This window comes from Arvicola amphibius, chromosome 5 (assembly GCF_903992535.2).
Source record: "Arvicola amphibius chromosome 5, mArvAmp1.2, whole genome shotgun sequence".
NCBI classification, from domain to species: domain Eukaryota; kingdom Metazoa; phylum Chordata; class Mammalia; order Rodentia; family Cricetidae; genus Arvicola; species Arvicola amphibius.
The window spans coordinates 56,712,888-56,769,448 of NC_052051.1; the positions used below are offsets into that span (position 1 = coordinate 56,712,888).

Genomic DNA, 56,561 nt, shown 5'->3' on the forward strand with positions numbered 1-56,561 from the left:
GCCTCCATGTATGCCCACATTCCAGAAGAGGACACCAGATCACATTACAGATGGTTGTGAGCCACCATGTAGGTGCTGGGAATTGAACTCAGGACCTCTGGAAGAGCAGCCAGTGCTCTTAACCACCGAGTCATCTCTCCAGCCCCAAAACCCTGTCTTAAAAAAAGGAAGAGGAGAGAGATTGAGAGATTGAGCTCTCTGATACATTGTGATGTCCCTTCTTCCTTCCTTCCTTCCTTCTTTCTTTCTTTCTTTCTTTCTTTCTTTCTTTCTTTCTTTCTTTCCAGTTTTTCACGAACAGAGTTTCCTAGAACTCACTGTGTAGATCCGGCTGGCCTTGAACTTGGAGATCTGCCTGCTTCTGCCACCCACGTGCTGGGATTAAAGGTGTGCACCACCGCCCAGCTTGATTTTCACTGTAACATTTGTAAACACCACCACAAGTTAAAAATATGTATATGACCACATAACTATAAAAAAAATTTGATGTACATACTTCCCAGTAGTAGAGAGGGAGAGAGAATAATTCATAAACACCATATACAGTCCAGATTGTTCTCTTGACTCCAGGGCAGTATGTACCCCACCTCATGGTTAGTGCCACAAAGAATCTGCATCTTGAGAAAATCAAATAGTCTAGGGACCCTCACTAGCATAAAACTACCCTGATGCCTCAGACCTTGAAGTATAAAAATGAGTTTTTGGTAAAACAAGGACCCATACATTTTCAGACATGACCTAAACTTGCATCTGAGAAGTTATTGAGATGCAGTCACCTAATGCTTGAGACCCTAGCAGCTCATTTTATTCTTCAAAAGGAAAAGAGGGTGAGGTGGAGAAATGGCTTAGCAGTTAACAACACATACTACTCTTGCAGAGGTCCTGAGTTCAGTTCCCAGCACTCATTTAAGAAACTCATAATTGTTTATAACTACAGTTTCAGGGACTGGATGCCTTTGGTCTCTGCAGGCAAACCTGTGCATACTTACACATATAGACACACATACACTTTAAAAATAAAAATAAATATTTTAAAAAGAAAGCTAGGTGTGATGATTTATTTGATCCTATAATTTCAATACTTGGGAGACTGAAAATTGCCATGAGTTTGAACCAGCCTGACCTAGAATGAGATCCTACCTATTTGGGAGACTGAGCCAGCCAGGAGAATTGCCCCAGTTCAGGGGTTCATAGCAAGGCCCAGTCTCTTTTTGGAAAGAAAGATAAACTTAAAGTAACTCCAGTATTCTGGAGGCAGAACCATAAAGATCAGCACAGGTTTGAGGCAGCTCATACTACAGGGTAGGAACCTGTTTTACACACACACACACGCACACGCACACGCACACGCACACACACACACAAACACAAAGCAGAAACAAAATTTAAAAAGGGGATGAACTACAGGAAGAGGCATAAAAAAAGCACTAAGAACTGTGGGTAAATGGCCCAGTACGGCATTTCTCCTTGAACGAGAACGTTCTAGAGCTCTGATGTGCGCTTGTTTTTCAAATAATGATAAACATGAAGCTGAGAACACTTAAGCAGCAGGGTGAAGTAATACATCCCTGTTATCCCAGCAACAGGGACTCAGAGGCAGCAGAATCAGCTCAAGGTCAGCCTTGAAGCCAGCCTGGGCTATGGAAGCTGCTCTCTCAAAAAAGCAACCAATGACCTAAACAACAGAAATACTGATATGTATTCCGTCGTGAACCCAGCAGGGTCTAATGTCAGTGCTGGTTCAGCATCTGTAAAGTGGTACAGACATGGTGGGTACCACCCATAGAGGACAGTCGATATTCAGAAAACAGGAATTTACTAACTTCTCAGAAATGTATAAAAATGATGTAACTTTCTCCCCAGTTTACCCCTTTGATTATTTCCGGATTCCCTAAGGGGTCCTGAAAACCCCAGCTAAAAACCATTGACCCTAAACCTTAACTAAATAAAATGTGCCACATTCTAGATCTATCCTCAAGATTAGGTGATTCTCTGCTTCTATGCTAAGGCCAGGAGAGGACCTGTTCTGTGAGTTTGGATAATTGGTACAGCAGGCTGGGTGATTAAGGAGGTGCCCAGGTCTCCCACAGAAACCCAGCCTCCAAGGATGCCTGAGAGCCTCTCCTGGCATGATGCAGTTCACACCTGGATCCTGCCCTCTCGGCCTCACTGCAGGGTTTCTGCGCAGCCTCCTCTGTGTCCTCAGACCCCCCTCCCCACATTCCATGGCATGATGTGTCTTCCAGGCCACACAGGAAGGACCCCGAAGATACAGCCTGTCCCTTGAGAGGAGGAGAGGAGCTCCCCTTGATGCAAGAACCTCCCTGTTTGTTAGATGCCCGGCCGTGTGGAGACTCCCCAGAGCAAAAAGGACCCAGCCACTCATTCTGTCACCCCCTCTACCCACCTTCTGGCTGGAAAGGGCTGGAATGCCCTGGAGTTGCTAAGCAACAGGACGGAATTCAATGATGACTGTACCCAGAGAATTGCTACCCCCTCAGTGTTGCGCAGTGTGTCATATAATGCAGCACTTTCCGTGGAGGTCTAGAGAGGGGGTGGGAAAGAGACATGATTTCTAAAGTGGCCTAAGGGAGTCAAAGCGGGCTGACCACGGAGGCTAAGCTCATTGTACAAAGTCGGTTGGGGCAGTCTCCTCCTCAGGTACGCTAATCTTTACCACATCAGGTACCTGCCATCAGCCACCAAGTCTGATGACCTTAGTTTAATTATCAGGAGAGCTGGCTCAGTCATTTAAGAGCACCTGTTCTTGCAGAGGATCCAGGTTCAAATCCCAGAACTTTTCATCGGCAGCTCACAACCACCTGTAATTTCAGTTCCAGAAAATCTAACACCCTCTTCTGATCTCAAAGGGCATCAGGCATACACATGGTACACAGACATACATGTAAGCAAAACACTCATGCACATAAAATAAAGTAAAATAAATACACAGGTGGTAGTGACGCACACCTTTAATCCCAGAACTCGGGAGACAGAGGCAGTCGGATCTCTGAGAGTCCAAGGCTAGCCTGGTCTACAGAGTGAGTTCCAGGACAGTCAGGGCTACCCAGAGAAATCCTGTCTTGAAAAATAACAACAACAACATAATAAGAATAAGAATAACAGTAGTAGTAAAAACAAAATTCAAGAATGCTAAGAAGCCAATAAAATCCAGCACAGGATTCTTGAGGTTTTTTTTTTAAGTTGTAACAGTCATTTTTTCAGACAACTGGAAAACTTGAATGTGGCTTACATATGCTGATGTTTTGGGTGCGATGTCTTAACTTTGATGACAGCAGTGAGTTGTTATGCAGCAAAATGTCCTTTTCCTGATGTGGGGGGACATGCTAGAGTTTTGGGGGCCTTAGCACCAGAGTAAAGGTTTAACAAAACATACACATTCAAAGAGGGAGACAAAGTGTCCAGTGCTAACAGGAGAATCGGGGTTAAGGTGCTGTTGTGCTGTTTTTATGACGTTCCTGGAGGTTTGAACATTTCCCAAAAAATGGGGGGGGGGGGAGAGCTCAAGGCTTGGCACAACTAGCCAGTCAGTATAAATTGGTCTCCGGATGTGTGAGCTGATTTTTATTCCTGCATGAGAATGGGCTAACCAAAGAAATGAGGTAGCAGAGCCGTGGAAGGAGACGTTTCTGGCATGGACTTGAGAAGCCAGGGCCTCCCTTCTTCTGCCTTCCAAAGGGTATAAGCAGTGTTCCCAGACACACATGGAGATCTCCTGCATGGGTGGTGGCATCACACTCTCCACACTGTGGGAGGAAAATGTCTGGGCCCACCCAGCCGGGTCATCAACCAAGTTCCCAGCCTTGCTTTTCCATGTCACCTCTGAGGAAGGTAAAATGCCTGGGGCAGGAAGGATACTCTCAGTCCTCAGACTTGCTGGAGACAGCACTCTGACTGAGAAGCAGGTGAGGAGTTCTGTCCTCTGGGAGACTCACCTGTACTGGGGTACCAGTTGCTCACCACAGCACTGACTAATCCCTTCTCTGCAGACTTCAGCCACTTATTTAGATACATTTCACATTTCAACTCTTTTTAAAGAAACTATTTTTTAGGGCTGGAGAGATGTCTTAGCAGTTAAGAGCACTGACTGATCTTCCAGAAGACCTGGGTTCAATTCTCAGCACCCACATGGCAGTTCCCAACTCTAGTTCCAGGGGATACAACACCCTCACACAGACACACATGCAGGCAAAACACCAAAGCACATAAATATAAATCAATTTAGAAGAAAATACTTTTATTTTCTTTCTTTCTGTGTGTGTGTGTGTGTGTGTGTGTGTGTGTGTGGCAAACAGAGACAGAGGGAGGGAGAAGCACACACACAGAGACAGACAGAGAGACAGAGAGAAAGGAGCTTACAGGTGCTTGCAGTGATGGATCCCCGGAGCTGGAGTTGCAGGTGATTGTGATCTCCCCCAATGTGGGTCCTGGGAACGGAACTTGAGTCCGCTGGAGGAGCCTGAAACCTTCTTAACTGTGTTCTCCTTAGTCCCAGTCACTCTTCATGATAGCAGTTGAATTGTTTCTTCCACTTGTGGGGAAACAGGTTCAGAGAAGGTTTAAAGTCTTTGTGATTGCCTCCTGAGCAAGAGTCTGGATCCAGGACCTCCTGACTCCTGAGTTCTCACAACACTGCTCTGGATCATGGTGTGTGAGTGTGTGTGTGTGTGTGTGTGTGTGTGTGTGTGTGTGGAGCGTGATACTATGCAAAACTCCACCCCCAATGTGGTCAGCAAGCCCTCAGAAGTTAGTGAAAGTGAGAAGACTGAGCTCAGCGAAGGGGCTCGTGGCAGATTCTGAGTTGAGACACGAGAATTTGCTCCCTCTGCGACCTTTACTACCACTGGGACTCCCCTGATAACCACCATCCGAGACAGATAAAACCCTCAGGGAAGGCTGGGTGGGATATAAATGGGTGTACACAGCCCTCTTTGACTTCTCTTTTAGGGACACCAGTTGATTTTTTAAAAGTGCTTCTTTTGGGGAATTCCTGTGGTCACCCTTTGACTCTTGGGCATCTCTCTTAGTCCCACCTCTCATGACAAGCATGCCTCACATGGCCATGTCCCTACTAGTCCCCTGCTGACACCACTTCCCTCCCGAGTCTCGGAAAACTCAGGATACCATCATGTCTAGGCCAGGCCTTTCCATTCTGGGCCCCAAACCTCTGCTCTTGTTTTCTTAGTGGAAGGGACAGTTTCACTTCCTTCCAGCTATCAGCTATCATTTCTTTTCTTTTCTTCCTTCCTTCCTTTTTTTGTTTGTTTGTTCGTTTTTGTTTTATTTTGTTTGAGACAGGGTTTCTCTGTGTTGTTACTGGTTGTGCTGGAATTTGCTTTGTAGGCCAGGCTGGCCTCCAACTCACTGAGATCGCCTCTGTCTCCCAAGTGCTGGGGCTAAAGGTGTGTGCCACCACTGCCTGGCCCTATCATTTCCTTTTAAGTCAAAGTGCCAAATGCCAGATTCCACAATGATTCTTGATTTCTTCTCTTGCACGAGTTCCTCTTCCTGTATCCCACCACACATGTACATATACACCTATATCCATATAAACACGAATATACACAATACCCATGCCTGTCTATTCTGTTACCTATGTATCTATCATCTGTCCAAACACCTAGTCTTCTACAGTTCAATCTTTATTGAGCACTTAGTATTTACCAAATGCAAAGGGACGCGAGGCCTAGCTTTTGCCTTGGGCAGGGCCCGCCAAATAACAAGCTGGCCTAAAAATTCTCCTTGAACTGTGTGCTAGGACCATGATACATCAGAGAACAAAGAGGGCTGAGTGGGTGGAGGGCCTCAGGGAGGGCTGGCTTGGAGCTGCATCTTCATCTTTTCTTGTTTCTGCTCTGTGGCTGTCACTCCACAGGTTGCCCATTTAGTCTCTGAAGAAGCACTTGTAGCCACCTGTGTAGGAGGTTCTTTCTGTGAGCCACAGTCAGAACGCCTCTCCCAAAAGTTGGTTCTACAGTCCTTGGCCAGTGCTTGGACTTTTCTGTGTTAGACTTTTGTTGTTATTGCTGCTTTGCTGAGACAAGACCTCTCTACATAGCCCTTGCTGTCTTGGAACTCAATGCCTCTGCCTTCTGACTATGCCCAGTTTCAAGATTTATTTTCATTATTTTGAATTATGTATAGATGTATGTTTCTGCATGTATGTGATCATGAGTTCATACACCTAAAGCGGCCAGAGGCCTCAGATTTATGGGGCGCTTGACGTGGCTGGGTGCTGGAACAGAAGCATACTCAATCTAAACCACAGAACCATCTCTTTAAGCCCTAAATGGTATATGGGATTTTGTTGTTGTTGTTGTTGTTGTTGTTTGTTTTCTCGAGACAGGATTTCTCTGTGTAACAGCCCTGGCTATTCTGGAACTCACTCTGTAGACCAGGCTGGCCTCGAATTGACAGAGATTTGCCTGTCTCTGCCTCCCGAGTGCTGTGATTAAAGGTGTGTGCCACCTCCGCCCGGCTAGTACATGGGATTTTTAAGGCTCTATTGCCTCTTCATTGAGGGTGGTGACTCACATCTACATCCCAGCATATGGATGGCTGAGGCAGGAGGCCTTCTGGGAGTTAGAACCTAGCCAGGACTACATAGTAAGTTCTAGAACAAAAACAAAAACAAAGCCAAACAAAATGAAAAGTAATGATAATAAAACCTATTGCCTATAATACTCTAGCAGAGGTAGCAAGGCCAGCTAATCTCCTCCAGGGCTGAGAAGGGCCATAGTCAGGTGAGCGTTTTAGGCATGTTCCTCTCCCTAGACCGTAATACAGTGTTTAGGTTCATCCATCTGCAAGCTGGCAGTGATGCAGGGGCTGTTATTACAGGTCTGGGGACATCACCTGGTTACTGGCAGGAGTGCCTCACTGAAGAGCCCCCCTTTTATTTTTCTGCTCCCCAGAGCTCCACATCTCAAAGTCAAGGCTGCCACAGCCTTCCTTCTACAAGGGTACAGGACCCTGGATGACCTGGCTTGGTCCTCCTTATGCCCCCACCTACCATGACAGAATCAGGGCTGATCCCACAATGCTCTTAGCCTTGGTGGAGTCTGTTCTGCTGGACCAGGCAGAAGGGAGCTGAAGAACTGAGAAGCGGCGTTACTAGAGAACAGGCTTCCTGCCCAGTGGCAGTGGCGAAGGCCCTTGCAGAGTTCCTGAGTTCCATTCCCACATCTGGGCTCGGGAGGTTTACAACTGCTTACAACTCCAAGTGGCTCCAATCCCTGCTCTGGACTCCTAAGGGACCAGCACACATGTGGACATATGTATATGTTGATGTACTCTTTCACATAAATACAAAATAAAATACGTTTAAAAATTTGAAGGAGGACGGTGGTGGCACATACCTTTGATATCTGCACTCAGGAGATCTACATGAGTTCAAGGCCTGGTCTACAAAGTAAGTTCCAGGACAGGTTCCAAAGCTCCTGAGAAACCCTGACTTGAAAAAATAAAACAAACAAACAATCAAACAAATAAAACTTGAAGCTGGTTAGTGGTGGCACAAGTCTTTGATCTCAACACTCGGGAGATCTCTGTGAGTTTGACGCCGGCCTGGTCTACAGAGTGAGTTCCAGGACAGCCAGGACTACACAGAGAAACCCTGTCTCAACATCACGACCCTTCAGGAAAAAAAAAAAAAAAACACATTTGAAGCAAACAAATAAATAAACAAGAACTTTGGAGATGAAAAAGACTTCAGGACCTGAGTTTGAATCCCCTCTGCCCATCCACTGCTGAACACAGTAACTCATGTGCTCCTCTGAGGAGATGGGAGGTGACAACAGGAGAATCTCTAGAAGCTTAAAAGGTCAGCTGGCCTGGCATCCACAGTGACAAAACAGCAAAGACCCTGTCTCAACACCGAGAAAGGCAAGGACACACTCAAGGCTGCCCTCTCACAGCCAAGGCTTTGCTATGGTATGCATGCGCCCCCAACCCCTCCCCCGTGTGTGTGTGTGTGTGTGTGCTCTCTCTCTCTCTCTCTCTCTCTCTCTCTCTCTCTCTCTCTCTCTCTCTCTGTCTCTCTCTCTCTCTCTCTCTCTCTCTCTCTCTCTCTCTCTCTCTCTCTCTCTCTCTCTCTCCTCAGCCTAATTAAATATTTAAGAAACAAAAGCCACAAAGGCTGGGGATGCAGCTCACTGGTAGAGCACCTGCCTAGCATGAACAAATCCTTGGGTCAACACCCAGCACCACTAAATAAAATGATGTCGACAGAGCCCTAAGAGGATAGTAGGTTATAAGTCAAAGTGGCACACTCGTTCTGGGTGGTAGCCGTGGGCTCACCCTACTAGAATCTTAGCATCTTTCTTTAAAGATGACCTGCTGGGAAAACGCAGCTGCCTGACAAGGACCCCTGCTCGCCGCCCTTGGCACCTTCCTGTTCACCTCAGTGCTCATGTTTCTCAGCTGCTTCCAGCACGGTGGAAGTACTAACACCGGGCTATAGTTCACCCATAGAGATTGCCCTCTGATGGGCCTTCTCTTACAGGCCTACAATAAACAAACTTAGTGGATTCAGGATTCTCTCTGGCTTTTCATCTCACAGACACAGACTCTTCTTGACTCCCTACTCCTTACCTGGCTGGCCCAAAACTCGCTGTATGGATCAGCCTGGCTTCGGACTTGGAGAGCCGAGAGTGTAGGAGTAGCTCCCACGCCCAAAAAAGGTCCTGCTTCCCTCCCTCCCTCCGTCCCTCCGTCTCTACCTTCCTCCCTTCCTTCCTCCCTTCTTTCCATGCTTCCTTCCTCCCTCTTTTAGCCTAGGAAGTCTTCTGTCTTAGTCTCCCAAGTACTGGGAGTACAGTTTACCCACAATGCCTGAGTTCTTCCTGTAAATTTCTTGCACATCAAATTTTATATTCACAATGGCTTGAAAAATCTGAACAGATTGCATTCATGGTCTGGGGTCAGCAGCAGCAGAAAGTTGACCTTTGGGGTGGGCAAGCCTGGGGAATGTTGTCAGATTTGGAGAAGCCCGTGGACAGAAGCAATTTTCCAGCATTAGGGAAGAAGTCTGGAAAACAGTGCAAAAACTCAGGAAGAAAAAACCAAACATAAGCTCCCAGCAACCAAGGCGGAGCACCGGGTTACCTACGGCACATGCTCATTCACAAACAGAGCTGGATTTACTTCCAGCCCCTTCTCTCCCCACCTTGGACTTGACTTCCTCTGCTCTAGGGTAGGGGTAGATCTTACTGAGTGACTGGCACTGAGTCAGGAGGATGGTGAGGAACTCATGCAATACGGTGGTCGGGCTCTGGCGATTGAGAGCAGCCACCATGAGTTACTGCTGGTTTCAGAATCTGAAAAGCCGAAGCTGGCTTGGGAAAGAAAGGCTGGGGCTGGAGAGGTGGCTCAGTGGTTAAGAGCATTGGTTACTCTTCCAGAAGTCCTGAGTTCAATTCCAGCAACCACATGGTGGCTCACAACCCTCTGTCCTGGGATCTGGTGCCTTCTGGCATAAAGTCAATAGAGCACTCATACACATAAAAATAAAGAACTAAATTTTGGAAAAGAAAAAGAAAGGCCATCCGAAGAGTGGTCCATCCTAGGAGCCTGGTTCCTCTGGTAAACGGATCCCCTAGAAGCTAGGGTTCTATGTTCTTCTGGAAGGTGGGTGCCTTTTCGGCTTCCTCCAGGGTTCAATATGGTGTGTCTTCCTGAACGGAGGGGAAAAGACCTGAGAGTTTAAGGTGATTTCTTTGCAGCAGCTTCAGACAGACAGGTTCTGGGACTTGGAAGTGGAGTCAGGCTCAGACTCAGGTGACCCTACAGAAGTTAATGCTCATCCCCATAGGTCCAGGGAACCTGAGTTGTTGTGGGCGGAGTTACTTTTGAGGGGCCCTATTTCTCCCAGGGGCCAACTTATAGCATAGGGTTTTTCTCTATGGGATTACAGCTGACCCAGGGAAAGGCACGAATTCTAAAGAAATCTAAAAGACGCACTTTTAGCATCCAGTCCTGAAAAGTCCCTCTCCTTGTGACGTGAGCCCACAGCACCCTCCGGCTCTGGCCTGGGAGCCCAGGGTAAGCCCGTTCCCACTAGAGCCAGCGGGTCTCATCACTCTCCATCATTTCCTTGTGGACCTTTTAAAAGAAGCCCACAGGTGCTGTTTGTCTTGTTCTCTCCGCTCTTACTGCTTCACTTCTACGTCACAGCTGTCCACCTCTGGCCATCAGGATCCCTTTTCTGCCAGGTTGTCAAGAACCGATACGTTGATCCTATCAAGGACCTCGTTTGGGCTTCCCCCTTCCCCTTTAGAGGGTGTTGTTGATGGCCAACCAGTTAGGCTGGGTTTATTCTTTCCAAATAAAAGTGGAGAAATCTGCCCCTGTCTGCAAGCCCATCAGTCCTTCATGCAATCCTGGCTTTCTATCCTTTCTCGTCTCTATTCCCACCTTCCACAAACTTTCTAGACCTCCCTGTGTGGTTGGTTGGCCCATGTATCTGTGTCTGCCCTTTCTTCCCTCCTACCTGGGAGGCATGTATACCTGGGGTGGACTCTTTGAGTGGGCCGCTCGATTCCTACATCTGTAAAATACGATGTAGACACTTTAGAGAACTGAACCCCTCAGTATCAAGTGGAATGAAGCAGAGCCAGCATCGGGGCCTCACATTCTCTGGGCTTCCTAGGTTGCCTGTGTTCTAGTGGCCCTAGATAGGTGACTAATTGGGTGACGCCCCAAGTGAGAAAGAAAGAGAAGGGAGCAGGATAGGAGGATTCCTGAGGTCCTTGAGGCTCATAGGACTTAGTGACAGTACCTTCTTGTAATCCTCAGCTCTCCCCTTGTTCACACATTACCTTCTTCTTGTTTGAAAATGCTGGGGTAGGGATGGGAGCTTCTTCATTAAGGGGTCTTCCTAGCAGGCATGGTGGTAGGCATCTGTAATTCAGGCTGCTCCAGAGGCTGAGACATCAGGATTGTAAGTCCAACCTAGGTATAGTAAGAACTCTCCCCACACCAACTCAAAATTAAAAAAGTATAGCGGGGCCACCATACCTTAAAAAGAAAATTAAGCCAGGCAATGTTGGTACATGCCTTTAATCCCAGCTCTCAGGGAGGCAGGGGCAGGCAGATCTCTGTGAGTTCAAGGCTAGTCTGGTTTATCTACAGAGTGAGTTCCAGGAGAGTCAGAGAGATACACAGAGAAACCCTGTATTGAAAAAAAAAATTAGCCTGCATGGTGGCTCACATCTTTAATTCCATCACTCAGAGACATGAGGCAAGTGGATCTCTGAGTTTGAGGCCAGTCTAATCTATGTATCAAGTTCTAGGGCAGCCAAGGCTAGATAGAGACAGAACTCTGTCTCAAAAAACCAAAAACCTAAAAACCAAACCAACCAAAATTAAAAAAAAACAACCAAAATCAAAACCAAACCAAAATTTAAAAAGTAAAACCACCAAAACCAAAACCAGAAAACAAAACAACAAAGTCTCCCTGCCTGCCCTAAGACAATGCAGAGCCCACGCCTCCTATCCATCTCCTTCTTCTTCTCTGCCTTACTTCACCTTTAATCCTGTGTGTTTGTATGCATCTGTGTGTGTATTGGTACCCAGAGCTCAGAGCTGTTGGATCCCCCCGGGGAGCAGGAGTTCCAGGCAGCTGTGAGCCACCAGAGGTGGGTGCTGAGATTTGAGCTTCAGTCCTAGATTTACCCTCTGAACCACCTCTCCAGCCCTCATTCCAGGTAAGTATGTGTGCTTTGTACCTGTGGGCACACTGTATAGCTCAGGCTGGTCTGGACTTCCTGTATGTACCAGGCTGACCACAAACTCTGCCCCCCCCCTCCCTCCAGCCTGGGTTCTGTATACTCTCCTCTCCTGGCTGATGTCATTTTGGACCAGTCTTGCCTTTTAAAATGGCATCTTAGAAACTGAGTCTGTGAGCCTATTAGAAGTCCCAGTGTGACGGGGCCACTGGACACTGGACCTACTTAAGCAGGTTTAGTTAGGTCTTACTGTTCCTAACTGAAAGCTTCCTCTTTTGATCTGGGGAAGCAAGCATCTAGGGGTCTCCTCCCCACCCCCGCAACCATGGGACCTGAAAGCAATCACAGAAAACACTCACTTTGTATACAAAACAGCTTTATTAAAAGTCAGTCCTTACAAAGATTCTATCAATATATACACATTTAACTGGGCATAGAGGCTCATGCCTTTAAACCCAGCACTCAGGAGGCAAAGGCAGGCAGATCTCTGGGTTCAAAACCAGCCTGATCTACAAAGTGAATTCCAGGACAGCCAGGGCTACACAGAAAAACAAATATGTATGTATATATGTATGTATGTACGTATGTATGTATGTATACACACACATTTTAAATAAATGTGTTAGACAAGTGACAGCCAGATACACAGGCCAAGACACAATCTCAAAGGCTTTGCAGGGAAGGGAGGTTTATTGAAGATGCTCCAAGAACCCTAGGAAGAGGTCAGGCGCACGTGTCTTTGGATGCTTGAAGGGCCGGATCTTAGAGCTATGAGGTAAGGGCCCTACTTTCAGTTTTTCTTTCCTTGGGAAAATGAAAAACGTGTAGGAAAGTGTAGGAAATTCAAAGTCTGGAGTAGAAAGGCTCAAAATTCATGTCTAAGGCACCACAGCTCACTCCAGTCCTGAGGTCCATGGGGTGAGCAAACAGGGGTCAGAACCATGGGTCTCAGGCGTGATCATGTGCTCGGCTGGTCCCACCTTTGGGATTTGGCCACAGGTTACTACTTTACGATGGACCAGGTGAACGGCACAGGCCCAGCAGCCAGGGGCCTGGAGTCAGTCTTTAGATCAAACATATGGCTTGAGTAACACACTTGTGTCTGGCCCTACCGTGGACAAGGACAGCCTGAGTCCCAGCCACTGAGATATGGAGACATCTAGAGAAACTAGCAAGCCCCAGAGCCAGAGGATTCTCTGAAAGGTACCTCGAAGCCGGTGTCATTAAAACCAAACTCCAAAAATTGCCGGCTCACTACTGTCACTGGTGACAGGCTTCCCTGGTGACATTGGGCAGTGGGTAAGCAAAGAGGGAGAAGTCCAGGATATACTTAGGCAGCACATCCTGAAGCAGGGCTCGCGGGACATTGCACAGGTGGTAATGCAGACTTTCCGGGCTGGCCGGCCGGTACCAGGCCTGGCGAGCTGGGAACCGGACATGGGGTGGGGCTCGCACCCACTCGAGCACCTGGTTGGCATCAGCCTCCAGCCTCTCATAAGAACCCACAAAGTCGTAGTGCACAGCACATGGTTGGCACAGGTGGTACACAGGCATCCAGTGCTCATTCATGTGCTCAGGATCCTCATCCACCAGGTATCTCAGGAATTCTGGGAAGGTGACATCGTCCCCTGCAGGACTGGGGCCAGCTCCAGCCCTGTAGCGCCTGATTATTTCAGCTCCATAGCGCTGCTGATACTCTCGGATTTCCCCAAACTTGTTGCGGTAAGCAGACAGGAGGCGTTCCAAGGGGTCTCGCACAAACAGGAACTTGAAGTAATGCTGCAGACGATAGCGAATCTCCTCAGGCCGCAGGTCTGCCAGAAACACCAGGTCACTGCGGTGGTCCATCTTGAGGCGGACGTCCACGTTGTCCAGGACGCCCGCCAGCACCTTCAGCACGCGCTTCCAGTTAGAGCAGGCCACTTTGGGGACATAGCAGTAGAGAAAGCGGTAGCGGTCACTTACGAGGATGTGGCGCAGTAGGGTGCGCCGCTGCCCCACCGGCAAGTCCCAGGGGTCCCGGGGCATGCCTGGTTGTCCGCACACCGCCCTCAAGGTCCGGTTTCGGACGTCCTCCCGCACTTGCAAGTCCGAGTCCCCAGCATCCAAGGATAGGCCTCCAGGCTTAGGAGCTGTCCCACGCCAGGCCGCGCCTTTGTGACTGGAAGGGTGCAGGGGAAGGGGTTTCATTTCCGATAGGATGCCCCGCTCGATCATGAGCAGTAGCCCACTGGAGGCCACGATCACTGCAAACATCAGCATGGACGGCAGCAGCAGGGGTGGCCCCCCGAGCCCAGCACGGGCCCTACTCAATGGGGCCCGCCTCGGCGTGCGGCCCAGGGGCTCGGCGCCTTTTGGGGCCGCCAGTGGGGTCAGAGGGCGAGGAAACATGGTGATCCAGGCAGACCTCGCCGATCTCGGGACTGCTAGAGAAGCGACTGCAGCTGGGGCTGGAGATCTCGGGACGGGAGGGTTAGTGGGTGGCCGGCTCCCGGGTGCAGCTAGGGACCAGGGCCGGATGTCCCGCCCGGCTGCTCTCCACCCCGCCCCCCGCCCCGCCGTGATACAGGCTCGGGGGCGGGCCCACGTTGGTGGGGGGCGGGGAGAGAGGCGGGTGCCCGAGTCGTAGGAGCTGTCTGGGGAGGCCGAAGGCAGACCCCTGCCCGGGAAAAGACGTTTGAGTCAGGGCCACTCCTGACCCCCGGGCCTGGGGAGAAAAGCTCAATGAGACCTGGAAAGCAGAAAAGAGCTAGACGTCTTGCAACACGTGCCCTCTGGGAGCTGAGCATAAGCCTTGCACCCACCAAACTGCCTTAAACTGCCCTGGCAAAGCCAGTCCTCCAACAGTGATCTGAAGGCAGGGTAGCCCAACACTCTGCGGGTTCAGAAAAGTACGGTCCTTAGCCGTCCTCACCTCCCTCAGTCCAGGACAGGGCCACTCTGTCAAGCCCTGGCTAACGTCTCCATGGTGACATTCCGGGGGTTATCCACGGAGCAGTGATGATCTGTCCGTAGATGGAGTAACCTCTCCCAACTCTGAAGCCGAAGGGTTAAACACTCGTTTGAATCTGTGTGTGGGGCCCTGACAAGGTCGTGAAACAGACACAACAGAATTGGAGGTCACAGGTAATAAAAAGTTTTGCATTATTTTCTTCAGTTGTCACAGCCACTTGACAGGTAAATTCTGGGCGTAGCTGTGACGCTGCGTTTTTGTTTCTTATAGATTGTTTTAAGGTTTTCAGAGGTTTCAAGGCTGACCTCTGGATCTTCCTGCCTCAGACTCCTGAGTGCTGAGATTACAGGCATGTTCCACCATGCCTATCTCTGCTGATCTTCCTCTAAAACAATTTCTAGTCATGACAGAGCACAACACTAGATGGGTGGAGGAAGTGTTGACCTTAGGACAGGTTATATCCAGAGGGTGACGGAAGGAGTAGCCAGAACAGCGATGAGGCTTATCAGGCAGACAGGTTCTGCATGCTAAGAGTGTGAGCCTCCAAACCCAGGCTCACTGAAAACACAGGTACTAAGGCACAGAACTGGGAGGTTCAGAGGTACCCAAGTCCTGGGAGTTGGCTCCCTAAAGCCCAGCTGGACGAGGTACCTTTCCAGGTCACTTCTGACCCTGCACCAGCCACACTGTGTGGGATTCCAGTCAATGTATATATGGACTTCTGGTGGTGGGATTACTTGGTACCACATCTGTCCACAAAATGACAACTCTTGTGGGCAGCACACTGATGGCTGACCCTATCATGAACCTCCGTAGAGAGCATTGGGGATGAAAGCTCTGCCTCTCCCCATCACTTCCACCAACATGGATTTGGACCAGGCTAGCAAGGAAGGGCTAGGGTCCATAGCCCCTCCACCAGTCAGAAACTGTTCCCATCCCAAAAGAAATGCCAGTTGCGGACACTGAGGCGAGTTTGTAGCCGGTATCCAAGATTATGGTACTGTTATCTTCAAGCGTCCAGACGCGCTTAGCTCCCACTCAGGTCAGTGGTCAGGCCAGGGTTGGCAACCCAAGAATTTTACAAACCCAGAAGCCATGGCTGCCTCAAGGCTAACTTCAAGCTCCCATTTCCTCTTTTCATTCTCCTTCTAGCTTTGCAACCTCACTGGCCTTAGCGAGCCCTTGTGTTGCCAGGAGTAATTAATTAATCAGGACCCAAGACAACGGTAAGCCCCTTCATATTTAATGCCCCCCAATGATAAGACACACAGGAAATGATTCTTTTCTAAATCAATACAATTTCTCAAATTTATTTATTTTTCTTAAAGAAGTACTTCTAATCTCTGTCAGAAGGGAGGTTAGGAAAGGTACCCCCTCCCTTGTAAACACTGAAATACAGATCTGGGAAACCAGGATCGACACACACAAAAAGTGCATTTTACAAAATATCAACTAAAATATATTTTACATGGATTATACTTCCATTGAAATTCTACCAGCTGCAATTTCATGTTCGAAAAAATATTTCCACATCTAAGAGATTCCAAAAGCATTTAACATCTGGCAGCAGCCTCTGCCTCCTAGGATTCTTCTCTCCTTTCCTGGGGGTGAGGCTGGGTACCTTGGCAGCACCCTAGAAAGAGCAGGCTCCAATGGGTCCACTACCACTCTGCTGACCTCTTACACCTTGCTCTTCCAGATACATGCCTTCCTCCAAAGAGCTTATTCAATACAAAGTCTTCCTTTTGGGTTTGGACACGGCTTCCAAAACAAAAATTAACCTGTGAAGCGTTCAGGTCCTTACCCAGCCCAATTACCCATCAGGAACAATTTATCTTCTAAGAATCAGGGCCTGGACCTGGAGTTGCCAGGGCTTTGCCTTCAGGGTTCACTTCCACCTCCCACTGTAGCCTGTGCCAGACTGCACTCACCCCAGTGCCATCTCAGACTCCTGGACCCGTGTCACCCCTCTCTAGGGGAGGACCCAGTGCCACCTTCCACAGCATATGCCCCTGGAGCATGCCCTTGTAGAAGTGCTTGGCTGGCAGGTTCCCAGTGTTGGGCCCAAACCCAACTGCACTGCACCCTCCTCAATCCCCATGCTCCTCTTTGGTACAAACAAGGTACAAATAACCAGGCTTCCAGCTCCTCCAAAAGCCTAGACCCAGGCCAGGACAACAGGGGACCCAGCCTCCTGATCTATCTCTCGTAGGGAGCATGAGGTGAGAACAAATCTCTGGGCAACGGAAGAAACGGAAAATGCAGGTCCTAGCTCCTAGAGTAAGTGGCTGCAGCTCTGGTCTGTGGACTGATACAGTGTTGGTTCTCACTGGGATGTAAATTAGTGCAATCTACAAAAGACTAGGGTAAGGGTGGCAGGGCAGGGGGAGCCACAGCACTCCTTTGGTTTGATTTCAGGTGGGTGTGGCTTGAAGAGTCTTGTGTGAAGTTCTGCAAGAGGTTTCCCAGAACCTCCAAGTATAAGGCAAGAGGAAAAATCTTCAGCAAATCAGGTAGCAATTTTCCTTGTCCCCTGCCCCCCACCCTCTCTCCCAGCACTCATTAGCTCTTCCAGACATGACAAGCTCCATGTTGACCAGTATTCTGGCAAGCCAGACCTGCTGGGTGGCCCTTAATGGAAAGCTGACAGGAGGCGGACACCCATGGGTGGACCGGGTCAACTTATGCCAGCACCAGTAGCTACTGCAGGGGTAAAGGAAGAAAGCCGAGGAAAAGCCTTGAGTCCAGGAAGAGGAAGTCAAAGCTTGGCTCTCTTGACTCACTGGAACAAGTCAGAGCTGTGCTAGAATCTGCAGAGCCTGATCCCAGGCTGTTGGGAAGCAGCAGGTCACAGTGGGTGAGGTAAAGCTGGCTCCTGCTACCCTTGGGAGGCCTAGGAGGCTAGAAAAGGGGCTGCTGGGCCTGTTTCTGGAAGGACTTTAACCCTTCTACTTGCCCCTGCCCTACTTTGACCCATGTCCCTCAGGTCTGGCCCAACTCCAGGGAAGACTGAATCTTCAGGAGTCTCCACCCTGGGGTGCCCAAAAACCCAGGCCAAGCTGAGGGCTCAGATAACTTTTTTGTGTCCTGGCCTCCCTTTCTCCCATGTGGCCCAGAATCCATAGGGCCCCTGCCCTCCCCCCTCCCCAAGAGAACCACAGGCCAGCATCCCATGGCCCTTAACCAAGTGCTGTGCTTCAAGCAGCGCCCCACCCCAGGCCCCACTTTCCCGAAGGCAGCCCCAGTGTGAGCACGAAGACGAGCTACTGGGGGTTCTTGAGGATGCGGCCATGGCGGAAGTCATAGACATGGCGGCAAAGGAACACCAGCTCAGGATCTGTGTCCTCTGGCACTGTGCGGTGTGGTGGGGTGGAGTAGTCTGAAGATGGGGGCACCAGAGCTGTCTTCCGGCTGGGAAGGCCCTCGCCCCGGCGTTTGGCCATGGCACAGAACCTGCAACCACACACACCACACACCATTACTGCCTCAGCAGAGCCACTTTTCTAAGAAAACCAATCTCTTCCCTACACTACCCACTGAGTGGGGACTGAGAGGTGACATTGCCCTATTATGATCCCCAAGGCTGGGTGCACTCTGACAGCTTCCAGTTGACTTCAGCTCCTGAACACACACACCGTTCAGGGCTTCTTTCCCAAAAACCTCAGTTTTCCTAGATCTCTCTCAGAACACTAGTGGGCCACAACACCATCAGGAGAACAGGGCTAACATGTGCTCTCTAAATTACTCTACCTCAGGAGGGAACAGTTCTGATAATTAAAAAAATAAAATTCCAGCCAAGTGTGGTTTTTAATCTCAGCACTTGGAAGGCAAAAGCAGGCAGATCTCTTGGAGTTTGAGGCCAGTCTGTTCTACATATTGAGTTCCAGGACAGCACAGAGCTACACAGACTCTGTCTCAAACAAAACTAAACAAAAGGTGTTAAGATGATCCTTAGTGGATAGTTATTTTGTGTTTCCTGTTTCATGAGTTTTCCCCTTATAATAAATAAATAAAATATAACTGTTTTATCCTTAGCTAACCTGGTTATTTCTACACAATGGTCTCAGGCAACCCCTGTAAAAGGGTTGCTTGACCCCCAAAGGGGCCATAGCCTACAGGGTGAGAAACTGTATTAGAGATAGGTTTTAGAGAAGAACATTTTAAACCATTAAGATTGGGCCTAGAGCATAAAGTGATTTCCTTGGAACTCCATAAAGTTATCCCAAATCATGCACATTGAATCCGAGGGGAGAGGTCAGCTACGGGGGCAGAGACCATCTACGGGGGGGGGGGGGGGGAGTACCACCTACCTGCAGTACTCAGCAAAGGTTAGCACATAGCACTTCTCTTCGATGCAGGCCACACTGTTCTGGTCCTGATGTCTCGATGCAAAAACTTCATTCTGCAAAGGCTCAAGGGGAAAGAGGAGCGGGTTGATTATGGGAGCTAGAAAGGCAGCTCATTCCAGGAACAAGGCAGGCATGGCTCCTCTGCAGGGAGTGCTGACCCGAGCCAACGCCAGCAGCAATAGTTAGTTTCATCTAAGTCTTGACCCTGTCTGCCCACACAGCCCTAAGAGGAAAAGAAATTGGCTCCTTTCTCCCTCATGAGATAAAAAGTCCCACACCAAAGGGGGTGGCACATGCCTTTAATCCTAGCAGATGCATCTCTGTGAGTTCAAGGCTGCCTGGTCTACCCATAGTGAATTCCAGGCTAGCTAGAGCTGTACGATGAGACCCTGTCTCAAAAAGAGAAAAGTCCCTTAAAAAGAAAGGAAATAACAGATCGACCACTCTCAGCCTATAGGCGCTCAGCTCAGAGGTGCTGAGCACTGCAGGTAATAAAGGGGTGAGGTGCACAGCGCCACCTTGTCATCCCGAGTTAGGACAGAACTGCTCACTTCCATTTTCAAAGCCCGGGTGCTCGAGGGTCATTATTCCCATTTGGAACATAAGCTGGGATGGTGTTTGGGAGATGCTAACCCCCCAGAGGGCTTGAAGGGGGACTTGGCTGTTTCCTAGCTGTCTCTTTCATATGCCATGTCTTAATGTCACAACCTCTTTTTTGGCCACCCTGCTGCACCCCCCTTGCTAGGCAGCTCACCTCATGCATGCTGGGGCTGCGGCCTCCCTGTAAGTGCTCAGGCCTGTAATACCACAGGAGGCTCATCATCAGTTCTCCTAGGGAGACAACAGAAGAGGTCATGGCTGGAGCTAGCAACCCTGCTTATTTAAGATAGGCTGGCCACCTGCCCTAGAGGTTTGTCCAACCCCAGATCTTGGCCCCATCCTGCAGGCTCTGGCTGCCTGTGTCCCCTGACCAAGGCCAAGCATTCAGCAGCCTGGAATGCTGTTAGACACAGAGAGACGGGCGAGAAGGCACTGATGGGTAAGGCCTGGGACAAGTGCTTGGGCTCTGGTGGCTAACAAAGGGAGTGCATGGATTCACCTCAAGTCACAAGTTGCTATACCTCTGCAGCAGACAGACCCCAGCTGAAGGGTGGGCAGACTCTGCCAAGAATGGTGGTCTTGTGCCAGGCCAAACTCTAGGCAGGGGCCAAATGAAGGTAGCTGTCTTTTGGGTTCAGGGACAGGTACCTGACTCAGGGTTCTCCCAGAGGGCGGAGATCTTGGCCACATAAGGTGTAGACGTCTTTCTTGGGCCTGACTTGAGGAGGACAGTGTCGCGAACTCGGATTGTCTCTCCATGTCGCTCAACTGCCTGGTAGCTCTTTCGGATGGCAGGTTCTGGCTCATCCTGGGCAATGAACCAATGACACAGTAAGTCTGAGAGCCACACTCAAGAGTGAGGACAGAGGGAAGCAGGGATTAACATCTCCTCTAGTTCACTAAGGCAGTCAACCCCTAAGATAGCTGCAGACTGGGACAGGATGCGGCAGGGAACTCCTAAGCTTGGAAAACAGTGGCATCAACGAGGCTGGCTCTCTAAGCATTTGGGCACTAATGGAGTGGTCTGCGTTCGAACCCTTAAAAATCACCACTGGAAGTGGCACAGCCTTGGGAGAGTTTCCTTATCTATCAAAGGGACCGTGGAGCACACACTACACACATACGGCAGTGGTCAGATTAAAGAGGATAAAGCATGCAAAGCACTTAGCTTAAGTTCTAACATGGAATTTCAGACGTGCTCAACATTCTAGTTGACACTGTTTTCTCTCTCCTGGTGTTACTCCATCAGTTAACTTTCTGGCTCACCCCAACCCCCTATACAGTGTGGGATGGAAAGAGGACTGAGCAGGGCAGAGAAGCTGAAGACTCGGATCACCAAGACTAAGTGACAAACAGAAACCAGCAGGGCGCATGGTAAGAACTGGGGGGAAAGAACCAGAAGTAACACTGGTCCCTGAGGTGACCCGCAGCTCCTTGCTGCCCTCAAGAGTAGCCAGACCCATCTCATTAGTGTCCTGTGCCCTACTGCCCTCATCAGCTAAGTGCTAACACTTACCAGGACATACACTGCCTTCTCACAGGCGGCACCTACAGGCACCCAGCCATTAGTGCGGCGGCGACGGCGGCGGCGAGGACGTGGGCGCTGAGCACGCGGTTGCTTGGGGTGGCTGGGTCTGCGGGCAGCCTTGCTCCTCACAGTGTACCTACAGCTAGAGCCTGTGCGCAGGCCAGACTTGGAACCACTTGGAGGCTTGGCGCTCTGAGGGCATGCCCGGGCTACCGTCTGGGGCTCCGAGGTGGGTGTCTGGAGATGGGGGATGGGCTCTGCTGCAGGTGGCACACTGGGCACAGGGCATCCCAGGAGGGGGTGAGCAGGTGAGGCTGGGTGGCCAGCTTCTGGGAGAGGAAATTCCAGCTGGCCAAGGGACCTGCAGCCTTCTAAAAAAAGGAGAGTGGGTCAAGGTAGGTAGAACAAACCCCAACCCCTCTAGCCATCTGTTTTCAGGTCCCAGGCCTGGCTTAGTTCCAAGATGCAACTCTAAGGCCAGGTGAGATGGGAGGTGGGACTCGGGCCTTTCTTCACCTTGGAAACTGGCCAGCAGACACTTGTGCGTCCCATTCTAACTGGAAGAAGGAGTGACAGCAAAAATATCTTCGTTAGTTCTGACCTAAGATTCTCCAGGGTTTTCACAGTTCTGGAGTCAGACAGACTGGGATATGAGCCCCACACCTACCACTTACCATCCACGTGACCTTAGGCAAGTCACTCTGGCCCCTCTGTAATGTTAAGTAGTGCTTACAAGCATGACATGGAATTCCGACTGTTTTCCTTATTTACATACTAGCTCACTTTACCCTTATAACATCCTGAGGTAGGTACTGTTACTGCTGCTTTACACGGGAGGAAACAGACACAGCAGTTACTGGCTTAGCCGATGTCGTGAGGAAAGGGAGCAGGGGAGAACATTTCAATCCAGGCACTTTGGCAGAGTCTGCCTAATTACATGCCTCTGACTGTGTCAAGGACTGAGAACGGCGCTTGGCACACGGCGCTTATGGGTGGTCTTGCTCATTAGGGTAAAGGTCAGGGTCTAAGAGGAAAGGCCAGGAAGAAGTCTGCTCCTGTTTCTCAGGACTCCAATCCAGGTTAGAACCTGATAGAACCAGTCTGGCCAGAGCCAAGTGGTCTATAAAGCAGTTTTATAGACCCCTACATTAAGGGGCGTGGGGAAGGAGGAAGAGCAGGGGATGGCCCAGCCCTCACCTCTCTTGCACAGAGCAGACCTGCTGGTCAGGATGGCTTTAGTCACCTCATTTCTACCCAGAAGCTGGAGGGAACAGCCTGGAGAGAAGGTGTGGACAACCTTTCCTGTCTAGCTGAGCACCAGCCATCCCTGGGTCTTACAGATAACAAAGCCAAGGGTGCCAAACCCACTGGTCTCTTCTTGAGTATGCCCACCCACCCTGCCTACACCCAGCTATCCACACAATGCCACGTCTGTGTATCTATTGTCTTTCCAAAGCCTGTACAGCCAGGGCAAAACTGTCCCACCACACCTGGTGCTGCTCCACATGAATGCTAAACTCAGCCAGCATGTAGGTGGGCTTCTGGACATGAGGAATGTTAGTTGAGGGAGAGCCCTGGATAGAAGGGAAATGTGAATGACTTGGAAAAAACCCTAGTTTTTCTTTCTTCCCCACTTTTGGGGATTGAACTTAGGGCCTCACATATGCTGAACACTCCTATCATCACTGAACTCCAGACCTTTCTCTTTTTTTGTTTGAGAAGTGTTCCTTTCTGTAACTCTGCTGGTCTTGAACTCATGATCCCAGACTCAGCCTTCTGTGTAGCTGACCTTACAGCCTTGTACCACAGGGCCTACCTAAGACCCTAACTTCTGTATCTAAGAGTTTAAGAATGGGAATCCCAGTTTTGGAGGAGGGACTTTGTCCCAATATGCACATTAACTTCCAAGCTGGGAAATCTCGCTGACAGTCTGGGCAAAGCAGAGCAGGCCATAAGAGCTAAATGGCGCTCTTTCCTGGGATTGTTTGTAGGCCGAGGACATTGCCCTAAATGGTAGAGACCTCCCTTCTTAAAGTTCCCTGCCTCTCAGACTCAGTAGAGTCCGCTGTCCAGAGCTGTATCTCAACCTCCTGGGATGCCATGCCTTAAAAACTCCCTAGCATACCATGTGTGTCCCCGACAGAGCTTACCTGCTGTAAAAGGCATTTTGTAGGGGCAGCCGCCACAGGTAGTGCCAATGTGGGTGAGAGGCAGCGGCAGCACCCCACAAACGCTGTAGCCGTTCACTCCAGTGTCCTCACTGGAGCAGTAGCGAGATGAGCTCCAAGGAGGGTGTTGGAAAGGGATGCCAGAGGGCACTGAGCTCGGGGACATGAGAAGCCCCTCACTGGGGGCTGCCACTGGAGACAGCTTGCCTTCTGGGAGCATGGGGCAAGGTGAGTAGCTCCCACACTGCAGCCCGTCTTGGCCACAATACAGGTAGAAGCTGCCCAGAGCAGTGAGCTCAGGCCCTCCGCACGGACCACTGTAGTCTGCTGGATTGCCAGGCATCGGCAGCGGAGACAGCTGAGGTGCAGGGAAGGAGGGCTGGTGCAGTTCCTGCTTGGGGGCAGGTGACTCTTCACCTGGACGGCCTGGCTCTGGCTTCAGGGCTGCTTGCCCACCCATCAGCAGAGGCAGGTGGGGGCGCAAGGGGTCCTCCAGAGCCTTGCCTGGGGCCTGGCGAGATGGCTGGATAGGTGGCCCTCGAGGAATAGCAGAGGGACAAGGTTCATCAGGCTGTTCTTGCCAGCTGGGGGACCCTGAAGTCTCCCCAGAGCCAGTTCCCTGCCGAGCCTTGGGACAGTTCTTGTTACTGACCTTGGCCCACTTTGGCCGCAGAATCTTGGGTGCCAGGGGCTCAGTGGAGCGCCCATCTGCTTCAGCCTGGGCACGAGAGGGTCGAAGAGGTAGCTCCCGCTCCTGGCTGAGTTTCAAGAAGGCAGCTGCGTTTAGGCTAGCCAGTCTCTTGGGAGCTGGGTCTCCATCTCGTCGGGCACCTTCATCTGGGGCTGGATCTGGGGACTGGTCTCGACTTCCTTCTCCAAGGTCTCCCAGCCGAGGTCGCTTCTTAGAGAAAGACCAAGTCCCTGTGGCCCGGTCCCTGCTACGGTGAGGGTCCCCGCCTCGGTTTCGACGGGCGCCTGCCAGGCTGCTTGTGTCTTCCCGCTCCAGCAGCAGATTATTGAGGGCCTCTGCGTTGAGAGAGGCCAGGCGCCGCTTGCGGGGCTGCACAAGGCCAGTGTCCTCGCTGGACGGGGCCGGACTAGGGGGCTTGGGCAGGTCAGGGGGCAGCTCATCAGCCTCATCTGCACTTCGTGGACCAGCCACGTTTTCCAGGCGAGTCAGCAGCACTTTGCAGGCCTTGGGCTTTCCTGGAACCAGTGAACGCTTACGCAATGGGTAGTTCTTGCGGCGCCCTGGGAGATGCCCAGGGCTCTCAGGCATGCCTGGCTCCACATCTTCAGTCCCCTGTTCCATATTGCTGTCTTCCATCTGCAGGGGCTCCCCTCGGCCAGTGGGGCCAGAACTAAGCATAGGAAGGGACTTCCTCCGAGTGTGTGTCATGGACTCCCTCCAATCTGCGGGAAAGAAGGCAGGCAATGAGGAGACCTGGTCACTGCCTCCCTCCTGCTCTCACCCTGCAGTTTCTCTGGCTCACTCCTGCTGTCTCCAGCTTGGAACTTCCTAGGACCTGCCTTCCAGGGGCGAGCAGACCACCAGTAGCTGTGCAAGCACTGGCTCCCCTCTCCTCCTAGCACCTAGTCCCCACGAATTAAGCCCCAGAAAGCCTGAGAAATGTCACAGACACCAGTGCCAAGGCACAGGAGGAACGGAAAGCAACAATCAGACCTCTTCTTCTGCTCCCACTAGACACCCAAGAGGAGGCTGTGAAAACACAGCCAGAACGGGGCTGAGGCGGTGTGAGGCTTTAGAGACGCGACCAAAGTACTACCAACTCCTCAACTCTGGGCTTCTGAGACTAGCCAGAGGATAAAGAGGTGGGCAAAGAGAGGTTTGAGTCAAAGAACCTGCCTGCTAGGCAGGGGAAGAAGGTCCCTTCATTCAGCAAGAGAGCCATAACTGCATCTTTCTGGAAAAGCCCTAAGAAAGGTGAGGCCTGAGCCTGCCCAAGGAGGCAGCCCCCACGTAATTTGGTCAGATTCCAGGGAAAGGCATCTCAGCGTGCCAGGGTTGGTAACGGATATTAAGCTAGGATCAAAGCTAGCAGAGGAGAAAAACCAGTGGTCCTTGTAAGCCTTGCCCTGTACCTCAGTTTTCCTTGATAGGCAAGATAGTGGACAGGAGAGTCTTAGGAAGCCCGAGGATGCCCATGACCAGGCATGATCCCTAACTCTGGCTTTGCAGATGTTCCCTACTTATATACACTCAGGGGCAGTCTGATCTCAGGTTCTAAGTAACAAAGGCCAGAGCTAGCTGAGCTGTGCACTGCACACTTGTACCATAAAGGCAAGGCAGATCTGCAAGGGTGAGGGAGGGTGGCCAGACTACTTCCCATCTACTCTCCAAAGCACAGGGGCTGCCAAGTGAGGTGCCAGACAGTCCACACTTCTCCTCACCAGGCACCTCAGGGACCCCTCCCCATCCAGCCAGGCTAGGCTTTTCAGCTTAGTTTCCCCACTATTGTTATTCATGCTGGGAGAAGTAGAGAGGGGCGGGGACTTAACCCCAAAGATCCCAAGCCTGAGGATTTCCAGGCTTTGCCAAGTTCTTCCCCATTAATTTTGCAGTTTTCAGCCATTAGTGGGGGTCACCGGGTGTCTCTGCACAGACAAGCTGCACTAGCCGGGAAAGAGTGAAAGAAAACTCAGCTGATGGGCAGTGTAGACAACCATGGGCAGTGTAGACAACCCTCATAAAGAAAGGACTGGTATCTGCAAGGGGAAGAAGCAACAGGCCATGTGTGGGAACCTGCCACTGCCCAGAAATCAGGCCCCAGGCACAGAAGAGTCACAGGAGGCAAATCCATTCATTCTTAAATGGCAGAGCTCATAACAATTCCAGGCGTCTCTTTTCTGCTCTGACTCGGGATCACTGTCCTGGCTGTTCCGCACACTCGTCAGCTCGCCCCTTTTATGCTCAAAAGCATCCCAGGCGCAGACAACCCACAGACTCATTTCTTGAGCCAGGAGGCACCCTGTGCTGGCAGCAGAGTATCTGCACTTGTGGGCAAAACCAAGGTCCTGCTTCCCACTCCCAAGAAGCTTGAAGATGAAGGATGAGTGAATAGACAATGCAGCCAAACACGGGCTGAAGCCCCTCAACAGGCCCCAAGTCGCCAGAGCAGCTGGGCCTGGGAATGGCTGGGGGCCAAGGGTGAGGTCACCTGGGCCTGTGGCCTTTGAGGACATGGATACCAAGCACAGAGCAAAGGGGGTGGGCAGGAAAGAGCATAAGCAGAACATCAGCGAGTGGAGGGCTCTGAGAAGGGAGGAGGCTGCCTGCTGGAGATTGGTCACAGGGGTGGCAGGCTGTCCCCGGCTGTCTGTCTATACTCGGTACTTCCCTCTTAGCACCAACAAGTCCCAGGCAGAGAGGTGGGAAGCAGCAGCAGTGGCCACTCTCAGGAGCCTGTTCCTAGAGTGTTGTTTCCTGTAAAGATGGTTTCACTTTAACCTCCCATTCAGTACTCCAGCCTCTCAGGGAGCCATTGCCCCCGAGGGCTGGACATCCGGTAAACCTCTACATCACAGGGTGCAAGTCCTGTTTCTAAGCCAAGCACAGGAGCCTCCTGCTAGCCTCCTCTGCATCTGCCAAACCTCCTGTCACTGGCTAAAGACTGCCAGAGCCATCAAAGCACATTGCAAAATAACCTCCAGCTTTCATGTGGGGCCCTGGTGGCGCGGTCTTGAGAGGCTGGGGTCTCTGCTGCCGCCCTCTGCTGTACTTGGAAATGAGGAGAGAGAGCGTGAGTCATGCTTTGAAGACCTGTGAGAACCTCAGCAGCAGCTTTTCCCTGGGGTGGGGCTAGGTGGAGGGGCTTGCAGCCTGCCAGGGCCGTCTGCCCTGCAGGAGGTGGCCCAGCAGGGCCGGCTGCGGCTGCGAGTGCACAGAAGCCCTGGTCCCTGTTGCGGGAGGACAGCCATTCCTTCAGGCCCTCTCATTTCCATTAGCTCAGCCCAGAACTTTGTACCACTGTCAAATGATGAGCACTGCTCCTCTGCCCTCGGGAAGACCTGTCCCTGCACAAACAATCCAGACCCCTGAGAGAAGGTTCCTGGGAAGGACTCCCCAGGGCAATTACCTTTTACCTAGCTGGTATCAAGCAAGCTCTCACTGGGGAAAACCAGTCCGACTGTCACCAGCTCTGAACAACTGACCTTAAAGGACAGTGGCCGGCCAGAGGGCTTCTGAGCCAAAGACCCCACAAGTTGAACCCAAAATCCCCATAAGTATAAGTCAAAGTTGGCAATCAAGAGATCTCCATTCCAGACACATCAAAGCCTCAAAACTGAGGGGGATCTGGAGTGTTGGGGTGCGTGAGGCTAGGCTTCAGTGTAACTCAGATCTGCCTGGGGCTAGCAGAAGCCATGCCCAGAAGCAGAAAAGGCACATACCACCCTGTCTATAGAGGCAGTGCATACACTAGGTGCTACGTGTCCAGCTGAAGGCTCCAACAAGGGAGCCAGAGGCTTGGGCTACAGGTCACAGTATGAACCACTCCCATAAATTAAATCTGCCCCTGGGTAGGAAGAGATCCTCAAAACTGCCTCCTGCTCCCCTTACTACACAGCGCCCCCCAGTCAATCAGTGTCCTCAGTCTCAGGACTGGGGCTATTTCCCTGAAAGAAGTAACCTTTGTCAGAAATACCAGCTTTCTTGAATCTCACCAAAGAAAAGCAACAAGCACACAAGGCAAAGGCTCCTTTTCATTTACATGTTCAACCAACGGCACTTGGGAAAACAGAAGCTCCTTCTGCGTGGCTTATGGTAAATTTAGCCAGGCAAAGGTACTGCACCTCTCCGTCTCTAGTGAGAAGCAGACAGAACCGAGTCTAAGGAAGGCAGGCCTGGCTCTGGGGCTGGGAAGCAGCTCAGTGGTAGAAAGCTTGTCTACCAAGTACGAGGTCCTGGGTTCTACATTCAGCTTAGCAAAATGCAAAACCGAAGCTGGCTCTGACCCAAATGAACAACTCACTTAAACTTGAGGTTCCTTGTCTGAAACTGACATACCAAAATAAACCTTACTTCCCAGCAATGACAAGGATGGCAAGACACTGTTGGGAAGCCTGGTGGAGAGCAAAAGCCTTCCTCTCTCTCCTGGCCACAGAAGAGGCACCTATCATCAGTTCCCTACAGCAGGAGCCCGGGGCCATCTGGGCGAGAATCCAAACATCCAGTCCGCACTTGAACTCTGCTCTGTTACTATTCTGCCAAGGACATTCAAATGTCCATCCCAAGGAAAGATGGCAACAATGTCCCCTTTCCCTTGTGGAGCCAGGGTGGCATGTGTTCTGACCACCCCAGTATCTGACTAAGGATCCACAGCAGGCACCCACAAAACCCTTGGGCACTACCTGCTAAGAGAACAATGGTTCTGGCCCACAGATCTGCCAATTTAACATCACCTGCTGCAGGTACTCAAGCCGCCTTGCAACTGAGCTTAATTACAGAAATACCTGGGCAGGAAAGAGCATAGTGCACAACCAAAGGGAACTGCTCCCAGCCACCTGGGCATAGGCTTGTTTTTGATTCTTCTTAGGTCTGGCATCCGTCTGAGGAGTTACACCTGCCATCTAGAGGTACCAATACTGTCTAGAACCTGTAAGACCTCACTAGCTCTTCATGGGTCATACTGAGGTCTCTGGGAACCCAAAGGACACACAGCAAGTAGCCGCACAGGAAGTCATGCCCACCCCACCACCCATCCCATGCAGAAAGGAGCTGGTTGTGGCAGCTCAGCTCAGCCCGATGGATAGGTCTGACTTTTTTTTTTTTAATCGATTCTGATACCCTAGTATGAGAGCCAAAGCTTCAGACCTTGGCTTACTTCTAGCTCTACAGCCAAAGCCAGCCAGGCCTCTTCCACTAACCCTAAAGGCAAATGGATACACTGCTGCGAGGGGGAACTCTAACGTAAGACTACAGACCCCATATCTGTTAGAGAACAAAGTTTAGGGTAGTAACAGCAGCAATACTAAGTAAGCTCTTTCTCAGGTGGTCAAAAACTGCCAATGCCTCAGTATGGAGGCAAAGCCCTTCCTATAGGTAGGGAGTAAATAAAGACAGCGCCTTCCATATCTACAGATCCCTAAGCAAGGACAGTGGGCAGAGGGCATCATGCTTTAGTAGTTTATCAGTAGTATCCGTGTTCTGCTTCACGAAACTGACAAAAGGTAGCCATGTGCAATACAAACTAGTCTTTAGGGGTTTTCTTTAAACACTTTTTTTTTGGTGCATGTGTGCATATGCATGAGTGCATGCACCAACAGCACAGGTGCTCAGGACAACTTGTGGGGTAGCTGATTTCTCTCATTCTACTGAGGGTTCTGAAGATGGCACTCAAGAATGTCGGGCTTGGCAGGAAATGCCTTCACCCATAGAGTCGTATTGTTGGCCCTAGGGGACTTAAAAGCCCCAACACCTTAGCCATCTTCCTCTCCCATAGTTCTTCCTGGTGGACAGCTCCTGGGACTGTTCTATGGAGAACCAGAACATCCATGGCTCCTTCCCTGCCACACTGCACCGCTTGTGATCTCTGTCCCACAGCAGAGCCTGATCAGGACCGAGTCCCCTGATCAGGACTGGAAAAGAGCCTGAACTCCAAGCCTTGCTTGGTTTACTTTTCAAAGCAAGACTGTTTGTTTTAAGGATTAAGTGAGAGCATGTAGAGTGCCTAGTATACACCAGGCAATTAATACAAGCCCATTCTTTTCTTTTCTTATTTCTAAAATTCTTTTGTGTATCAGTGTTTTGGCTGCCACGTATATGCACTGTTTGTGTGTCTGGTGCCCCCCAAAGTCAGAACAGAATGTCAGATCCTGAGAACTGAAGTTACAAACAGGTGTAAGTCACCACGTGGGTGCTGGGACTCGAACCTGAGTTCTTTGAAAGAGCAATGAGTGCTCTTAACTGCCAAACACTCTCGTGCCTGATATTCGCAAATCTCCAACACCAGTAAAATATGGGTGGGAGGAAATCTTAAGGTGACACAGGGACCCCAGTGGCTTGTCGGCTACCTCTTGGTCCTGAACATAAGTAGACCACCAGTCATGAGGACAGCTACACCCCAGAGCTTTCCAACAAAGAACCTCCTGATTTATGGCAAAGAACGCTAGAGACAACCTGGGCTGGGGGTGTAGCTAGCAGTTGTCTAGCATGTAGGCAGCAATAGGTTTGATCTCCACCACTGCATAAAACCAGGCAGTGTGATGTACAGCTGTAATCTTAGTGAGGTGCAGGAGGCTCATAAGTTCAAGGTTATCCTTGGCTACACAGTAAATTTGAGGTCTGCATGAGACCCTGTCTCAAAACAAAACAGTAAGCAGTAAATCCAGAAAGGATAGGGAGGTGGAATCGGTATCAAAGAGCCAGATCAGTCCCTAAAGTCTCTAAGTGGGCAGGGAACATGATTCACCAGGGGCTCCTACTGTCCCAGGAATGCTACTCTGTATTCTGAGTACCCAGTACCACCTAGTACATGACAATCACTGCATCTACCTTCACAACAGTCTAGGGAAGCAGAAGTTACATTACATCTTCAGGAGACTTAAACAGGTACAAAGAGTTCAATAAAAATGAAGGAAAAAGGGAAGGAAGGAAGGAAGGAAGGAAGGAAGGAAGGACGGACGGACGGAAGTTGTGTGCCTATACATGGGAGACCTCTGCAGGTACAGGCACGTACTGCCAAGCTTCATGATCTGAGCTCAATTCTCCAGAATTCACACGGTGGAAGGAAAGACCTGACTGCCGCAAGGTGTCCTCTGACCTACATGTGCACGAGCACACGTACGCACGTGCACACACATACACTCCCACCCTACCTCCTAAGAAAACCTTACCTAGCACAGCAGAAAGCAAGGGCACAGGGGGATGGGCATCCAGGTGTCTCAGAGCCTATACTTCCACACTGTTATCACACTGCCACTTCCTAGGGCCTCACAAGATGGATGCTGGGTCACAGCCCAACATAACAGTTTCTCTTGAATTTCTCAGCTTAAAGAACTGTTCACATAGACAGATAGGTCCATACACCTATAAATACTAGCACTCAAGGTGAGGAGGGGGATGGAGAGTTCTAGGCAGACCGGGCTATACAGGATCCTGTCTCTAAATCATCATCACTATCGCCATCACCATCATCTTTAGAAAAGTTGGCTCGAATTTCCAAATAAACTTTTTTTTTTTTTTTTTTTTGGCAGGGCTTCTCTGTGGAACAATCCTGGCTGCCCTGGAACTTAATTTGTAGACCAGGCTGGCCTGGAATTTACAGAGATCCACCTGCCTCTGCCTCCTGAGTGCTAGGATTAAAGGTATGCGGCACCACCGTTGCCCGGCCAGAATAAACTTTTGCATACATTTTTGAAACAAAATCATTTTATTACTTAGAAAGTGGGGAATGCTCCAGAGAGAGAAAATATTTTACAGTAAATCCAGAGAAAGAACTTTCCCCAAGCATCTACAGTCTACAGGCCCGAGGGAAATCCCCTTCCCCGGCTCAGACTGCAATGGAGATGGAAAGTGGCCTATCACAGCAGAGACGGCCACCTTAAGAGACACAGCAACTGCTCCTCTCCTCTCCTCTCTTCAGGCAGATAACTCTTGTACTTTCAGTTTTCTATGAGAGCATTTCCTCTCTCTAGAATTCTTTTCTACAGTCAATGGGAACTCTGTGAGCCCGAGTCAGGGCTGGGAAATGACCATGGACCCTGGCTGCAGAGGTGACGTGGTTCTACTCTCTGGCAACAAGTGGCACCCCAATAATAACTCCTCTAAGAACACACTCCTAAACCACTGGGCAGCTTGGAAACCTTATAAACAAACTGTTATCCCCAAACATTCCTGACAAGTGACTACAATTGCAGAAGGGTCCATTCCGCTCTTCTGCAGCAGGAAACTGGAAAAATTGTATTGATAGTGGCAGAAACTAGATACACACACCTTACTCCAGGTCAGGGAAATCAACATATCTGTCCTTCCTAAATCCCAGAGAAGGAGCAGAGGCCAGAGAAAATAATCAGACCCAGGACGTTCTTAGCTAGTACTGATATCATTAACTATGAAAGGCTACCGTCTTTTCATTCAAGTAACTTGGTTATGGTATCTTGGAAGTTACTGATTCATAACAGCAGACTGAGAGACAAACCTCATTCCTTCCTGGCAGACCAAGCCTGTGGAGGAGCTCAAGAGCCACCAGCACACTGAACCAGATGAATAACCACCCTTGCAGGTATTTCCCACTGTGCAAAGAGAAATGTAATGACCACTACTCCAGGATACCAAGCCTGAGAAGTGACTGCACTCTAGGCCCTGTTCTCCAAACCCAGTGGCCTCTCACTCCCACAAGATGCCTGGGACAGGACACCCACGCCCTGACTGGGACCCCGGGACTTGGCAGCCCTGAGCAGGAATGTTCGGTGCCCACTGCTTCCTCCACTTTTTAGCCAGCTTACAGCTCATTAGTGGCAAAACCAGGAGAGGGGCTGTAGAAAGATAAAGGAGCTGAAATTCAAACCAGTACATTTTATTCCAGCTAGGTGCCTCCCATAAAACCAGGTAGGATCTCATCATCCAAGACCTCCTGGGCATGACCTAGGAAGATCTAAGCAGCCTGATGGGTCAGGAGCTGCATGCAGAATCTTAGACTACCAGGTACTGGGAGCCTCTGCCAATTTTCACAAGCTCTGGACCACACGTGATATTCCATCTTTTTAGGGCTAACAGACACTGTGCTGGCCACCAAGACAAGGCCAAACCCGCAGAGCCAAAGCACACTCTCCCCACACTCCCCTTGTCTCCAAAGTCAGGACACAAAGGAAACAAGCCTTGCCAGACAGTGCTAGCAAGTTCCCATAAATACTTGGGCTGGGGTAGTGCTGCTTATGTAAAATGCTTACCCCATTGAGAGATGCTGCTTTATTTACATTCTTCACGACCCATTCATAAAAAGGAGGCCCTTTAATGTCGGACTGTTCATATAATGCTCCATAAACTCGCCAGCTTTGCTGGCAGCTTCAGTTCAACACAGGCTACTTTTGAGCTCTGGGGATTTTTTTTCCTCCTTAAGGTTTTTTCCTCCTCCTTAATGACTCACCTTGCAACAGGGCACTGAGGCCAGATGTTGCCTGAGCAAGGTCAAGAGGAACAACAGTAGATAAAACGAAAACATTCTAAGTTTTCTTAGATGCTCTGATGGAGAGGTGGGGAGAAATGAAAATAACTACCACATTTTCACTGAACTCCAATTTCTAGTAGATATGCTAGGCTGATTTTCTTTCAGGTCTACTGAAATTCCCTTCTCGGGTGTCAAATGCTACCCAGTTCATACCTCTAAATACTGGAGAGCACACGGAGAGCGCCTCCTGTATCCCTAAAGGAGAAGGGCTCTTTCTGGATTGTACTTTGCATCATGGATGAATAAATTAAAATGCTGTTTCCTCTCCTGCCAGTTCTAGACCTGCTGGCTCTGACAAGTGCAGAATCTGGTTAAGGTACTCAGGCAATGTCCCTGAGTAGGGAAAGGACTATGTTCCAGGATGCACACTGGAGACAGAGAAAGCAGATGAGGAACAAGTCCAGGAGAGGCGTTCTGAGGTGGCTTTTCTCTTACAGTAAAGGATAAGTAGTAGGATTTTTTTTCTTAACTGACGGGGGAGAGGTCTGCATTACCATGGCAACTGTAAGGGGTGGCCTTCCTGATTGGAAGGGAAATGCTGGTCCATTAATCATCAAACTGGGGCACAAAAGAGAGGTTTGGGGGAAAGAGGATGGATCCAAGATATGGTTCTTCACCATTGAGCATCAAACCAGCATCAGTTTTCTCCCTTGTTCCCAAGGTCCATGCTTGATCACCAATAGAAACCAACTTCTAAGAGAGCTCGAAGGATAGCATTCCCTTCTCAAAGGTCCAATATGGGACAGACCTAGCCCCCAAAATGGAAAAACACTTTTTCTAGAAAAGGACCCTACAAAGCTTCTCCTCTGTTCTCCGAAGAGTTTTCTTCCTTATTTACACCCAGATGAGAAGAGGTAAAACATATGGATTCATTTAGCATGGACAGCAAGTAAATTGCAAATGAATAGAAAAGCTGGGTAGAGAGAGGTAGAGGATGGTTTAGTGGGGACAGGAGGAAAACAGGGTTACAGCCCCTTTTCAATTCATGTCTGTGTGGTGTCACATGAACAATCTAGGACCGACTTCACCAGCAGATGGGTCAGAGCAGCAGCAAAAGAAAACACCCATCAGAGCCTCACAAACATGCCCTCTTTATATACCTTTGACAAAAAGGGTCAGAGTCCTCCAAGGACTGAATCCATACAGGGCATTTCTAGAAAAGCCAGGTTCCTCCCTATTCCAGAATAGACCACCCCCCCCCACACACACCCACCCACACCCACCCACCCCCCCCCACACACACACACTTTAATTCATTACCCCATCCTTAAGAAACTTCCAGCTCACAAAATATTTGAGAAGACACCGACACCGTGCTAGAAAATACATTTTTCTGAACAACACCAAGACAATGGACAGTGGAAGAGAAGGACAGGGAAGAGCCAGGAGCAAAGGGCAGGGAGAGACAAATGTGCAGTGACTGGTGAGCAGCCTTGGGGACACTGTCGAGGGTCAGAATGCAGGAAAGAGAGCAACCACAATTTAGTAAGAAACTGACTTGTGGAAGGAGTCCTGTGGGGAGAATGATCTGGTAGCTGTGCACAGATTGGATCAGAAGAGTCAGAGGAAGCAAGAGGAAAATGACATGGGAACATGGCAACAGAACAAACCAAAAGAACAAACCCAATCCAGCTTAGTGGTACAGAGATAATTCCAGCACTCAGGAGGCAAACAGAAGGACTGCTGCAAGTTCCTGGCTAGTCTCAGCTAGAGCGCGGGGTCTAGGGTTGGGAAGAGGAGAAAGAAGGACGGATGGACAGAGAGGAACAGAGAGCAGAAACATACTAATGGCTCAGCTCCCCTCAACACTGATCTGACAGGCATGAGTATCCTGCCAGGTAAAATCCCTAACACAGAGGGAAATGTTATTTTGGCAACTCCTTTTAACCTTCCAGCAGCCAAATCAGGTCACCCTTCTGACTGCCACCAAAAGAAGTCACACAGTGCAACCCCAGCAAAAGCACAGATTCTCCAGCCTTCTCTGGATTTTAGACATACAATTAAATTCTGTCAAACAAACTTCAGTCTCTTGTGAGAAGTAATACTCCCTTTCCCCACAAGCCTCAACTCCACCCAAGCTGGGGTACAGACTCTCCCGGGGAGAGCAATGGGTGCCATGAATGAACTCCATATCCTACTGCCCAGTCCCCTTTGGCAGACAGGTAGCTTTCTCATCAAGGGCTCAGAGCCAACCTCAGCCGAATGGGGCTCTTGACGGGTCCCCCTGGTGTGCCACTCCAACCCAGATTTTTCTCAGCAAAAGGCCATGTTCTCAGCTGTCATTAGCCGGAGTCTCCTCTCTTCCTGTTCCCAACATGTTCACATGGGTGGGGGGAGGTAAGGCACTGGAGCTGAGTGGGTCTTTTACAAACGGGTAAACAGCATACAGCCTTGAGCTGGTCACTGTGGGGTTATCAGCACTCTCAGCTTAAGTCAAGATTCCAAAGAGTCCTAGGACAGTGTTGTCCCTGAGAAATGTGGTCCCTCAGAAGCTCTTTACTCCTTTTTAGTAGAAGATATGCAGGTGTAGAAGATGGGAAGAAACGTGTCAGGTGGCACAAAAGAGAACTGGAAACCTCATTTTATCTCTTCATCAAATTTCTCCCTGGATTTATGGACTTCGCTTATCATGTCCCTATGTGGGTACCTTCTTAGCTAAGAAAAACTGCTACAGCAGTAGTGAAGGCATCGACAAGCACAGTGGGGGTGTGTGTAGGGGGGTGGGTCCCTTAGTCCCAATCCAAGTAGTCAGTTGTCGGTGTTCTTAAGACTGCCGACAATGGGCCACTAGGAGACATCCCAGGTGGAGTTAAACCTCTACCGGTAGGCAGACTTGCTGAACGCCTCTCACTGCTAGGCTCTGCTCGCCTCCATGCCGGTTCGCCACCGGCCAGGGCACTCGGTGCGCACACCCCCCCACCCCTGCCCCTCCGCCTTGGCTAAGTCGACCCCACTCTTCCCGAAGCCGCGAGGCGATCTGCGGCTAGAGCCCAGAGCCAGTGCCGCAGCTCCTCCCGGTGGACGCCCCGGCCCCCGCAGTCCCCAGGGCAGAGTCCGGCCCCGTCGCCCGCCCCTTGGGGTGGGTGCCCCGGACTCGCTCCCCTCCCCGATACCACTACCTGCGCCCGCTCGGGCGCCGCCTTTGTCCGGCCCTTCATCGCCGAGCGGGCCCCTCGGGCCCGACCTGACCCGGCCCCCAGCCCCGGAGGAGAGGCGGCGGCGTTGGAAGGGTACAAGCAGGCCGGGCCTGGTGCACCGGGTCCCGCTGTCACTTGGAGGCGGTCTGACAACTTCGATTGCCCCCGCCCCACCTCGGACTCGGCCGCCGCCCCGCACGGTCCCCATAGGGCCTCCCGCGGCCCACACTCGCTGTTCGAACCGGTCCCCTTCCGTCTTCGGCGCCTCCCTTCCTCCAGCCCGACCCGATCGGGTCCACACTACCCCTCGCCCTGGCGCGGCCCCCATCCCCACCCCCCCTCCGGCAATAGCCGGTCTGCTCCCAACCCGGGAGGGCGCCCCCCACCCCGAGAGGGCGATCCCGCGGCGACGCCCCCGGCCGCGGCCCCTTGCCTCAGGGACCGCGATGGGGGAGGGGGCGCGGCGGGGGCCTTGCCGCCCTCGCACTCGGAGGCGAGCCGGCTCCACCGCGGCGAGGAAGCGCCCCGCGTCCTCCCGCCCTCCGTAGCCCGGGACGCCCGCGCCACCGCCGCCCGGCCAAGCTGCCACCCTGCGGCCGCCACCCACCCCGCCCCCGGCCTGTGAGGCGGGCGCCCCCCGGGGGCTGTCACCTCGAGGCGCGCCGCGCTCCCCGATGGCGGGACCGCGGCGCCGGACCCGGGGGAGGGAGGCGGCGCGCGCGGGCGGGCAGGCGGCCGCACCTGCTTCTTGTCGTCCGTCCGTCCCTTCCCGGGGCTGGCGGGGGCGGCGGCGCGGCGCGCTCGGCGGGGCGCTCTGACGGGCGGCCGGTCCTCTCCCTTTTGCTAGTCCGCCTACCTAGCTCGCTCGCCCGCCCGCCCCTTCCCCCTCCTGGATCCCGGCCCCTCGCTCACCGGGACGAGCGACGCGGACGGCGCGGCTTTGGGCGCCCGCAGGCCCCGGCCGGGCTGGAATCCGGCGGCTGGAACCCCCCGGGGGCGCTCAATTCCCGGGCTCCACGCTGCTGCGTCAGCGCCTCCTCCTGGGGGCCGGGGCCGGGCGGGCGGAGCGGGGGCCGCGGTCGGGCGGGGCCGTCGGGGGGGCGGGCGCGCCTGGCCCGGGCGGGCGGACGGCAAGGGCCGGACGGGCGGGGCAGGCGGCCAGACGGGCGGGCAGCGGGGGCCGGGCTCCGGGATCCGCTACGCCGCTCGCGGTTCCCCCACAAACTCCCCGAGAGCGGAGCCTCCGCCGCCCTCCTTCCTGCTTCCTCGTCTCCAGCCAATCAGCGGCGCGCCCCTCGGCAAGCTCCGCCAATCAGCCGCCCCGCCCTGCGCTGGCCCCGCCAGCCAATCCGGCCCTCGGCTCCCCCTCCCGCTTTCCAACCAATCAGAATCGCGGGTCGGTCGTCCCGACGCAGGGGGCAGCACGAGGCGGCCGGGGGAGGCGGTGCGGGGAGTGGTGGGGCCTGGGGGGAGGGGTACGGTGCCAAGGGTGGTGGCGGGGGATGATTTTCTTTGCCGGCTTCTTGGGTTTTCTCCTCGTCTTCGGAGCCTGTGCCCGTATCCCATGGTGACCTGACCCTGAAGCCCCAGCCCCTCTGCTGCAGACCCCCACCCTGAGAAATCTTAGCTTACCCCCGCCCTGACCGTCACCCTTATACATCCCTCTTCCCTGGTAACCTCTCTAAGCACCCGCTACAGTAAACTGCGGGTCGAGGGACACCCCACCCTCCTCAGGGTGCTGCCCCCGGGGCAAAGCTTCGGGAAGACCAACCGAAAAATCAAGCAAGAACAACACCCCCTTTTTCTGCTGAAAGGGCCCCAGACTCGCGCGAAAGGGCCCCGACTGCTGAGAAGCCCCTCCCGCCCTTGCCTCATCTTTCCGACTTCCCTGCTTGCCACGTCTCCTTTCCTTCCTAGCAAGGTCGGTCCTGGCTCGGTAACCCCTCACCCGCATCTCTTTTTCCTCTTTCTGCCCTTCACCTACCGCCCCCCATCCCGGCTCCCAATTCGCCCTCTTTCAGAAGCCGAGTGTGGAACCCTCATCCATTTCCAGCTGACAGCAGAGCCCGGTCTGTGAGTCCTTGACACCCACACACCCTCTTCCACCACCGCGGGGAACATCAGAGCTCTCCGAGGGAGGGCGAAAGGGGCGGGCAGCCCAACAGGCGCGGCTGGACACCTTCCTTGGCGTCCCCAAGCCAGCGTAGACCCAATGCAGACACTTACCCAGCTTCCCCACAGTCACCTTCTGCTGTGGCTCCGTCTCTCACACCCACAGACGTGCTTTTCCAAGCCTGAGCACGCTCTCGGGGTCAGCTGGGTGGGTGGGCACAGCAGGCTGAGGTCATACGAAGAGGTGGGAGGTCCCTGTGAGGTGCGGGAAGGAACTGTGTCCTGGACACCTTGTCGCGCCAGAGCCAGCCCAGGACTTCACTTCAAGGAGCTGTAATGTGCACACAGTAGGTTCTTGAGAAATCCTTCTTGAGAGTCCACCCCTGAACAAAGCCTCATTCCCAATTCAGGCGGGGGAGGGGCGCTTAGGGAGGTAAAGGAGCAGGAGCAGAAAGGGTAGTGTCAAGTCACCCGAGCCTGGGAGCAGCCGGGGAGGGGCTGGGCCCTGGAACGCCTAGGGCAGAGAAGCGCCCAGAGTGCTCCTGTGGAAGCCTGGTTAGTAAGCAGGAAAAACCGAGCCTTAAAGAGTGGCTTAGGGGCTCCTCCTGTCCTATATCCTGTGCCCCACCTCTCCCAGACCATGCTACTGAAGCACTGACCCAGGCAGCTTTCAAGGGAACTAGGGCTGCCAGCCTCTGTGGCTGGGCAGTAGCCTCCCTCGCAAAAAGAAAAAAGAAAAAGGCAGTTCATTTGCTTCCAGAACTACTCGGGAGGACCCCCAGACTACCTACAGGGAGGGCATGGTTTACCAAGGCCGTGCTAAACCGTGCTGCACAAACTTCTCAAAAGGTCAAATTCTCTTAGGACCACTACCCTTCCTTAGGGTCTGCTTCCCATCCTTAGGGAAGGCAACATCCCAAATCTGGGAAAGTAGGACCCTGAAGGACTTTTCCCTTCCTTGAGCTTCCCAAGGCAAAGATTCCCAGCAGCCCTTCCCAGTACACACAGGCCAGCCCTACTGTCCATCTCACAGAATTAGCCCCTCTCCTCCGCCAAGTCCATTGTCGTGTCTCACGGTAGACCTCAGTCCTCATCAGATCGGAAGTAGAAGGCACCTAAATGGCCGCTGAAGTTCCCGAAGGTTGAAGCAGGAGAGGGGATAATGCGGCCAATGACATAGCTGCTTTATCTCTGGTAGTGGGGGGACTGGGACTGAGAATCAAGAAAGATAGGTCACAGGGAAGGATACTCAAGTGGCAGGCCACTTTCAGCATGGGAACGGACAGAGAGCAACTTTGCTGGCCCTGACACCTTCAGGCTAAACCCCGTGGCCCTGGTACTAGAGGGCAAGATTTGACATCTCTGGGACCCAGGTAGGAGGGAACAGAGAATCCCGACTGTAGAAGAGGCAAAGACCCCAGGAGCTACTTAGACTGCCCAGCCTGATCCATCGCCAAAGGAACTCTGTCCTTAGAGCTTTCCCTGTGGGCGGCTGGCTCTTTTGCCCCAGGTGGCTCAGGCTCAGTGGACTTGGGGGAGGGGGGCAGCACTGGCTTGCTAAAGGCACTTGATGTTCCTCCTTTAGCAGCCCACTGATCTCCTGGGTCCCCTTCACTCTCGCTTTTTAAAGCTGGCCAACAAGTCAGCTAAGTGGAGGCCAGGGTTATTATACAGGCTGCTTGCACCCTAAAGGGACCGTCTGGCCTCCTGTCCTCTCTCACTCCATTTTCAGGAACCTCTGCATCTGGTCCATCTTCCTTCCCAATCTGGAGCCTCTCTGAAAAGGTTCCAGCTCTCTTCGTTTCTCCAGCCTTTCTTTAGTGCATGCTGCTCCCACCCCACTCCACCAGAACAGCTGTGCCAGTGCCTGGGGGCTGTCACCTTTCCTCTGGCCAAAAAAGGGTTTGTCACTTGGTCTGGAAAGAGGAATGGATCCATCAGGTCTCCACGACTATCTACCCCCACCTCCGCTCACCGCAGCCCGCAGCAGAGGCTTGCTCTTTACCCAAGCACCTCCAAACCCTTCAGTAAGGGTTAGCTGCCTTGGAGCAGAAGAGCCAAGGAGATGGATGCCTGGAGGAGAACATCCAGGGCCAGAGAGAACGTGCTGCACACCCCTCCCCCACCAAGTACAACCAGACTGACAGCAGGGACAGACTGGCTGCTCTGTCATCCCCAGTTCAGCCGCGAAGCACCTCCCCCCAACTGCCGCTGCAGTCCCAGCAGACCGCCTGCCCTGAGAGATCCAGCCACCTGGCACCGGCAGGGCACCCAAGCCCGCAGCGAAGTTTCTGTAAAGGTGGCACTGACCACTTTCACCTGCCTCGATATCATGCCCAGGTGTCACCTTTCCCGGTGTAGACAGGTAGCCCTCCTCTGCCTTTCCTCAGAGCGTCCAAATTCCAGGTCCCAGAACTCTGAGCAACCTGGACCCTAAGCTCCACTGGACAAGATGAAGGACTGGCTCTTTTGTGCAGGAACACCTTGGCATGGATTAAATTTGATGCCACTTGCCCCCTCCCCCGTCGAATAAAGCCCCCTTTTGCTGGGACCCGCTCCCTCTTCAGAGGGATCAGAACACCCCCTCCTTAAAGGGACTTCCGGAAATTATTTGCCCTCAGGCAAAGCCAAGTGTAAAACTCTGGTTTTTACCTGCTGTGGCCTCTTTCCCTAGGGATAGGAGAGTCAGAAGTACTCCCTTTCTAACTAAGCCGGAGGGGACGGGCCCCCTCCTGCCACCAAGAAGCCAGTTGTTGAATGCCCATCAAAGAGGATCGTTTCTCTTCCCCAAGGACGCCTATTGCCACAGGCTGGGTCCGGGTGATCGGGGGCTCTGAGTGGGACCAGTCTTCACACAACCCGCACGCGCTCAGACTTTGGGGGCCGCATGCCATGGTGCTGTGTCCAAAACCCCCATCTGTCCAGCGCTAGCCTCCAGATTGCTAGCCAGGGAAGTCTTTGCAGCTGCCCCTCCCAGCGAAAGCTGTTTCTGCATTCTCCTTCCCTTTGACACTGGACTTCTACCCTCGTTGGGTCCCCGGCCTTCCCCTTAAGCTGCATTCTCTACCCCTCACCCGAGCTGCTTCCCTGCAATGCCAACAACTGCTGCTTACACCTATTTCAGGCTCCTTCCTCCCCTAGTCCGCGTCCCTGGGGTCCGCCTGCACCCCCACCCGTCAAGGGATGGGGGGATGGGCACACCTCAGCTCCCTAGAGCGTAGTAAAGCTGCTTCTCCTCTCCGCCGCCTACCAGGCACCTAGGTTCATCCAGCCCTTAAGGCTAGAAGGTTGTTGGTGGGGGGAGGGCATAAATGGCGGAGAGGGGCCCGAGGGCACTTCAGCCGGAGAGGGACAGTCACAAGTCGCATTCACTAAAGCCACCTCTTCTGCATTCTCCCTTCGCCGGCGGAGGGTAGACACTGCTGGGGGAGGGCTTTCCTGAAGCTTGGGAGCCCTCCAAGGCCCCCACCCTTGCCACTCCCAGGAGGAAAGACTCCCCCCCCCCCCCAGGACTGGAGTAGTGAGCCCCCTCCCCCCCCCCTCCGTAACAGCAGCAGCCTCCGGCTGAGGTCAGGCTCCACCTCCTTTCTCCGGATGGAGAGAGCAGAGGGTTGTTTGTTGTTGGGGTGTGTGATAGAGAAGGTTCGAGATCACCTGGCTGGGTGGGCACGCCTCTGAGAGTCGGAGCTGAGCCGGGTGGGCTGGCTTAGGCTGGAGCCTGTCCTAGAGGGCGAAGTACTAACCTACCCCCGCCCCCATCCCAGGGTTCGGGCTGGGCAGCCCGGTCGGCGGCTTGGGTTCTGTGCGGCTCACGACCCCTCCACCCCCACCCCCACCGCGCTCCATCCCTTAGGGAGTGATCGGAAGGTCCCAAGGCTGAGGCCAGTCGGAGAGTGACTTCCTACTTTCAAGATGCTTCCAGTCCGGCACCCGGATGGGTTGTGGGTAGAGGGAGGAGGAGACTAAAAACTTTCTGTGAACATCGTGTAATGGCTGCTGGGGAGGGGCAGGTGCCAGGGTCTGTTCCCGGGTGTGGGGCTGGGGAAAGGTGCAGGCATTCTGACAAGAGTCCACAACGCGAGCTGCTTTTGCAAAGGAGCCGACTTTTTTTTTTTTTTGGACAGACCTTCAGGAGCAGGGAAGATGAGGACACCGGCGGCAAGGGTCTCCCCTTTTAGCATAGGTAGAGATCTGTGAGACCCGCTCAGAGCTGGAGAATCTCTGGGGCCACTCAAGTTCTCTTAGCTACCCCACGCCCTGCCTCAAAGGCGTTGGGGGAGCATTCTTGATCATTCGAGGAAAAGAAACTCTGGGCCTGAGATCCAGCACGCAAACCGACGGAACAATGCTATGCTTTCGGATAGGGGCAGTCGGGCAGCCCCTCAGTTTCCTCCTAGCTTTACTTTTGGGTCTCACCTTCTTCCCCAGGTAGGAACTAGGTGAAAAGGGTCCCTCCTGGAGCACAGACCCCTCAAAGATGCTGCCAACCCTAACTGCCCGCCATACCCGGGGAAGGCTGAGAAAGGCAAAGGCGATTTCATTCTCCCCTCAGAGGCAGCCTTGCTAGCCCCAAACTGTTGATTAATAGAGCACCTCCTGGAAAAGATACCAACCAACATGGAGACCAAAAGCGCTTCCCCCAACTCTATTTGAAATTAGAACTCTCAAGCCATAAAAACCATAGAGAGACCAGTATGGTGGCAAACACACTCCTCTAATTCCATTCCTTGGTAGGAAGTGGCAGCTTCTTTGAAACCAGCCTGGTTTACATAGTGAGTTCCAGACTAGCCAGGGCTACTAAAAAATATGTAAATGGAGAAAAGTGAATTGGTTCCTCCTTCTTACCCCAATCCCACTTGGGATACATTTAATGTGGCTGATTCACAGATGAGGGAACCCATGATTAATGCAGTATGTGCCTATCCCTCATTACAGAAAGGGACTGACTTGTCCTCCTCTTGACTCCTAAGTCAGTGCTCAGCATCTACCTGGAGCTGCCAGGCTTCCTGCAGCCCACAGCCCTGCCTTCTTCCAGCTTGAAGGGCATGTAGGGCCTTCTTATCTTCCAGTCAGTTCGGGAATTGCTATGTCTCACGTGACAATATGCTGGTATCAAGGAAGCCCCACACTCCAGCACAGCCTTTTCCAAATGGTATTTAACCTGTAAGCAAATTCTCTGGGTACAGTTCATGCCTCTTATCTATTCATCTGTTGAGAGAGGGTCTCCCTGGATAGCTCAGGCAGGGTTCAGACTTTCTTTGCAGTCCAGCTAGCCTCAAATTTCAAGTGGCACAAGGTTTCACGCTTGTGCCACTTGAGCCGGCTTTTGCTCAATTTATTTACCTTCTGTTCTGGAGCTCTCTAGAATTTCTGCCTCTGGAATTGCTATTCTCAAAGTCAATCCTGACTTTCTAGAAAGATCTGAAGCTCAGAGCTCTAGGAAGTCTACATAGCTCCTTGCCTCTGCTTCCTGGGCCAACTATGGCTTTACCTGGGCCTCTAAGCTGAGTCTATAAACATCTGAAGGGCAGGTCTATGGTCTATGGTCCACATTTGTGGTTTCCTGTAGGTCTAGCACAGTCCTAGCCCCAGGGAAACATTGGATCCTTCAGCTTTTGCCCTTGGACACAGCCCTTCACCTCTGCCCTCCCTCAAATCCTCTTAGAGGTAAGTTAGTCCCCAGAACAATCCAGTAAGCAAGTATTGTTAGTTTTCACAGGACTCTCAAGAAATACTAAAATTAGAAGCCAATATTATTTTTTTATTTTGAGATTTAAAGTAAGCTTCAATTTCTCTTGAGAAAAAAATCAGAAGATTTGCTACTGTTGGTCACATTCTACTGTAGTGATAGGCAGATAGGAAGTAGCAAGTGCCATCTTACAGAGTGGGTATGCTCTGATTTGCCCACTGTTCCTCCTTTCCCATTTGGGGTACTTTTGAGAAGTCCTAACGCTGAAGGTTTCAAGTTTATGGTTCATAACCATGGAATATCTGCCTACTTTGGACCTTCTTGGAGATCCTTGTTTCAGTCTCGCGGCCGTCTCTAAAAAAGCGCTTTCATTATCCCCCAGGGACAAAAGTCTACCCAACATACTTTAGCCAATACCCACAGACCAGGCTGCCGATGAAAGGGAAATTAAACAGAATTTGTGGGCTCTTCCCGGCGATTACTCCTAAGAACATGGCATACTCTCTGGAAAACTGGAGGTGCCATGCTTTATTTTGCGGAAGGATCAGTAAGTGATTGGTAAGGAGCATCTTTGTGAGTGGCAGGAGAGGACCGCTCCAAGAAGGTGAAATGCCTGTGATAGACTAGATGCCAGGTGCTTGCTGCCTTCCTCTCCGGAGTCAACAGCTTCTCTCTTAGCAGACACTTTGTCTCCTCAGATACCACAGTGGAGTATGTTAAATGAGACTTTTTCCCTGAAGCATCTTGATAGAGGCTGGGCAATAAAGAAAAACCAGGGTGCACACTCTGTGGGTCCGTGAGTACAGATCTGTAGCCCCTGGAAAGATGAGGAAATCCAGATCTGGAATGGGTATTATCTTGAGAGCTCCAAAACCAGTGAAGGAGCAGAAGGCAAGGGCAAGCGCTCAATAGGCTTCTCTATTTAACCCTCAGCAATCCTGGTGGGGTTTATGCCCAAATTTACAAATGAACAAGAAAACGGAAAGGTGACCCATCTGAGCAACTGCTAAGATCACACAGGCTTGGGTGTTTCCAAAACCTTTGCTGTTTGTTTGTTTGATTTTTGATATGGCATTTAACATAAAGGTCAAGCCGAAGTAGAATCCTTTATAGAGCTTTATTTATTTATTTTGTCTCTATTTTTACTATATTCCACACAGTGTAGTTGTTAAGGATACAAGTTCTGAAGACAGAGTGCCTACATAGATGTCCTAGCTCTTTGTCTTCTTAAAACATTTCTGTGTTTTTGAGCAGTGCCTGACCCTAGCCAGGTGCCCCCAAAGCATTAGCAGTTGTGAGTCTAGCCTGTTCTCGTCCAGCTGTGCCTACATGCTGTCTTGCTCCCGGGGAGTCCAGACCTACATCCTCTGTCTATACGCTCTCGCTATAGCTTCCCATCTGGATCCCCAGCTCCACGGTGCTTGTGGCTTTCTTCTGTCCTCCCAGCTGCAGCCTCTTCCTTTTTCTGGCCTCAGTCAGGTTGAGTGGCTTCTTTGACTGGGTCTAGCTGGCTTCTCTATGGCTTCCCTACTCCACCATCAGACATTAAGGCTGAATTCATGGTTTCAGACACCTTCTTCTGCATTCTGCATCAGCGGCAACACTGATCACATGGGAGGCCGACTCTACCTCTGGGGTTTCCCACCAATTCCTCTAATTTTCCAAAACCCCGAGCAGAGGGAGAATCACCCGAGTTTCTATTGCTCTCTTCCCTCACCTTTAATGAACTTGAACCAGTTCCTGTCAGTAGAGACTAGTCTGGGCCACAGCCGACTGGGCCACTTGTACTCAGCGTTGTTTGGGCGCTCAGCTTCCAGCCTTGCCTCTTTTAACTATTCTCCCATCATGATTCCTAAGTGAGCTTAGGAATGGTTGCCTGTTCTATTTTCCAAAGGTCTGTCTGTTAGCAACTCATTTGAATTTTACACGTGAAGTTGCTGTGAGCAACCTTCTTTTCACTATGAGATTGGAGCAAAATGTTGCAAGTGGGTTGCCCTATTTCTTTATCAAAAGAATATTCCCTTGGCAAACCTCACCAGAAGTCCTCTTGCCCCACCCTCTGCACTTGCTTTGACAACAATGAGGCTTTGAGGAGCCTCCCGTCCACCAGCCCCACTTCCAACTGCAGGAGACCAGTGCGTGGCTCTCCTGCTGCCGCAGAGGCACCCCCTCCCAGCCAGTTTTGAAAACCGAGAACTTGCCAGTCATCGTTGGCACGCCCCTCTTCCTCATTAGACATTGCCCGTCTGTCTGCTAGTGTATCATCACAGCTTAGCATCACCTGCATGAATCAACCTCACCTGCTCTCCAGTGCCCATGACCCAAACAAAGTCCTGACCCCTGGTTGCCCTCAGCAGGCCAGCCGGATCTCAGTGAGATCATTCCGGAGCACACCACTTCATCTCCATGGCCTGCTTAAGCTCTTCAGTGTTCCTCCCTCACCCTGCGGTCCAAATCTGGAGTTGCCTTCGCGGCTCCCTAGCTACAGGCCCTCTTTAACTTATCCCTGGACTCGGTCTCACTTCTAAACCTGAAAGTCAGGCTTCCTATGGCTCCCCAGTGCCACCTGTCTTCTGCCAGGCACTCATGCCCAGTGTCCTGGGTTGCAAGGCACCTGCACACGATGGCTCTCAGTAGGCAGTCACTCGGTGGCTAACTGAGCCTGGCCAGCGCGCTGTGCTATATGACTCTGCTCGGGATTTCCTTACCAACCTGGAAGCTAGCTTCCAGGCCCTACCCACTGTCCGAGGCTCCTGCTGACTTGAATGATCATTTGTTTTCTAGAGTCATAATAATGTTACCGTGGCCCCTGATTTGCCTTTCGTTTTATTTATTTTAAGACCGATGCCTAGCTTTGGCTATAAAATCAACTGATTACATTCACTCCACAACTTACAAAGTCGCCCGACACAATAACAACTTCTTGTTGAACCTGAACACCCAAAAGTTACAGTTTGGGATTTGGGATATAGTTCAATGATAAAGCATGTGTTTAACTGTTCAAAGCCCTGGATTCTGTCATTGGAACTGGAAAAAAGTTATTCTGGCTCTGCCTTCCCCAACCAAGAAGGCAGGTGCTGCGGACAGACCCTACTTTTTTAGCTGTTACTAAAAGACTAAAAAGGGAGAATTTAGTTCAAGGCAAAGCCTTGAGCATTCCTTTGCCTACCCCTTCCCTCCCTTCTCCAAGGCTGCCCTTGATGTTCAGTTTAGTCTGATTTCATTTAGATAAGCTTGCTGAAGAGCCTTGGGAAGAGAGATGCTCCTGATGGGTCTGCAGCAACCTACCACCATGTTTATTATGCAAGTATTTATTGCAAAGGTGGCCTATGCCTGGAATTCTAGTACTGGGAGGCAGGAGGATAAAGAGTTCTAGGGTAGTCTAGGCTGTACATTGAGACAACGACTCAAAATTAGGCACATTCAACGAAAGATTTTATTTTTAATTACATATAAGCAGAGGTGTCATGCACATGAGTGCTTGTGCCGGTGGGACCAGAGGCGCCAGATTCCCTGGAACTGGAGTTACAGGCAGTTATGAACTACCTGACCCGGGTGCTGAGAACCAAACCCTGGTGCCAAGCCATTCTCAAGACCCAAAAATAAATTTATAAAATGTTGTACCAGGAGTTGGACTACTGCCTAATGCATGCTAGGCAATCTCTCTCTCTCTCTCTCTCTCTCTCTCTCTCTCTCTCTCTCTCTCTCTCTTTCTCTCTTTTCTGAGACATGGCTTCCCTATGTAATCCTGGCTGTCCTAGAACTCACTCTATAGACCAGGTTGGCCTCAAATTCAGAGATCTGCCTGCTTCTGCTCCCAAGTGCTGGGACTAAATGCATGGACCACCACTGCCTGACAGTGGCAATCTCTTTAAACCATGTTTCATCCATTCCCATCCCAATGACTGCAATTAAAAAATAGATTGTGTAGGCAACTCCATTAAGCCAGGGTAGTGTGCTGGAGAGGACTATTAAGCCGCACAGGTAGAGGACTGGGATGGTGCTCATGCTACGTCATAAAGAGCAACATTAAAATTGGCTGAAGGGTTAGTAATATCGCTTGGTTAGAACATGTGCAAGGCTCTGGGTTCAGGTCTCAGCTCAGCAATCCTAAAACTAAGCACAGGGGCATATGCCTGCAATACCAGGACTTGAGACGCTGAGGCAGGAGGATTGCTATGAGTTCAAGCTAGGCTGGGCTATATTATGAATCCCAGGCCAGCTATGGTTACATAGCAAGATCTTGTCTTAACAACAAAACCAAATTGATAAAGATTATTGGTGACTGAAATAAGAAATGACCTTTTCTTTTCCCTTTCTCTCTTGTCCTAACTTTTAAACTCTACTTCATAACTAATACTTGCCATTGCCCCTGGCAACCCCTCCACACAGTGGCAACTCAGCAAATGCCAATTGTTCTTAAACCAAACAGATGACTGGTGCAGGTTGGGCGGATCGCTCAAGTGGGCTGAAGGCAGGGTGCCTGGGAGAAGAGGCTAGCCAAGAAAACGCCTTCATAAGCAGGGTGATGGGAAGGCATGGTGGGCACAGAGGGCCTTGGCATATTCTCTGAAGTGTGGAGCAATGGTGTCCCTATGGGCAACAGGGAGATGAGCTGAGTGGCTGTTCTTGGTGGGAGTGGGCTTCTCAGAGGACGTTGATGAGGAAGCATAAGGTGGCCAGTGGGGTTTCCCACCTTAGGGAGGGATAATGTGGAAGAAGAACACGGATTGGGAGGGGTAACCTCTGGGGAGGGAACTGCTATTGGGATTTATATAGTAATAGCTCTGATGTCTCAGGCAGATATCCCTGGCAGGGCTGTGCTCTCTGGGGAGACCTAGCAGCCTCTCCTACAAGAGAACAGTCTTGTCACTTCCTTGCGACAGGCTCTATACTCTGCAGAACATCTAGAACTCCTGCCACATACCCATGACCTCTCACCAGACTCAGGAGTCCGGAATAGAGGGGTTGCTGCCCCTGTAAGCGACCAGGTGGCAAGAGCAGAAAGCCACAGCTATGTGTAGGTCAGCGAATGGGACATAGAGATGTGTGTGCCTTGGGTACCCTGGCCCCAGCTGCCTTTGACTGAGGGCTTCTCCTCTTTCCACTCTGGGGCCAGGCAAACCTAGGGAGGGAGGGTATCCAGGGGACGCGGAGTCCTTGAAAGCCAGACCATTTCCCATCCTTCTCCAGCCTCAATAGATCACAGTATGTATTCTGTCTGGAGGCACGAGGTGGGGGTTGCAGGTGGGGGAAGAGAGAGAGGTGCTGAGAGGGGCTAGGATTTGCTGAGTTTAACCACCCAAGTGACAATTCTTCAGCCTGAACTAGCCAGCTGGGGGCCTTGGAAACTGTCAGGACTGCGGAGCCGACCTCAGCTCCTCTAAACACCACAGCCGTGTAAGACTGACCTATGTCCAGTCTTAGGGAGGAGCCTTGCAATGACCCCAACCTCTTTCTCCCCTTCCACTCTCAGCCCGGAAGCTGCAGGCTGACTCACAAGCACAGGTGTCTTGCGAAATTTCATTTCATTTCTCTTCCCTTCCTTCTCTTTATCTTCCCTTCCTCACTCATTTCATTTCATTTATTTATTTTCCAGAGCTGAGGAGCAGCTGAACCCAGGGCCTCAAGCAGGCTAGGCAGGCACTTTATCACCAAATTACAGTCCCAGCCCAGTTTCTCATAGCAAACGTCATTAAACTTTTCGGTAACAACTGAAGGAACCACTGAACACCCGATCCTGTTGGGCCTGTCAGCATCAGCCACAACCCAAGCTGCACTGAGAGAGAATTTGCTACTCCATGCCTGTAAATAGAACAAGCCCTTGAGGGTGGGGCAAGGTGCCCAGGCTGTTCTGAAGCGCAGCACTCTGCAGAGGCTGCCCCTGGGGAGCTCAGGCAGATGCAGAAGGTGGCTTTCCCGGCAGGCCAGGCAGGCGGCCCCCCAGTCCTGGGCTTATCTCCCACTGGCAGCTGCGTGTTCACGCTCCTTGCTTCTGCTCCTACAGCGTGTCTGACAGACTCTTGGTGTGTGTAGTGGTATGCATGTCCATGTGTGTGCTCACCCATGTCTGCTCCAGACAGGCACAAGGTGCAAACTCTGCTTGGGTGATCTGGGCTTGTGCCCTTTTCAGTCAGCACAAGTGTAGACCTGGTCTTCTTTTTTGTTTTTTGGGTTGTTTTGTTTTGTTTGTTTTGTTTTTTTGAGGCAGTGTTTCTCTGTGAAACACTCCTGGCTGTTCTGGAACTCACTTTGTAGAACAGGCTGTCTTCGAACTCACAGAGATCTGCTTACCTCTGCCTCCCAAGTGCTAGGATTAAGGACTTGTGCCACCACCACTGGGTTAGACCTGGTCTTCTTCTACAGCCCCTTGACTCATTTGCTGTCTCCGAGGAGGGAGCGTGCTCCTTCCTGGGCCTGAAGTAGCTTTTTCTTTTTAAGACAGTAGATCTTCTTTTTAAAACCTACCATCAAGTGCTTCTCTTCCCCAGGGCAAGCTGAGGTTCTGGGCTGCCTGGCAGAATACATAGAAACATAATTGTGCTTCTGAGCTTGGTCTGGGCTGAGCTGTCATTGTCTCCACACTCCTGGCCCAGGGCATGGCCCTTAGTAGTTTGTCTAGAAAACACACAATGCTGACTGTGTGGATTATGGACTTGACCCAGGAAGCAGCAATGCATATTCATAAACACTCGGAGTTGGCCCTGCTCTGGTATGCCTGCCACCTCTGTTCTGAGTCACTTCCTGAGCCACTGGTCTAAAAACATATAGATAGACCACTACTTTGCTTTAATTTTTAAAATTAATTTATTTTTATTTATGTGCCTTGGAGTTTTGCCGTGAGTGTTGGGTCCCCTGGAATTGGAATTATAGACAATTGCGAGTGCTGGGAATTGAACCCAGGTCCTCTGAAAGAGCAGTCAATGTTCTTAACCTCCGAGTCATCTCCTTCAGCCCCTTAAATTTTTTTTAATCACATCATTACTCTGAAATTGTGCTGCATGTTTGTGGGTGCGCATGCTCTGTGTGCATGTGGAGGTCATTGGACAAGTTGTGGGTGCTGGTGTCCTCTCCCGTGTGGGTCCCAGGGATTGAATTTAGGTTGCCAGGAAGGGCAGCAGTTGAGCCTTCTCATCTGACTCCTTACCACCACTGAGGAAAACGACTTTGAGTTTCCCTTTCAGGCTGGTCATGCGTATACCCTATAGTAGAGAAACCCCATCCCTGAGGATGTACCTAGAGAACCTGAGACACACTTGGAGCCTGTAGAGCATCCCACAGCAATCTCAAACTAGAAATGCCCACAAGAAAGACGGCACATTCGATTGTAGGACTTCCACATGAGAGCACTAGACAAGGAAAAAGTTGAACAGATTATAGCTCTGCTCATTAGCCTGGAAGAAAAACAGTAAAACTATACAATGATAAACCAGATAGCAAGACACACACTTACACACACGCACACACGCACGCACACACGCACGCACACATGTACGTACACACACACATACACCACTCACTCATGCGCAAATATACATGGTGTGAGTCCAACTATAAAAAGTTAAGACAAACAAACAAAAAAACACAAAAACTAGCATCCAGTCAGGCAGCAGAGGCGCACATCTTTAATCCCAGCACTGAGGAGGTAGAGGCAGGTGGATCTCTGTGAGTTTGAGGCCAGCCTGGTCTACAGGGCTAGTTCCAGGACTGGTAGGGCTACACAGAGAAATCCTGTCTCAAAAAAAAAAAAAAGAAAAGAAAAAAACCAAATAACAACAGCTACATCCCCCCAAACAAAAACAAACACAAACAAACATCCTAAAGAATATCGTGTAGTGATACACAGACAGGTAAGAAGCCACCTAAAATAAAAAAGGATACTAGCACACCTGTGAGAGGGTGAAGCAAGAGTACAGCCTGAGCCTAGAGTTCAAGGTTAACCCCAGCAAGTAGTCTGTCTTGAAAGTAACAAAAAGAAACAAAAAGATAATAACTGGATGCTGGCGGCAGAATCCTTGCCTAATATGAGTTAAAATAAAATGGTGGAGGGCTTCAAAGTCATTTGAACTTATTTAAAGAAAAAACAAAAAACATGGTCTTGCTACGTAGCCCAGGCTAGCCTGAAAGTGGCAGTCCCGTTGCAGCCTTGCAAATGATGGGTCTGCAGGTGTAGACCATGGAACCTACTTCTGCCTCTTAGTTTTGACCCTGCGTGGACTGGCTTCCTACACATTTTACTGCGGGAAGAGAGAACAGCGTGTGGTCTCCCACTGCCTTCCTTTTCCATCCAGACCCCATTCTCTCCCCAGCCGGCAGAGGAGGGGCCACAAGTTTCCTTATAACAGCTCTTTTCTTTATTTCTGAGTGGGTCAGAGGCATATGGGGGGTGAGGGCCTCCCTTCTGCAGCTGGGCCCTGGCTCCTCCAGGGTGGTGGGAAGGACCGGGGAGAGCAGGGCCAGAGGAAGCCGGCTGGCCTTGCTGTTTGTGCCAACTCTGGATTAGGCCAGGGCTCTGGCCCACCTGTTGTTTCATTCAACCAGCACGAGCATGGCTGCTGAGCACTTTCTGCAAGACTGGGTGCTGCTGAGCGTTCAGAGACCTGAAAGGGGTTTCTTGATGTTACTGTAGTTTTCATTTGTTTGTTCGTTTTTTTGCCTTACCCCACAGACACAAAACCCAGGCTGGCTCCAAACGCAAGCTCCTCCTGCCTCCACTTCCTGAGTGGTGGGACTGTGGGCACTTGCCATTCCTCTATGATCTAACAGTATTACCAGAGGGGACCATACCCCCTAAAACTGTGTTATCAGCAAAATAAAGACTAGACATTACATGACCGCCCACCACAAGCTGTGTTGGCAATGCTGCTATACAGACGGCGCAACCACAGGATTCAAGCTTATAGCCCAATGGCAGAGAAATGGATATATTATACGAATGCAACCTGTAGGGTGGGATGGGGGCTTCCTCCTGCTGAGTGCTCTGTCTGGTTAATCTAACAGCAACCAAGACCCAAGAAATACGTGGTAGAAATGAGGCTAGCCCCTCTATCTGAGAGTGGGCAGATGAAGTGTGCTGAAGTCACCTTCTAGAACTGTCCCTGGCTGGAAGAAGTAGGTGTAACACATGAAGAAGAGAGCCCCCCCCCCCTTGTCCTTGCACGGTTGCAAGCTCACGGATGCACATAGGCCAAGGCAAGAGGAAGGTCATGGAGCAGGTGAGGAGAAGACAGAGAACACAGTGAAGGGCTAGACTTCCTGGATGGAGGAACCAGCTGGGACAAAGGCATAGGCTAGGAAATCAGGCAAGGAGGAAAATACCAGGCTGGCCTCAAACAGATCCACCTGGCCCTGCCTTTACTTCCCAAATGCTGGGATTAAAAACATGAGCCACCACTCAGCTTTTCTTTCTATAAAACAAGGTCTCAATAGCTAGCCCTGGATGTCCTGGAACTCTCTCTATAGACTAAGCTGGTTTTTGAACTCACAGAGACCACCCCCCCACCTTGCTTCCCAAGTGCTGGGATTAAAGGTGTGCACCACCATGTCTGTTCTTCCTCCTTTTTAACATTGGGTCTAGGGTATTGCTCAGGCTATCCTCAAACTCTTGGATCTAAACGATCCTCCTGCTTCAGTCTCCAAATTATCTGGGACAAAGATGCTCTGTTGAAATGTTAGGTCTTTATTTTGGGGCATTTTCCAGACAGTTTTATATAACCCAGCTTGCCTTGAACTGGATATGTAACCAGTCCAAGATGGCCACAAACTCACAGCCATCTTTCTTTTTTTTTTTTTTTGTTTTGTTTTGTTTTTCGAGACAGGGTTTCCCTGTAGTTTCTAGAGCCTGTCCTGGAACTAGCTCTTGTAGACCAGGCTGGCCTCGAACTCAGAGATCCTCCTGCCTCTGCCTCTCGAGTGCTGGGATTAAAGGCGTGCGCCACCACCGCCCGGCCCCACAGCCATCTTTCTGCTTCCAACTTGTGAGTGCCAGAAACACAGGATGCACCACTATACCTAGTGTAACCTTTGATCTCAAATGTGCTAGGACACATGCCGGCTCTAGGGGAGGCTTGTCCCCACTGGCTCAGGGTGGAGGTAGGTTGAGCAGCCTGGCCTGGAAAAGGGAGGTAGGTTGGTGGATCATGGAGAAGTCAAAAGTCAAAATTCCAGAATGGCCCCTGGTTAGAGGAAGTAGGCGTAGGGCACAAGGAGAGCCTCCACCCTGGGTAACCGAGGCTCTGAGTGCCCGTGCTTGGGGCTGGACGCAGGCAGAAGCAGAGGCTGGTATGTGAACAAAGCCCCTGCTTCATCTTAGCCAGGGCTTTTCTAAATGCCTGCTTGTGATGTGAAAAATACTCGCACGTAGCAAGATTGTCATAAATCACAGCTATGCACATTAAAGCGCCATCCTTAGGAGAGCTTACAATTCAATCAATTGAATTCAACCAAAAAGAAACTCCTTACAGACTCAACGGTGGTTTTGTCCTGGCAAAGCGGGAAGGTACAGGAGAAACAAGAGTCAAGCTTTTCTTTTCCATAAACTTTTCAAAACTTACACCGTTTTGGAGACTGAAGAGATGGCTCTGTGGTTTGGAGCACTCGCTCTTTCAAAGAGGATCTTGGTTGAGTTTCCATGTGCCCGCATGGCAGCTCACAAGCCCCTAAGTACAGTTCCAGGGAACCCAGCGCCCTCTTCTGCTCTCTGCGGGTCCCAGGCACGCAAGCAGAGCACATACATACATGCAGGCAAAACACGCATACACATAAAATAAGTTTTGAAATAAAATTACAGTTTTTGAAACAGGGCGTATTAAAAAAAATACGGCACTCGCCTTTGCTTGGTCATTATTGTATGAGGGAGTGGTGATAGAAGACGATGTTCTTTTAATGTTCTAAATTAGCAAAATACAACTCGTGATAAAAATTTCTGTCTTAGAAACCGTGCATTCATCCAAAGCACCCTGGCAGAGTGGGAAAGTGGAATGGCCCGATCTGCGCACCTGCGACCCCGCGGATGGCCGGCAGGGGTCAGGCGAGCTCCACGCAGAGCCCGAGCAGATCCCGCGGGTCCACCACTACGCGAAGCGGCTCGCAGAGCTTTGAGGCAGGAGGCGGAAAGAGAGCACTCGGGATCTGTGTAGGGTGCGGATCGCGACGAGCGTCCATCCAGGTCCGAGGGTTCCAGCTCCCATCAAGGCCCGCGAAGTCCTAGGCACTTTCCCTAATCCCGCAAGCTGCTGCTTTACCTGGTCTCAGGCTCCACCCAACCTTTCCCCGGCGTCGGGGCGTGGCTGACTCACCCTTGGTCCCTGAGGTTTAAGTAACTCGTTTCAGGGCTTTGCATGGGGGCCTTAAGCAATCTTGCCTGGAGCACCCAGTTGGTTGCAAAGGTCAGGGAATTGATGTGCGAAGTGAAGCACTATTACAGAGGTAAGGGACTACCACTTCGTTCTAGGGTTAAGACTCAAGTCTCTGGGGACAAACTCCCTCCAGGCTCACGTTGGGTTGTTGTAATAGTCTGTGGCTGCCTTAGCCCAGTGTCACTTCCCAGGGGACCCAGGTGTCTACTATGTGTCACAAGATTCTGATAAAGTCCATGACCAGGCCACAATGAACACATCTCATTAGCCCCTGCCGGCTTCCCAATCCACTTTTCAGGATACACAGTTTGTTTTGTTTTTTCTTTTAAAACATTTCTTGAGTATATCACATAAAACAACAACAACAACAACAGGAAATCACGTCCTTCCTTTGTTGTTATAGCTGGATGAACACACGTTAGGTAATTATAGAGATTTAGCTAAGGTTCCAGACGTACTGGCCCTCCCACCGCCAGGATCTTCTGTTGCATCATAGCATGGTAGGGGACCTCACATGACAGCAGGCACACTTGCTTAAGACCCTTGTCTTATAAAGCCACCAAAGTCACAAAGGTCCAACTACCCAAGCCATTAACAGAGGGCTGGGATTAAGACTTTTTAACACGTGTACTTCTGGGGACACTCGCAAGTTGGTAGAGTCCCAGGGGGCACAACTGAGTGATATGCTTCTTTCTGTTCACTTGTGGAGGTCGGAGGACAGCTTGAGAATCAGT

At 51.2% G+C, this 56,561-nt stretch overlaps 2 protein-coding genes across 4 annotated transcripts; both read right to left on the reverse strand.

Moving 5' to 3' along the window:
* Nucleotides 1-12,109: 12,109 nt before the first annotated feature.
* Chst14 (carbohydrate sulfotransferase 14) lies at nt 12,110-14,246 on the reverse strand. The gene has a single exon (XM_038330966.1). It carries the CDS (start codon nt 14,136-14,138, stop codon nt 13,008-13,010), a length of 1,131 nt encoding a protein of 376 aa, XP_038186894.1. The 5' UTR covers nt 14,139-14,246; the 3' UTR covers nt 12,110-13,007.
* Nucleotides 14,247-15,978: 1,732 nt separating this feature from the next.
* On the reverse strand, nt 15,979-37,720 carry Bahd1 (bromo adjacent homology domain containing 1). Of its 3 annotated transcripts, none has more exons than XM_038331775.1 (7): nt 37,582-37,720; nt 23,328-24,758; nt 21,166-21,545; nt 20,298-20,457; nt 19,804-19,880; nt 19,011-19,111; nt 15,979-18,153 (listed from the first exon to the last, which is right to left on the reverse strand). In XM_038331775.1, exons 2-7 carry the CDS (start codon nt 24,742-24,744, stop codon nt 17,964-17,966), a joined length of 2,325 nt encoding a protein of 774 aa, XP_038187703.1. In that variant the 5' UTR covers nt 24,745-24,758; nt 37,582-37,720; the 3' UTR covers nt 15,979-17,963. The 3 variants fall into 3 exon arrangements, with proteins under 3 accessions (XP_038187703.1, XP_038187704.1, XP_038187702.1); XM_038331776.1 differs by having other exon boundaries at nt 19,011-19,102; nt 21,166-21,548; XM_038331774.1 differs by having other exon boundaries at nt 21,166-21,548.
* Between the last annotated feature and the right edge of the window lie 18,841 nt (nt 37,721-56,561).

What these genes read in the sequence shown, in the direction of transcription:
- Chst14 (XM_038330966.1), bottom strand. Translation starts at nt 14,138, where the DNA reads ATGTTTCCTCGCCCTCTGACCCCACTGGCGGCCCCAAAAGGCGCCGAG.
- Bahd1 (XM_038331774.1), bottom strand. Translation starts at nt 24,744, where the DNA reads ATGACACACACTCGGAGGAAGTCCCTTCCTATGCTTAGTTCTGGCCCC. An exon ending in AGAAGGCAGTGTATGTCCTG is followed by an intron (nt 20,458 to 21,165) that starts GTAAGTGTTAGC and finishes TTCATTGCCCAG; the next exon opens with GATGAGCCAGAACCTGCCAT. An exon ending in CTGGGAGAACCCTGAGTCAG is followed by an intron (nt 19,881 to 20,297) that starts GTACCTGTCCCT and finishes TTGTCTCCCTAG; the next exon opens with GAGAACTGATGATGAGCCTC.